General features: G+C 35.4%; 7 protein-coding genes across 17 annotated transcripts; 6 read left to right on the plus strand and 1 right to left on the minus strand.

Moving 5' to 3' along the window:
• The first annotated feature begins 4,725 nt into the window (after positions 1-4,725).
• Positions 4,726-8,004, plus strand: LOC110807894 (Major facilitator superfamily protein). Of its 2 annotated transcripts, XM_022033193.2 has the most exons (5): positions 4,726-4,916; positions 5,147-5,274; positions 6,253-6,876; positions 6,993-7,171; positions 7,281-8,004. In XM_022033193.2, the coding sequence occupies exons 2-5, from the start codon at positions 5,198-5,200 to the stop codon at positions 7,877-7,879; spliced, it is 1,479 nt and encodes a 492-aa protein (XP_021888885.1). In that variant the 5' UTR covers positions 4,726-4,916; positions 5,147-5,197; the 3' UTR covers positions 7,880-8,004. The 2 variants fall into 2 exon arrangements, with proteins under 2 accessions (XP_021888885.1, XP_088079337.1); XM_088223211.1 differs by having other exon boundaries at positions 4,726-5,274.
• Positions 8,005-9,392: 1,388 nt separating this feature from the next.
• Positions 9,393-12,310, minus strand: RCE1 (RUB1 conjugating enzyme 1). 2 transcript variants are annotated; one of them, XM_022033199.2, is made up of 6 exons: positions 12,103-12,310; positions 11,359-11,472; positions 10,422-10,530; positions 10,181-10,259; positions 9,962-10,078; positions 9,393-9,869 (listed from the first exon to the last, which is right to left on the minus strand). In XM_022033199.2, exons 2-6 carry the CDS (start codon positions 11,465-11,467, stop codon positions 9,732-9,734), a joined length of 552 nt encoding a protein of 183 aa, XP_021888891.2. In that variant the 5' UTR covers positions 11,468-11,472; positions 12,103-12,310; the 3' UTR covers positions 9,393-9,731. The 2 variants fall into 2 exon arrangements, with proteins under 2 accessions (XP_021888891.2, XP_021888892.2); XM_022033200.2 differs by lacking the exon at positions 12,103-12,310 and adding an exon at positions 11,976-12,072 and having other exon boundaries at positions 9,495-9,869.
• Positions 12,311-22,549: 10,239 nt separating this feature from the next.
• Positions 22,550-29,363, plus strand: LOC110807895 (dolichyl-diphosphooligosaccharide--protein glycosyltransferase 48 kDa subunit-like). Its single transcript, XM_022033194.2, has 13 exons — positions 22,550-22,986; positions 23,083-23,219; positions 23,307-23,432; positions 23,551-23,604; positions 23,825-23,938; positions 26,661-26,716; positions 26,809-26,850; positions 27,904-27,979; positions 28,147-28,218; positions 28,320-28,445; positions 28,536-28,640; positions 28,923-29,006; positions 29,112-29,363. Exons 1-13 carry the CDS (start codon positions 22,719-22,721, stop codon positions 29,157-29,159), a joined length of 1,308 nt encoding a protein of 435 aa, XP_021888886.2. The 5' UTR covers positions 22,550-22,718; the 3' UTR covers positions 29,160-29,363.
• A 2,036-nt stretch (positions 29,364-31,399) lies between these two features.
• On the plus strand, positions 31,400-32,926 carry GGPS1 (geranylgeranyl pyrophosphate synthase 1). The gene has a single exon (XM_022033190.2). It carries the CDS (start codon positions 31,551-31,553, stop codon positions 32,643-32,645), a length of 1,095 nt encoding a protein of 364 aa, XP_021888882.2. The 5' UTR covers positions 31,400-31,550; the 3' UTR covers positions 32,646-32,926.
• Positions 32,927-48,109: 15,183 nt separating this feature from the next.
• LOC148253305 (uncharacterized) lies at positions 48,110-51,177 on the plus strand. The gene is given in 3 exon segments (XM_088223321.1): positions 48,110-49,465; positions 49,613-49,655; positions 50,561-51,177. Coding segments are annotated over 3 exon segments (2,016 nt in total).
• Positions 51,178-57,387: 6,210 nt separating this feature from the next.
• On the plus strand, positions 57,388-59,531 carry LOC110807899 (UPF0496 protein At2g18630-like). Its single transcript, XM_088223221.1, has 2 exons — positions 57,388-57,402; positions 57,490-59,531. Exon 2 carries the CDS (start codon positions 58,210-58,212, stop codon positions 59,425-59,427), a length of 1,218 nt encoding a protein of 405 aa, XP_088079347.1. The 5' UTR covers positions 57,388-57,402; positions 57,490-58,209; the 3' UTR covers positions 59,428-59,531.
• A 1,195-nt stretch (positions 59,532-60,726) lies between these two features.
• On the plus strand, positions 60,727-67,871 carry EMB3111 (Tetratricopeptide repeat (TPR)-like superfamily protein). 9 transcript variants are annotated; one of them, XM_088222738.1, is made up of 6 exons: positions 60,727-60,862; positions 62,919-63,804; positions 64,242-65,350; positions 65,434-65,577; positions 66,088-66,138; positions 67,508-67,871. In XM_088222738.1, the coding sequence occupies exons 2-3, from the start codon at positions 63,030-63,032 to the stop codon at positions 65,240-65,242; spliced, it is 1,776 nt and encodes a 591-aa protein (XP_088078864.1). In that variant the 5' UTR covers positions 60,727-60,862; positions 62,919-63,029; the 3' UTR covers positions 65,243-65,350; positions 65,434-65,577; positions 66,088-66,138; positions 67,508-67,871. The 9 variants fall into 9 exon arrangements, with proteins under 9 accessions (XP_088078864.1, XP_088078861.1, XP_088078860.1 ...); XM_088222735.1 differs by having other exon boundaries at positions 65,434-65,522; XM_088222734.1 differs by having other exon boundaries at positions 65,434-66,138.
• Positions 67,872-71,459: the final 3,588 nt, after the last annotated feature.

The following is a 71,459-nucleotide window of genomic DNA, read 5'->3' on the forward strand; positions in this document are numbered from 1 at the left end:
TACATATTTACCGTTACGAGATTTTTAAAATCGACCTATAAAAATAATAACTCAAATAATATTATGATTCCTTATACAAGTGAGTAAGAACAAAAACTTTCATTTTTATCTGCTTACTAGTACCTCTAGGGTTCCATAGGGATGTCCCTCTACGCGTAAACCTAATATCTAAATTTATCAATTAACTAGCCATCTCCATACCTAGTTCGGTATGAGCGCCAAAAATGTCATCCCTCAATACCTCGTCTGGTATGAACGCCAAAAATTGCATCCATCGATATTTCATCCGGTATAAGGGTGAACTGGGCCGTCTCCATACCCTGTCCAGTATGAGCGCCAAAAATACCATCATTCGATATCCCGTCTAGTATGAGGTAACGTTTATGGTAGAGTTTCCTATGTACTCGATCTGTCCATCATCTCCCAGAATATCCAGTAAGACAACCATTTATTAATTCACATAATCAAATAATTTTTCATTTGTATATTAATTTTACATTTCACAAATCAACCGTAAATTACGCAAAACAAACAATATATACATCAATAAAATACAACTGAATCATTTAACTATTTTAATATATTATCATGTGTTTAAAGTTGTACAAGTAAATAATCAGTTAAACAGGACAAATAAATAATTAACCGATTCCGCATCTATTAGTGACTTGTAATTATTCCCAAAAATTTTTAAATTTCACAAAATATCATATTATTGATTATTAAGCTTTAATTTCATAACATGGAATAAGATAAGAGATTCTCACCCGAATCAGTGTCCGAAATACCGTACTTTATACCATGCCTCCTAACAGTCCCCATATTTTCTGAATTTTTTTGCGAGATTAAACACGCTTCACTTACCTTAAAAATACAAAAAAAAATTCAAAATCGGTGTTAAAAATCCTTTATGGCCAAATTTGGGATTCTGATATGGCGTCGCCACCGTGCTCCAGCGATAGTGGTTTGTCTCGGCTTGGTTGTTTTTAGCAAGTTTAGGCTGATTTCGGCCGACTTTACACGTATCCCTATGAAAAAAAAGTCAGGGAGTCTCGGTTGGTAAAACAAATAAGGAAGCTGAAACCTATCGGTGGTGGGTTTTCGGGTGTGGCAACTCCATCGATTTTCCTTCGTGGCTGGGATTCCTCATTCGGCTCAGAAAATAGAACGGTAAACACAACAGTAGAAAAATTGTAGGAAACGAGAATTGGAAAGGAGCTCATCAAAGGAGGTTGCAGGTTTTGAGTCATGGCGGCCCCGCTGGGCTTTGCCCCCAATTTTCGGCTCATCCCCCATTCATTTTGCTCTGATATGGCCATATGGGTGCTCAGAATCGAATTCCAAGCGGGTATGAGAATTTTTACATTTTTTGGCAGTCAGAGGTGGCGTCGGTGCGGTGGCAGTCGGTGGTCGGCTTCCTTCTCCGGCATCTGGTCCTTCTTTTTCGGAAGGGAAGGGGGGCTGGTAGCTAGGGTTCGGGTTCCGTGTGATGCACAATATTTATACCTATCCCGCGTTAATCTGGATCGTCCATTGCATTCGATCTCGTCCATCCGATCGCACTTAAAGAGAAAACGAATCTGAACCGTTCATTGCGTTTGATCTCGACCGTTCTATCGCACCTAAAGGAAAAACGAATCCGGACCGTTCACACGCGTGAGATCGATCATGGACCGTTCAATCGCGAGGCACGCGGATCGCTAGCGTGATCTTTTGTGTGGCATCGACGTCAGCGTGCCTTGCCACGCAGCGCACTCTGGTTCATCGAGGTTGCTGACTGTGCGGTTCTACGTGACTGAATTTTTTCTATCTACATTTTGACCCCTCTGTCTTCAATTTTTCTTTCAAAAACACTTTTATAACCCAATTTTTCATTTTTTTAAAAAAAATTATTTTCAGTATCGTTTCTAATTTATTTTTTTTCAAATATAACAAAAATTAAATTGAATTAATTTATAAAAAATATAATATTGTAATGGCTCTGGAAATATCTAAAAGGAAATAAATAATAACTTAAGTGCGGAAGCAAAATAAAAAGGTTAAGATTTACATTCCTTACATAATAAATTAAAAATACTAAACAGCATTATGGAATTCATTCTTTGAAAGAAACACAAAAAATAAGGAAACAAACAAAAAATAGAAAATATCTAGCATCTACTCGCAATCTTTTTGCGGATCGGGCTCTGGACCTGGTCCTCTTGATCTGAAATGGTTAAATAAAGGATGAGCTACACTAGCCCAGTAAGAATATTACACTATATCACCGACACAGAAGTAAACGTTGGTATAAAATCAAAAACCACTAATGGAATATTAAATTTAACAAATTTATTTATCAATCATAAAATTTATCGTTCACTTACCATACTGGAGTTTATGAAAATAACATGTAAGAACAATAATATCATACAGAATAATATTTCATGCATAATCAACCATCATGGTACATATTATAAATCTATATCTATTATCAATAAACCAAATAATAACTACCACTCTTTTCACCAACCTACTAGTATCTATGAGAGTTTATAGGGATGCCTCCGCTACTCGTGAACCCTATCATTTATTATTCTCAATTATGGGCCGTCCCTATACCCTGTTCGATATAAGGGTGAAGTGGGTCGTCCCTATACCCTGTTCGATATAAGAGTGAAACAGACCGTCTCCATACTCCGTTCGATATGAGCACTAAATTATCTAGTCCCCATACCCCATACAGTATGAGACAACGTTCATGGCAGGGTTCTCTATGTATCCAGTCCGTCCACCATCTCCGAAGATATCTAGTAAGACTGTCGTTTCATTTAATCATTTAATCACACAATTTCTTTACTGTTTAAACTTTATTTTTCCCGATTCAATAGTAAACATGTAAAATAAATCACACATGTGTTCAAAGCCATAAAATAAATAAATAAGATACCATCATGCAGGTAAAATATAAAAACAATCAACAACAACAATAGATAATTTCCAGTTCCTGCTCCATTAACAACCTGTAGTTATGCATGTTTACTTAAATCGCACAAAATATCATATTAGTATTTATTTAAACTTCAGTTCTATGATAGAGAATAGGGTGAGTGATCCTTACTCGATTTTGATACCCGAAAAACTAAGTTATTTACTGCGCATACGGAGGGTCCCTAGGTTCCTTGAATTTTTATCCAGGAATCGAAACGTGCTAATAGCACCTATACATATTCCAAATAAACCCAAAATCAGTCCCAGGGCCCACTCGACCAATTTCGAAATTTTGGCACGGCGGCGGTCCGCCTTGGGTCGACCGTTTTAGCCATTTTGGCTGAATTTGGGTGATTTTGCATCGATATCTGTGAGAAAACACGTTAAAGATCATTGGTTAGCCGAAAAAATACGAAAAATCGAAACTCACCAGGGGCAGGGCTCTCCAGTGCGGCAGCTCCTGCGGCTTACGTTGCGGTTGAGTGTTTTGCTTCAGTCAACCTATAGAGAAGAAAACAGTGATCACAACGGTGAAAAAATTATGCGAAACAGGAATCGAGAATGGCCTTATTGGAGGCGTTTTGTGAAATTCCTCGCGATGTCGGCGCCGGGCTTCGCCGGTGTTCTCTGGGCAATTGGCTGGTCTTTTTGCTTCGATTTGGCCATGAGTGAGCTTAAAATTAAATTTCGTGCAAAAGGAAAAGTTTTTATCTTTTTTGGCGGTCGGAAAGTATTCCGGTGTGGCGGCGAGTGGCGGCGGTCGGCTCCCTGGTAGTTGGGTCGTCTTCTCCGGCGAGGGGTTCTGGCAGCTAGGGTTAGGGTTTGGTGCGAATGAAAATTATTTATATATGTCCGTTTTTTATTTGGACCGTCCATTGCGTTTGATCTGTATTGTTCGATCACGATTAAATAGGGAGTGAATCTGGATCGTTCATCGCGATTCAATCTGGACCGTCTATCGCAATCTAATCTGCACCGTCCGATTGCATTTGAATCTGACCGTTTGATAGCATTTGGGATGGAGCGCATCCAGGCCATCTGTGCGGGTGGGAATGGACATCAGCCATTCGATCGTGGGTACGCGGATCACCCACATGGCCTCCTGTGTGGCCTCCCACGTCAGTGTGTCTGTCACTTGGCACGTCCTGGTTGGTCAGAGCTGCTGACCAGGCGTCTGACGTGGCGAAACTTCTCTAAATTGTATTTTGACCATCTGTTTTCTGATTTTTCTTTCAAAAATACCCTAATAACCCGAAATTTCACATATTTTCTCCAAAATTATTTTCAATTTAATTCTACATCAATTTTATTTTATTTTATATCCTAAATAAAATAAAACAAAATAATAAAAATTATATCTATTAATTATTTAATTAAAATAAAAAATTTTGTGGGTGTTATATATATTTTTATATACATTTTTAAATTGCTAAATTTTTTTCCGGATTTATTACATATATCATACATATCATATATTATATTAAAAAGTTAATCCAAGTTTTAATAAATTAATTTAATATTTATTATAAATATGTTAAAAACATTGTAAATAAATCTGTCTATTTTTCAACAAATCATAATATAAATTTTAAAGATCATAAACTCTACTAAAAAGGCCGGGGGATGGGATAATAATAATTTAAACTGCAATAATTTTTTATGATAATAATTTCCATAGAGATGATCGCACGTTTTTCCTCCTCCAAAATAATCTGACAGACCTGTGTCTGTCATCCCATCATCATGTTGACTTTTCTAACCTTAACAAGAAAATCGTGTCATGGCCTCATGGGTTCCTTAGTAGTCTAACAATACTACAGTATTAGATTTTGAAAGACCGAAAAATCCCAAACAAGACGACAGCCATTGAAGAGCAGAAGATCCATGGCGCACCCGTTCTGAAAGCGACGCGCTACGAATCCAGATAACCTGTGACTACCCTCCAGGTTTCACCTTCTTCTAAAATTTGATAGATTATTTTATATTTTTTTATGTGGGTACTTGGCAGTTGGCAGGCTTTTTGGCTTATCTAGACTTATTATATTGATTCGATTCAACTTATTTTTCTTTTTTCGAATTAAATAACTTCATTTGAATATTCTTTTCGTCAAATACCTGATGGGTCCTCGGTTGGTCATGGTTTTTTTGGTACCGCGGGGCGAGTTGGGTGTGCCAGATCCGCCATAGATGCAGGAGACACTTGCTCCTTTTTTGTAGCAGCTGATTGATGGCCATCAATCGTGTTCGTCATAGATTTGGTGCCGCTCGTCGATTCAGGCATCTGTCTCTCTCGCAAACTATGAAGTGAGTTTATTCGATTTTCTCCATTGTTCCTCCTTGGTAGTAGAAAATGTTGTGATTGTTTATGCTGGTGTCTTAACATGTTTATTTTGTCTTGGATCTTTATAACTGTTGTTACTGATTAATTGGGTTATTGAATACTTGGAGTGTAGTGTCTGTTTCTTATCGCCCAGCTTGTGGGTGATTAATTAGCTTGTTTAATGGCGTTACTAATGCTTTAGACTCTGATTTAATGGGAGTTATAAACCGAGGAATAATTAGTTCTGGATATGCCTAACTGGCTTTTTATGAGTTTTATCTCATTTTAAAGGGTGATATACATGTCTATAGACATACATGTCCGGATATAAATGTATAACTGAAGCAAGGTTTTTATGAAATTTTTTCCAAGGATTATATTTATAAGCACAAGCCAGTGAATTTACCATATGACTACTATCAGGCTATATGATTATTCTTGTAGTCATAGCTATAAGCAGGAGCTGGAAAACGGGTTAGTAAACGGGTCTGTATCTTTAAACTGGTCAATTTTGTTATTGTATCCATATGATTCTTCTTATAGTCATAGCTCTAAGCCGAAGTTGCAAATGGGTCAGTGGATGAGTTTGTATCAGTTGGATAATTTTCGTCAACGATTCTGTGCCCGAGTCAGATTTTGTTATCTTGTTGCCTTAAAATTTGCCTGCTTTAGCTGTGTAACCCTCTTTCCATTATCTTCAAAAATGTGAAGAACCCACATGATCAATTTTGTGCTTGGCTTGATTTTACCTTGACTTTAATGAGTATAAAATCCTAATTTTGCTCCTGGGGTAAGTTTCTTGAGCCTTCCGTATGGTATTTGAAGAGATTTTGAGGCGGATATTGGCTAATAAAAGATTATTTGTCTGCTCAATTTACCTGCATATGATGTTTCATTCCCCCACTGAGATGATCCCACATATTTTCTTCTCTATGTTGATTGATGCATTTCACTTTTAACAGAACAAAAAAGATTTTTGGGGTTTCTATTTCCCTCATTCTTATCAACTTGGCTGCTGTAATGGAACGTGCTGATGAAAATCTCCTCCCATCCGTTTACAAAGAAGTTAGCGAAGCTTTCAATGCCGGGCCATCTGATCTAGGGTATCTCACTTTCATTAGGAACTTTGTGCAGGGACTGGCATCGCCTTTGGCCGGTGTTTTAGTAATAAACTATGAAAGACCTACAGTTCTTGCAATAGGCACCTTGTGTTGGGCTTTATCAACAGCTGCAGTAGGAGCAAGCCAACAATTCTTGCAGGTTGCATTTTGGAGGGCTGTTAATGGCTTAGGACTGGCAATTGTCATACCTGCACTCCAGTCTTTTATTGCTGATAGCTATATGGATGGAGTAAGAGGGGCTGGATTTGGGCTACTAAATCTTGTTGGTTCTTTTGGCGGCATAGGAGGTGGTGTTCTGGCCACGATTATGGCTGGTCAGCAGTTCTGGGGAATGCCTGGATGGCGTTGTGCCTTCATAATGATGGCATCATTGAGTGCGCTTATCGGGCTCCTTGTCTTTGTTTTTGTTATTGACCCGAGGAAAACTGCTAATTTCACTGCTCATGATGGAGAGAATTTTAATAGGTGAAGAACTTTTGATTTTGCAATTCATGATCTTTGGGGAGTTAACAATCTCACATTAGATATAACTTTGTTTATTTCCTACTAATATTTGGCAACTCAGCTGCTTTTTGTTGTAGTGATGAGTTGCTGATAGAAAAGGGTAAGGCTAGTACATCATCCGTGTGGTTGGAGTCCTGGATGGCCATGAAAGCTGTCATGAAAGTACAGACATTTCAGATCATTGTCTTGCAGGGCCTTGTCGGGTCACTTCCATGGACTGCTATGGTATTTTTCACCATGTGGTTTGAGTTAATTGGTGAGCATACTACTAATTAGACTACAATCAAGTCGAGATAAATTCAAATTTCAATTCTATAAGAGCAGCCCTCTTATTTTATCTTAATGGTCTTATGATTCTCGTGCAGGTTTTAATCATAATAATACAGCAGCCCTCTTGAGTCTTTTTGCTATAGGATGTGCAGTGGGATCCTTCATTGGTGGAATAATAGCAGACCGGATATCACATATTTACCCTAATACTGGGCGTATTATGTGCGCCCAGTTCAGTGCTTTCATGGGCATCCCATTTTCGTGGTTTCTCCTTAAAGTGATCCCGCAGTCAGTTAACAGCTATTTTGCCTTTGCCATCACTCTCCCCCTGATGGGCCTAACCATCAGCTGGAACGGCAGTGCTGCAAATGCTCCTATGTTTGCTGAGGTTGTGCCTGCTAAACATCGAACCATGGTCTACGCGTTTGATCGTGCTTTCGAAGGATCATTCTCTTCTTTTGCAGCTCCCTTGGTTGGTATTCTTTCTGAGAAAATATTTGGTTATGACTCCAAGGCTGTTGATATCTTTAAAGGTTCTGCAAAGGAGGCTGCTGCACTGTCAAAGGGGCTTCTGTCAATGATGGCAGTTCCTTTTGGATTATGTTGCTTGTTTTACACACCATTGTACACTGTTTTTGGGCGAGACCGTGAATCTGTTAAAGCAGCAAATTCGAAAGAGGAAGAGATGATCTGAGAGAGACTATTCATCTTCCTAATTGATGGCGGTACCCTGTTATGTTTTTGAACTCACAGCTTTTGTACTTTAGAGAATTGGATTTTGCCTTTTCTAGTTGTCAAAAGAGGGCATATTGAAACTTATGGTCTAAGTCACAATGTAATGTGTTAAGGCAATTTCACCAAGAATAATTTTTTTTTAAAATTAATTTTAAAATTAATAAAAATTAGTTAGAAATTTAATCATCATAAAATATTTATTTTATTCAAAAATATAATGAATTCTAAAAATTTAATCCAACTTAATTAAACAATTTAATAACACATTAGTAAGTTTAGTTTTTAGTTTTAATGAATCAAATTAAATATTATCAACCAGTTATTATCAGTTCATAATATTTTATTAAGGAACGTTCTCAACATTTTCAATAAGATTTAAATTCGTAATTTTTAATTTTATTAATAAAATTTTAACTATTAAATTACTAAATTGTTAATAGAATGATTCTTTTGTTAAAACAAGATAAATAATATTTTTCATGATATAATTATAGCCATATTTTCTTTAATTGTATGATTGAAAATTACATTATTAAGCACTTTCATGAGAATCGTATTTGTGTTAAATTTTTTCTCTATTTTTTAGCTCTGTGTATGCATTACGAAGTTCTCCATTTTTCTCCATTTAACTATGAAGTTCGATAAAACTAAGTTAGCAGAAAAAATAATTATGGAGGTATTAAGAGAATTAATCTCAAGGAACATATTTATTTGTCCCATTAACGGTGATTTTTCCATTGTCATTTTTTTAGGGCTTTTATCTTGAAAGATTTAGAAAATTTTTCAATTTTGTCTATAGAAATTGTGCTTAATCAAATATTACTAAGAGTCTGTTTGGATGATAGTTCAATAATGATAGTATGATTTTTTCATAAATTTTTTTATTTGTTTGTTTTTCCAAATAAATAGTATAATTTTTCGCTGATTGAATCATAATTTTCAGAACCATGAATTTTTCCATTTTTTCAAACTAACAATTCAATAGTTTTATAATGATTTGATAATTTTTTTTTTATATCCTTAATTTTTTTTATTTACAAAATTATCCTTAATTTTAAATTATTCTATATGATATTTTTCACCCTTCTTCTTCTTCTTCTTCTTCTACTTGACACTAATTCAACAAAAGCGGTACACCTCATCTTATTTTATTGTGTGTGTATATATATATATACTTATATATCTTTATATTTAATACTATATATTTTTTTAATTTTTTCTCTTTTTATTTTTCATTTATTACTATATATAATAAAATAAAGGCAAAATAAACAATTTACTTAATATACAATCATACCATACTGTCAATTCAAACAAAAATAGCTGTTACTACCAGACATTAATAAATTATCATCTAAATATAGTTAAATTTAAACATTAATGAACTTTACACATCATATCATATCCAATATTAATGAACCATTATGCAAATCATCTAAACAACCTCTAAGCACCAAACTCGGCCAACTTAATTTCCACCAAATCTCCATTTAATTGCTCTTAGGCTATATGATATGCAGTTTAACATCTATTCACATGAATAGAAATGTTCATTCTAAACCTAATTACAGCAGTTGGAAATAACAATCATAATCCCTGAGACTTTGTTCAGAGAGAGACGAAGAATCTTCATCTACAAATGGGATTACACTTAGATTTGCATTTCAGTTGTCAAGGTCTTAGAAATTAATTCCCTCACGCTCTACCCACAGACTATCAGATAAGCTTGCAGAACATATCGTCAATAAATTATACAACCCTCATGTATTCAAGCACCAAGAGCATGCTACTTGATGTTACCTAAGCAAGAGCTAGATGCACCTTGTGAAAAAGGTTTGCCCCACATACCCACCAGCCATAGCTCTTCTCACATTAGATTCAAACATCTTAGGGTTATCTCTCAACACAGCAGCAGCATCATGATTCAGCGGATCCTCATAATTCGGTTCCTGCATATAAAAGATGTAAAAAATGTGCCACAAAAGTCACAGATCATAAGGCTGTGAAATCAAAGAAATCTACTAAAGACTGCGGATATTACAGTGAAAAGATGATATAATCCATATATGATGGTATTTATGTTGAGGACAGGTTTCCAATCTTCCCGCAAGATGTTAAGGCATACATTTCCTTCTAGATCAATATTTGGATGGTAGACCTGCAAATTGGCAAAAAAGTCCAAAAAGGTCAGGTTACAGGAGAAAAGAAAAGAAAAACAACAAAGAATAAAAAAAGAAGCATAGAGTATGTGATGGTCTACCTTGGTCTTGCATTTAACTTTTGGTGCTTCATGTGGATAGATAGAAGAAACATGGAAAGAGAACAAAAATGTACCACCTCTGCAATAATAATGTAGAGATGCAATTTAATAACATTTTAAAAACCACACTTCTGACACATTGCAAAAGTACATAATCAATTTCAGAGCCTGAGTGGCCAAAAGAAAAAGATGACACAGTGTTGTAGGACCTAGAGGTGCAGAAACAAGAAGGTTCTCTTACTGATAATATCCTTCGTCAGGTCGAATTGAAACCTCAAAATTCATAAGGTCATCCTTCCCATTGGGAAATGATATGCTACAAGATTTAGGTAGATTCAACTCAGAAATATCTGCGAGCAAAATAAGAAATTTGACAACTGAATTTACTTTATTCAGGAAGATGAAAAATTTACAAAATAATAAAAATAATAGAAAAAACAAACTGATTTATCTCATGAACCATCTTATGAACTCAAGAACCAACTAGATAGAAAGAAGATAACTAGATTCTCATTTGCAAACTGTATCCAAAGATAGCATGGATACAACAAGACCGGTGCACAATACTTCCAACAAAGAATGGCGGACTTTTTACCTCTTCTACTCACTAAGAATATGTCAGAAAACCTTTACATAGTACACCTGGTGTTGGATCAAAATAGACTAAGATGACCAATCCCACGAAAAAAGAACCTTTATAATGTCGGTTCGTAGATGCTTAAATTATCTTCGTAATTACTTCAAGATTACTTATAATAACAATTTGCTCTATTTGACACTTTAAACTATATTTATGCTGAGACTTTACAATTACTTATAACAATAATATGGGTTTTATATGATCCACTTCTAATTATGGTCATAATGACACCACAATTTTTATACGAAGCCTTGTGGTTGTGGCCCGTACCATTAATTTAATTTCTATCCCTAAACCAATTCAAAATGCTTTCAACCCAACCAGGATCAGTAAGAAACCTTAACCACAGAAGGCAAAGATATAACATCCATCTTCCCAACCATCTTCCTTTCCTTCGTGTAATAAAGTAACAGACTCCTTATACACAATCAACTAATGTTGCTTGGTAAAAATTTAAAAAGGTGCGACATGTTGTTGTCAAACTAAAATCAAAGAAATAGAAACTCTTCAACCAAAGAGCTGAGATAACTGGTAAAACCTTTATGAAGGCGCAATTCTCCTGCACTTTGTTTCCTGGTGGGTAACCCCTTACTGGCATTTTCAGCAAGTTCTTTCTGCTTCTCCTTTTCTCTAATTAGCCGAATCATTGCTCCTGAAATTGTTTAAGAAGAGGAGCTACGTAAAAGTAACATAAAACTAACCATGCACTAAGGATCCTCTATTCTCATAATCTAATTTGATATCTGCTCTAAAGTTCATCTTAAGAAAATCTGAATAAGACTTTAAGAAGATTCTCAATTCAATTCATTTTTTTTCAAAGAGATTTAATTCAAGGTTTGACTGCAGTTTTAACTTTGATGGAACACCGCAGCAACGCATCAATCATAATCAGTTAATCGCACAAACAGATCATGGCTCAAATAACCCATCAAAACAAAATAAGATTCTTGACAATTCATGCCACAGTAGTACATTTCTTAAGCGTTAAAACCCTATTAGATACTCTAAGAACACCACACAAGCTTTACAGATCGTTAATTCTAGCAACAAGAACAACAGCTTCAGCGACAGAAAACAACCAGAAACTTAAAACACGAAACCCTGTGAAACCGCATAAAGAACAAAGATAAAAATTTCGAAAAACCATCTGTATACCAGAAGAAAATCAGTGAATAGCATGAAATCGACAGAAATGATCATGAAACCAGTAATTTGATAAGAATCTAAAGGAGGAGAATCAAGCAATGAAAGAATGGTAAGGGTAGAAAAATAAGAAACCAACCTGTTTGCTGAAAAGCCGCAGAGAGAGGGATGAAGCTGGGTGAATCGGGTTGAGACACTGAAAGCAATGCGAAAAGAAGGCGAGAGAAAAGGCAGGGATTTTGGGTTATAAAGGACAAAGAGGAAAGGACCCACCTTTGTCCATTTGCAAAACCAGCGTCTGCGGTTCTGTGGCCTGCTATCAAATTTTGTTAGCTTTTTCTCTACGCTAATTTGGATGCTGTGCTTGGATAAAATAGGCAGCTTTCTTTTAGATTTTTTTTTTTTTTTCCTTTTCTATCTAATCTTTTATATGAAAAAATCCTTAGGCTTAGAAAAATTAGAATAAAAAATATACAATTTAACTAGAATGTTTATAGTTTTGGTAGAATTAAAAATTTAAATTAAACTGAATTAGAATAGACCAATTATAATTTATTTTATGATAAATATAATTAAAAAGATTGGTCTGTTTAGCATTATTTAAATTAAAAATTTTATTAGAATATAACAAAAAATAAGCACATAAACAAAAATTTGAACTCTGTTCACAATTTCATTAATTTTGCTGTTATATACGATGCATTGTGAATTACATTTTAACATAAACTGTATATTTATTGTTTTAAATATAATTTATACTCTCATAATTAGATTATATATGAATTATAAAATATTTTTTATAAATATATTAATTTATTCTAAATATAGTTTTTAGTAAATAAATTATGAATGCTTTAGTTAAAAAAAGATTATATGTTGTATTGATAATGCTTAGTCAATAATAAATATGTCCACATATATATATATATATATGCATTTTGAAGGTTTATCTGTCAAAATTAAAATTTAGAAAAAGGGTATTTAAAATATGGATGATGCTACCATAAAAAAAAAAAAAAATTATGTATATTTTTGTGAAGTTCACTCTCGTATTTGTTATCTAAAATCAAACGAACACAATTTATTAAAAAAAAATAAAAAAATATATGTGCATCTAATCATCTTCAAGAAACTTAAGAGATACATTTTTCTTATTGTCAATTCCCCTTAAGCCATTGCAAATGCACATATAATCTTCTCTCTCATACTCAGTTATTAGGTAAACACATGAAGATGGATGATCTTCTTTATTGTAGAGATCTGTATGATCCTATTAAATTAGGAATTGCCAAGCCAGTTGGAAAATCAGTTGATGATTGAGAGAAAATGCATAGGAAGACTGTTTGTACTATCCGAGAGTGGATGAATATCAGTATTCATCACTATATAAGTAAAGAAGTCACTACTTAGGAGTTGTGAAAGAAATTGGAGAATATGTATGAGAGGAAAAATGCTCAAAATAAAGTTTTTGTTTTAAAAAACTCAATGAATCAGAAACTACAAGATGGACAGTCAATAACAAAACATGAGGGAGTTCCAAGATTTGGTAAATTAATTGAATATTATGAAATTAACTCTAGATGATGATATGTAGACATTATTATTTTTGAGTTTGTTGCTAGATAGTTGGAAGATCTTAGTGGTGTCTCTTAGAAAACTATGCTCCAAACAGTGTTTTGTCTTCATCCATGGTAAATAATGGTCTCTATAATTAGGAGACCAGAAGGAAGGATATGGACATTAACAACTCACAAGCCCTTGTCACAGAGAGCACTAGTATAAGTAAAAGCAGAGATCTTAAAAGAAGTAATAAAGAAAAATTTAGTTGTTATCATTACGATAAGAAATGACATATGAAATAAACCTATAGAAATTTGGTAAAAGGAACAGAATAATAAAAAAAGGCAGATGATCAAAATACCACAGCAGCTGTAACTGATGATGAAGTACTAGTTATACTTTCGTTTATTGAGGATCATAATCATGTCACTAATCTTGATACTAAATGCGTTATTGATTCAACAACATCCTACCATGCTACACTCAAGAATGATGCCTTTACTGTACATAAAACATGAAACTTTGTAGAGTAAAAATGAGTAATAACAACTATGTAGATATTGTTAGTATTGGTGATATTTGTGTGCAAACAGATATTGGTTGCACGTTGACATTGAAAAATGTACGACATGTGCCCGATTTACGCCTAAATATGATTTTTACACATACAACAGAAGAAGATGTTTTGTCAGACTTGTGGCACAGGAGGTTGGTTCATATGGGTGAGAAAGAATTGCAGATTCTAGTAAAGAAATCTCTCATTTTTTTTGCTATAGGTATGAGTTTAAACTTTTGTAATGATTATTTATATGGAAAACAATACAAAATTTCTTTTAATAATTTTTCTGAAAGAAAAATGAACGTACTTGAGTTAGTCTATTCTGATGTATGTGGTCCTATTAATGTGGAATTATTAGGTGGTAGTACATACTTTGTTATATTTATTGATAATGATTCACGAAAAGTTTTAATGTTTATTTCGAAAAAAAAAATTAGGTTTTACAATGCTTCAAGCAGTTTCTTGTTGCGGTAGAAAAAAAAAAGAAACATTTTTAAAGTGCATTCGCAGTGACAATGGTGGCGAATACACTTCAAAAGAATTTGAGAGTTATTATTAATAGTATAAAATCAGACATAAAAAGATAGTTCTAGATATTTCTCAGCAAAATAGTGTTGTTGAAATAATAAATAGAACTATCTTAGAGAAGGTTAGATGCTTGCTAAAAATGATTAATATATCAAAGCCATTTTGGGGTGAAACACTTTACACCACTTGCTATATAATGAATCGCTTTCCATCAGGTGCTTTGGATTTTGATATTCCTGATAGAGTATGGTCTGAGAATGATGTTACATACTCTCACTTGAAGGTGTTCGGGTGGAAGACATTTTTGCACGTGTTTAAGGAGTAGAGACATAAACTAGATGCTAAGACTAGCCCATGTATTTTTCTGGGTTGTGAAGATGCAGAGTTCAGGTACAGGTTATGAGATCCAATAAAGAAGAAAGTCATCAAGTTTAGAGATATAATCTTTGACGAACACAAGACCTATTAGATTTTAAGATATTGGAGAAGACTTAAAAAGTGAAGAAATTCCTCTTCCTATACTAATTCATCCTTTAATCAGAAATGTCAATAATGAAGGAGATAAAAGTGATTATGTGTAAGCACCATTAGATGTAAATGATGATGTCGAGTAAAGGGAGCTGCCCCCTCCACCTCTAATTGTAGAAGAACCTCAAGTTAAAAGGTCAACTATAGCACATCATTCATCTACCAAATATTTTAGTTTTGAGTATATTATAGTTACCGAATAGGAAGAGGCAAAGAGCTTCCAAGAAGTGCAAAATTAGTGGATAAATACAACGAAGCAGAGGATGAGTTCTTTGAAGAAGATTCAGACTGATCTGGTTAGTATGGTGACCAAAGTGGTGACTCGTGACAAGTATAAATCCTACACCAAGACAATGGGATTGAATGGAAATTGAGTAATGGATGCGTGGATACCTTCCATAGGCTGGAGGGGGAGATTGTTAAGTCCATCACATTAAAAAGATAAATATGCAGAAATATACAAGAGATAAAATTTCATATTTCCAAAAGATTTTCAAACAAAGGGATGAAGATAAACCCACAGGATTTCAGTGAAAAGATTTGATAAAACCGCATGATTTTTAGATAATTTTATGATTAAGAAGTTATTTTAAACTACTACTCTCGCCTATAAAAGGAGAATAACAGAGCTAAAAAATAGATTAAGCAGAGGAGAAGAAAAATTAAAAAAAAAGGTTGTATGGAAAGAAAGAGAGAAAGAAGAAAGAGAAGAGAGAAAAGGAAGGGATATATATATATGTATAGGTTGAGTGGTGGCCAAGAGAAAAGAAGTGGTTGTAAGTCTCTCTCACTGATGACATCATTAGTGTTATCATTAATTTCGTCTTTTTATCAAGAAAGTAAAATCTAATTTTATTTTGATTATCTCTCTGCTTAAGTTCTGCTTAAGAAAAAGATTTTGTTTTTTTTCTTGTTCTAGATTTAATTCTCGGTGAATTATCTTGTACTTATTTCCATTGATTGTGGATTTGATTCAGAATTTGATCTGTAATTTTTTTCTTCTCATTGAAAGATTTTTCATGTAAAATTTTATATCTATTTTATTTTGTAATTATTATCTGCTTATTATTTTTGCTTAATAGTGCACTAGTTTGACCTGAAATTATTGTTATTAGTTCATACGAATTAATTTGGGATTACCTTAATTTACACAATTAATTATATCCTTATTTTATACCCAACAAATATCTCATCATCACCCATGGCAAATATTCATAATATGAAGCCCTTAGATACTTGTTTCTATTATACTTGAAAATTCTCGGATCTTAAATTTTTTGGGGGTATTTTCTCCTCAAATCCAACTTATTAAGGTTAAATCAACAATTCCTTTAACTTCTACTCATTAAAGGAGTCCATTTTTTTTTTAATCAAGATATGTCATTCGCTTTAAGATTTCTATTTTTTTTTATCTTGACTTTTAGTTCACTACTATCCTTGGAAATACTAATTACTACAAGGGTAGGATGTGACTGATGCTCATGTACAATCATAGTTGGTGATTGTGTTAGTTGTGATGTTACATTAATCTCTTCATTGACCATTGTTATTGAAGGTGTGGTTAGCTTGTTTAGGATCAATTGCAACACGTTTTTAATTGAATCGATCCACTGATTGGTTTTGCTCAGCCTTTGGTCGAATGAGCTCTCTTTTTTTCCATGTTTCTAACTTTTGAATAGGTTAGATATAAACTCTAGACAAACAAGATAACTTTTCTATGATAATTTATCTTTTCATTTAACTATAAATACATGTAAAATAGTAGTGTATTAATTATGTGGAGTATTATGGAAAGTATTAGATCATATATTGATTATATACGGACGTTAAAGAGAAATTAATTTTTATTAATAACATTTTCCTGTTCCAAATACAAGTATAAGAAAGGCAAGAAAAAAAAAAGAAAAAAAATACAATTGTTTCTCATTTCTTCTTCCTTGATCTTTTTACGGAATCTTTTTCCTCGAGCTTACGCTTTAATATGATCAACTTGTATTGTAGCTCATGACATTAAACGTTGTTTTTTCTCAATGGTTGTAAAAAGACAAACACTTCTTACACAGTAATTTCTTATTCTCCCTTACCTTTAATAGTCAAATGCCACATACTTTCCCTATTATTTTCTATCTCTCTCTTTTTCTATTGCTTACTAATACTTGTTGCATCTCTCATTCCTTGTATCATGAAAGACTCCAATCTTTCTCATAAACTCTTTACACGACAATTCATCATCACTCATGGCAAATATTCAGAATATGGAGCCCACAGGCAATTTGTTCTATTATATTTGAAAATTTTGGGCTCTTAAATTTTTTAGGGATATCCTCTCAATGAATCCAACTTGTTGAAATTAAATCAATTAATCCTCTAACTTCTGCTCATTGAATGAGTATGTTTTTTTTATCAAGATATGTCACTCGCTTTAAGATTTCTATTTTCCTTTATCTTGACCTTTAGTCTTTTTACTACCATCCTTGGGAATACTAATTACTACAGGGGTAGGAGGTGACTGATGCTCATGTATAATCATAGTTGGTGATTATGTTAGTTGCGATGTTACATTAATCTCTTCATTGACAATTGTTATTGAAGGTACATTTAGCTTATTTAGGATAAATTGCAACATGTTTTTAATTGAATTGATCCGTTGATTAGTTTTGCTCAACCTTTGGTCGAATGAGTTATCATTCTATCGACTGTTTTTAGTGTTTTATATGTTTCTAACTTTTGAATAGGTTAGATACGAGCTCTAGACAAGAGAAATTACTTTTATTTGGCAATGTATCTTTTCATTCAATTTAGAATGAGTACATATAAAATAATGGTGTATTAATTATGTGAAGTATTTTTTAAAGTATTAGATCATGTATCGATTACATATGGACCTTAAAGAGATTAATTTTTATTAATAACATTTCTTTGTTTCAAATACAAGTATAAGAAAGGCAAGAAAATAATGAAATCAAATTATTTTTCGTTTCTTTTTCCTTGATCTTTTAATGGAATCTTTTTCCTCGAACTTATGCTTTAACATGATCAACTTGAAATGTAGTTCCACATTCTTTTCATATCTTTTTGTTGCTTCCGCTTTAAGGTTGTGATTTCCAACCTTCAGTTATGTCATCTTCGTTTTTAAAACTATGACTTCATTTTTTTAAATAATTGACTCTAGCTTTTGACTTATTTAATTATATTTGAAGATAATGCATTCTATATTTAGTATTTAAAACTTCTAGTTTAGCTTCATTATTAGAATTTTTGGTATCCTACGCATGCTCATTGCATCCTTTATTTTGCTTCTTTAGCTCTTCGATTTATTTGTCCTTCGGTTCCATAAGAGAATAACACTTGATTGTCATCTCCTTCCCAAGTTCTTGTTTAGATTGATTATGATTTAAAATTGTTTTAAATTTATTTTTTCCACCAAAATATTGCACCCTAAAAAATAACTTTTCCTCCTAAATGTAATAGGGTAAAGTTGTTTTACAAAGACCAACTCATTTTTCTTTCTTATCTTCTACTGCATTTCTTAATTTACTCATTGTAGTTGCATTCTTACTTTAGTAAGCATAGTCGAACTCCCATAATCTATCTATCATGGGAATTCCTTGCTTTCCTAGAAATTTTCTAATGATTATAGTTAGGTAATAATTATCATTCCTTGGATTCCTAATAATGACACCCACAGATAAATATTGCACTTGAGTATAACTTTAAATGTACAAAATCATGGAGCTCACCACTACGCCATATATTCAGAAATATAATGCAACTCCTTTTGACGCTCTTTAGTTTCACTTTTCTCATTCAGTAGTTGGTCATATTCTTTAATCACACATCAACAGTCCTCAACCACATATTTTGTATTTTTTCAGAGATGAAAATATATCTAAGCGTCCATGCAACTACTTGCATAAAGTACGTAAATAACATTTTAGGTCACCTTTTCTCTTAGTTCTTATGGAGTTCAAACTTCGAATTATTTATGCCAAAACCATAAAAACTAAGTTAACTACATTTTCTGTCTATGATGCTAGCATCTTGATAGGCCATTTATCTATGAATTCTTTTCTCTTGAAAAGACAATCATATATAAAAAAAAAAACCTAATGTCATGATATTTCATCATTGAACTCGATTGAAGCAACCTCTATTGAAATTTTATAGTTGATTTTAGTGTATCATTTACACATTGTTCATTAGAACCAAAGGTAGGACTTCATCTATGGAAACCCCTAGGAATCTAGCTAGGGCTTTCTCAAGTTTCTCTTCGTACTTGAGAGTGTATATTTTACTTTTTAACATTTTAAGGGTAAAAATTTTTTTAAAAAAATTGAGACCTAAGCTTCGAATTTCAGTGAGTCGAACCTCTCTCTCTTAGTAATAAAGTACTGTCTCACAAAATCATTTCATAGGTTGTAATTCCTCTATACCTTTACTAGTTGCTCTTGTACTTGACCTTTTATAGGCAAAAAGGAATGGGACTTTTCACTTAAAATCCTCCTAAGATTACAAACTGTATAAAACTCCATGTCTTTTATGCCTTTTTGTTTTCTTCTTCAGCATGCACGCTCATGCTTTTGTTTCTTCCTTATCTTTTTCTTCATCCAGCCTCTTCCTTACCTTATTCTTCCTCTATAGATCTTCTATGGGTCTCTTACTCTTTTCTTCCTATTTGTCATCTATGCTTATATTCCTCTTATTATTATTATTATTTCAATATTTGAAATGACATTGTTCATGCGTTGTTTTATTTTTAAAGAGATTGGCATTAAAAGACATTATTTTGTGTGTTGGTCTGGGTTTAAATTTAAATTATATTTAAGTTTAATTGAAGTACTTTTGAAAATTCTTGAGTTAAATGTTTTAAAATATGAATATATTTTATATTTTAAATTTAAATAAATTATCTTTTGTTATTATATTAGATGTTATAAGATAATTAGTTTCATTTTTGAACAATATTCTAGTATTCACATTGATTGTGCTAGAAAAGTTAATGGAGTAGAGAATTGAATGTGCTACTTGGGAGTGTTTGTTATGAAAGCAAATCCAAATATATTGGGTTGTTCATGCTTTATTATCATTGAGCATAATTGTCACAAAGAATAAGACCTAAACAATCCTTCATTATGGACAAATTTAATCAATATTAATTTATTTTAAGAACAAATTTTTAAAGATTAAAAAATAATAATACTTTGGTCAAGTCTGCCCTCATGACTATCCCCGCTTATGCTATGCAGACCACGACCTTGCCTAAATCCCTATGTGATCAAATTAAAGCAGTGGTTAGGAAGTTTATCCGGGGTCAGGGGAGTGACAACCGGAAAACTAGTCTTATCAGTTGGACTGACATATGCATGCCTTATAATGTTAGGGGGAGTAGATTTCAGTCTGACCACAAGCAAAACCAAGTTTTCTTGATGAAATTGGATTTTTCTATGGTTGCAAAGCCTGATCTACTATGGGTCTAGGTCCTCATCCACAAGTACAGATGGCCTAGCTTATCGTAGAGTTACGAGCCGATAGGACTAATCTCCCAGCTTTGGCGCAACCTTAACCATCTTTGGACAGACCTTTATATAGGCATCAAATAGTCAATTAGATCAGGGAGAAATATTAGGTTTTGGAAAGACTAGTGGTTAGGGGACCTGAGGCCACTTAAGCTTTGGCTTTCGTACCTATTGCTGAGCACGATCTCTATAGATGTGTCAGGGATTATGTATTGTCGTCAGGCTAATTGAAACTGGGAGGCCCTGCATCGGGTGTTGCTGATAGACACGCTGCTCAGTTGGATGCGATACTGGCCTCTAAAGATGACATTATTCCAGACTCCTGCTTTTGGGATAGGATGAGCTTTGGGTGTTTCTCGGTTAGCTTAGCTTACGCCCTCTTGAAGAGTGATCATTGACACCTAGAGGATAAGAATTAGAGAGACATTTGGCATTGGCCAAGTGCTCAACGAGTGTGTATGTTCCTCTAGTTGGCTACTAAGTGGAAGATCTTGACGAATTGGGAGAGATACCGACGTCACTTGTCCTCTACTGTGGAGTGCAGTAGCTGTGGAGACCCTATTGAGAATGTGGATCATGTCCTCCATAATTACAACATGGCTAAATAGCTGTGGTTGAAGATCATACCTGCTAAAGCCCATTTAACTTAATTCTGTGGTACTATTGACGAGTGGTTCATGCTGAACCTCAAAAACAACTAGTCCTGGTGCAAGATAATTCAGGATCGGAGAGTGACCTTTAGCCTTACTTGCTGGAGCCTATGGAACCATAGGAATAAGTTTATTTTTCAATAGAGTGAGAGTAGTATCGATGAGTTTGCTAAGGATGTGTCCTTCATGACTGATTATACTTTTATGGGTAATAATATGAATCTTTACTTTTTTTTTCAGATATGACACACAGGTTAGAAGAATTTATAGCTTGGCAGAAACCTTCCAAAAGTTGGTGAAAAGTGAACATTGATGGTGCTTATCGTGTAGCTACCAACCTCGCCTACTGTGGCGGACTTGTTAGGGATGAGGATAGTGCCTGCCTGAGAAGCTTCAGCAGGAAGATTGACAAATGTTCTGTGCTTCAAGTCGAACTTTGGGGTACTCTCGATGACCTTCAACTCGCTTGGCATATTGGGTTCTATAGTATTATTTTAAAAATGGATAGTGCTTTGGCGGTACAATTATTTACTAAGGAGGATTACGGTACTAATGCGCATGTTACCATTATTTGTGAGATCAAGCACTTGCTATTGTAAGGTTGGTAGATCAGTATCCAATATGTTTATCGCGAAGAAAATAAATGCGTTGATTAGTTAACAAATGTCGGCTTCTCTTTATCGATGGGCCTTCATTCTTATGTTCGCCTGTCGAATGTTCTCCAACAGCTCATCACTGACGATATTATGGGTATCTTCTGACCTCAGATATGCATGACAATTTCTTAATTTTTTTTGAACTTTTGCATCTCTTTGTACAAAAAAAAAACATAATAATACTTATTAGTTTCCTAAAAGTACTCTTCAATAAATTTGTAAGCGACCCAATTAATTTCTTCATTAATTATTAAATATTTTTTTTAGTTTTTGAAATTTAAATTACTTTAAAGACTAATAAATTTTATTTATAAAAATAATTTTAAAATTTATAAAAAATTTAAATATGAAAGTATGAATTTTAAAAAAAATAAACTTAATGAAATACTTCAAATAATTAAAATTATCAATAGTGTTGGCTTCATCTATCATAATAACAAAGTATTTTTTTGGGTGTAAATCATTTCTAATGGTAATTGCTAAAAGAAACTACATTAAAAAAATTCTCCAAAAATATTTTTAAAAATATTACTAATATCCCGTATAGAAAATCCGGCCCAAACAGGCCCACTGATTCATTACGCGAAACGTTTCGGTTAGCTCTCGAGTCCCAAAGACGAAACGGTGAAGAAAAATCGTCGTGACTGACTCACTCGTCGGCTTCTCTTGAACGCCTCGCGGCTCTCGCTCCCGTGAAAAATACAGAAGCTCTCGTTTTCTCCCTCAGAAGTGAAGCTCTAGGGAGGTAGAGAGTGGAAATGGGAAAGTTAAATGTGTTCTTCGCGGCAATCTGTCTCCTCCCCGTTGTCTGCATCTCCTTTTCCCCAGAGAACCCCACAGATCGCCGGATCTTGGTTCTCCTGGACGATTTCTCTATCAAGTCGTCACACTCCATTTTCTTCAACTCCCTCAAATCTCGCGGGTTTGACCTTGACTTTATGCTCGCTGATGATTCCAAGCTCGCTCTCCAACGATACGGCCACTACCTCTACGATGGATTGATCCTCTTCTCTCCCTCCACAGAGCGTAAACTACATGAACCACAAAATCTTTCATTTGATTTTTTTAATTTTATAGTTTCGTAGAAATTAATTTGTGTTTACATGATTTATTTTCTTTTAGGATTTGGAGGATCATTGGATTTGGCAGCCGTTATTGACTTCGTTGACTCAGGTCGTGATTTGATTATAGCGGCTGATGCTTCTGCATCAGATTTGATTCGGAACATTGCTACGGAATGTGGAGTTGACTTCGACGAGGTTAGTGTAGAATCTGCTAACTATTTATTCATTTGCAGTTGCATTTAGTTTTGCTGAATAGTGTATGTAATTGTATTATTGGTATAGGATCCGTCGTCTATGGTTATTGATCATAGAAATTATGCAATTTCTGATGTCCAAGGAGATCATACTCTCATTGCTGCTGATGATTTTCTTCAATCTGATGTGATTTTGGGAAAAACTAAAATTGAGGTTAGAGTATGGTTTTTAGCTCAATTGATTTGTATGTGCTGTAATTTCACGCATTAAACTCTGTAGATACATTATCCTTATTTTCATCTGTATCTATGACAAATTAAGTATATTTCAGGCCCCTGTGCTTTTTAGAGGAATTGGACATTCGTTAAATGCTGCCAATACTTTGGTAAGGTCAAGCAAAATATGTTTATATTTCTGGACCATAGGTTGATGCCATGTTAGTTGTTTGTTAGTTGCTAATTATTTAAAAAAATGAAATGAAAAGAAGAGAAAAGAAAGCAGAAGACTGTATAGATCTATCTCTTGGTCAAAAATAATTTTTTGTATAATTATGTGGTAATGGCTTTTCTTTTTGGCATTTTTCGTTTATGCTATACAATTTTCAGGTTCTGAAAGTGCTTTCAGCCTCTCCTGCAGCATATTCTGCTAATCCAAGCTCTAAGTTGTCAAATCCTCCTCAGCTGACTGGAATTGCAATCTCTTTAGTTTCAGTCATACAGGTAAGTTCCTCTTGTAACGCCCGAAAATGAAAAGAAAATAAAGACATGAATTGAATACGGAAGCGAAACAATAAAGTTTAGGGTTTACATTTCTTACACAGTAATTTAGAATGCTTAATAGAGTTATGAGAATGTCCATTCTAAAAAAATAACCGAAAATTAAAGAAATAAACGAAAAATAAACAACTGAGTATCTTAAAACGACTTTCACTAGTTTTTGAAGGAGTTCGGGTGGTGAACTATTCACAACTCTTTTGTTGATCGGGATTTGGGTCTTAGTCATTTTGATATGAAATAGTTAATGAAAAGGCGAACTACACTAATCCAGTAAGAATATCACACTACTCACCGATATTGAAAATGAAGGTTGGTAAAAATCATAAAAACAACCAATAGATATCTTAATTTAAGTAAATTCATTTATCATAAATAAAACCATTTATTACATAATTACCGTTGCGAAATTTTCAAAATCGACCTAAAGAAACAATAACTCAACGACATCATAATCTCATATTCAAGTAAGTAACAATAATAATTTTTCATTTTTATTTGGTTACTGGTATCTGTGGGAATCCATAAGAATGTTCCATTAGACGTAAACCAACATCCAACCTTGTCAGCTAACCGGCCGTCCCCATATCCTGTCTGATATGAGCGCCAAAAATACCATCCCTCAATATCCCGTTCGATATGAGGGTGAAATGAGCCGTCCTCATATCCCGTCCGGTATGAGCGCCAGAAATACCAGTTCTCAATATCCTGTCCGGTATGAGGCGACGTTCACGATAGGATTCCCTATGTACCCGATCCGTCCACCATCTCCCAGGATATCCAGTAAAACTACCATTCATTCATTCATTAACTTAATCAATCAATTTTTTGTTTACATTTAATTTTCAAATTTACAATTTTTTCGTAAATCAACGCAAGACAAACAATACATGCATTAAGAAAATATAACTGAATCATTTTATCAATTCTACTATATTATCATGCATTTAAAGCTGTAAAATTAAACAATCGGTTAAACAGGACAACAATAATAAATAACCGGTTTTTCTTCTATTAGTAACCTATGATTAATTCTCAAAACTTTTTAAATTACGTAAAATACCATATTATTGATAATTAGACTTGAATTCCATAACAGAGAATAAGGTGAGGGATTCTTAACCGAATCGGTATTCAAAACACTGAATTTTTAGTTGCGCCTACTGGTGGTCCCTAAGTTTCTTGAATTTTCTTGCGGAGGTTAAAACACGCTTAACATACTTAAAAATAATCCAAAAAATTTAAAATCGGTGTTAAAAACATTTTTTCGCCCAATTTCAAAATTACAGCACAATGGTACAGCCGTGCTCCAGCGACAACACCGCCATCCGCGATGGTGGTTTGCTTCAGATTGGTCATTTTCGTTCGGTTTTATACCTATCCCTGCGAGAAAACACGTTAGGAGACTCGGTTTGCTGAAAAAAGTCGAAAAATAAAAATTTATCGGCGGTGGGATTTTCCGGTGTGGTGGCTTTTTCGGCTTACCTTTGCAGATGGATGTTTTTCTTCAGTCAACCTATAGAAAACAGAATGATGAACACAATGGTGGAAAAATCGCACGAAACGGGAATCAGGAAAGGGCTCATCGGAGGCAATTTTTAGTTTTGCCCGCGGCGATGCTGTCGGGTTTTATCTGCAGTTTCTGGCTCATTCACTGTCCTTTTTACTCCAATTTGGCCATGGGGGTGTTTGAAATCAAATTTCGAGCGGATAAGAGAATTTTTACATTTTTGGCGGTCGGAGGTGGCTTCAACACGGCAACGGGCGGTAGTCGGCTCCCTTCTCCGGCGGGGAGATGACAGCTAGGGTTTGAATTTGGTGTGATGTGAGTTATTTATATCCGTCTCCCTTAAATCTGGACCGTTCGATTGCGTTTAAAGAAGAAATAAATCTAAACCATTCATCGCGATTTGATGTCGACAATACGACCGCACTTAAAGAGAGAACGAATCTGGATCGTTCATCGCGTTTAATCCCGACTGTCCGATCGAGCCTAAAGAGGGAACAGATCCGGACTGTTTACACATGTGGGAACGCATCCGGGTCGTCCGATCGCGAACACACAGATTGTCAGCGTGGGCTCCCGTGTGGCACTGAGTTAGGGTGCCTTGCCACGTGGTGTGCTCCGGTTCGTCAGAACTGCTGACTGTACGGTCCTACATGGTGTATTTTTCTTTAATTGCGTTTTAACTCCTAGTTTTCGATTTTTCTTTCAAAAATACCTCCGAACCGAAATTTTCACTCATTTTTTCTAAAATTGTTTTCAATTTCACCATCCACTTATTTTTTTCCTAATTTTACATTAAATAAAACTTTATAAATTTAAAAATTATATTTTTATATATATATTTTTAATTTTAAAATTAATCCCGAACTAAATTTCGGAATTGAGTATTATACCTCTCTTGCAAACGCGAGTCTGGGTGCACATAAGTAAGCTGACACAAGTGGACTGTCATTTCCTGCATGTCTTGAGGTTTACTACTGTGTTTTTCTTTTACTTTTGAAACTAATATTTATTTCGTTGATAAATTTGTTTAGATTTTGAAAGCTCTGAATAAGTTCATTTTCCGGTTTATCATTTACCTAGAACTTTATATTTGTTTGGCCATGATCAACATCTTCAAATCCTATGAATCTTATGTGCAATAGCTATCATAAAATGCAGGCCAGAAACAATGCTCGGGTTATGATAACTGGCTCTTTAGATCTGTTCAGTAACAGGTTGGTGATTATTTGGTGTTTTTCTAGCTAGTGACTCTGCAATCTCAATAACATCTATTTATTTTCAATTTTTTTTGCTCTATGTAATGCAGATTGTTCAGATCTGATGTCCAGAAATCTGGAAGTCCAAAAAAGTAAGTGGAAATTCTTTTGCATCTTTTAAGATGTAATTCTTAGGCTTTTCATGTGTCTTCCATACATATGTATATCTATGTCCTTATTTATTCCAAAAACACAAAAATTAGAGGGTCATCGGATTTTTAAGTGTTTATAGGACTCATCTTTGGCATGTTATAGAGAATGAAGTTAGCTGCTTCCTTAGGTTGCTCACTAACTTAATTATGTTTTATCTAAAACTTAATTATGCTAATATGCAGGAAACATGAATCTGGGTTTTAAGTAGATATGATGACTTATATGTTGGATCAAATTTTGAGTTCGCAGTTCATTAAAAAGAATCTAACTTGTGGGAGGAGTAGATTAAGTTTTTTTGTGAGAGCAGATAGCGACACATGTTTGCAGCATTATCCAAATCTTGGCTATATCCTATCAAATAGGAATGTTCATTCTTATTTTAAAAAAAAGGAATGGTCATTCCTTCTCCAAGATGGGTGCCTATCTTCACAATAAAAAAATATGTTTCAGCGGAGAAGTCTAACCCTGTCTATTGGGTATAATTAGTCAATTCTAGACAAGAAAGACATCTGATAGGATTCATTGTAGTTAAAGAAGTTCCTACTGCAGCATATGCTGGCTGCATGTCTCTTTAGGTTATATATTTGGAAAATTGTGTATTAGCCTTTGGAGCTTGTGGCAAAACAAGCAATGGTAACTTCTTGGCCTGCTTTGATTGTTATTGATGTGATTGATTTGTTGGAATTTTCCACTACTGACATTTTGAAGAAAAATATGGTGAGTTTTGGAAATTTTCTGGGGCTTCTTATCTTAAGTCCTCCTTTATTTGATGGTAAATTACATATGAATGTTCTTCGATTTTTGTTGTGAAGCTTCTATTGATAGGTTTTGTAAATTTCTCTTCTATATTGATTTATTTTCCACTTATTCTTCTCCCTGGCCAGATTTTTGTGCCTGTGAATAATAGACCAGGAATCCTTATTTGGAAGTCCTGAACTATCTAAGCATATCTTGGAGACAAGAAATTTACCTATTTAAGTTTGTATTGGCAGATATGAGAAATCAGGTAACCAGCAGTTTGTAACTGAAGTTAGCAAATGGGTGTTTCATGAAAGAGGGCATCTAAAGGTGAGAAAATGGTTTTCCTCTTAAAATTTATGAACTCCATAAGGAGTAAAATTTTGAATTTAACCTTGGTGTCAGCAAGGAGGATATTTAGTTCTTACGGAGTTCTTTGTCTATTATTCTCAAGTTTGATTAATCTGTGTCTTCTGTTTCACCATGTTGATAATCAGGCTGTTAATCTTAGGCACAATAAAGTTGGAGAAACAGACGAGCCTGCAATTTACAGAATCAAAGATGACTTGGTAATGCCTCTTTTTTTTCTTCTATTGATTTGTGAATTTGCTTGAAAGTGATCTAGGCAGACAGGAAGTATTTTGCAAGTCACCAATTTACTTGTTGGCAGGAATTTGCTGTTGAGATCTATGAGTGGTCTGGGAAGAGTTGGGAACCGTATGTGGCTGATGATGTTCAGGTCCAGTTCTATATGATGAGTCCTTATGTTCTGAAGATGCTATCAACTGATCAGAAGGTACTCATAGATGGCAATGCGTGCATTTGGTTTGTCAACCTATTTATTGGTTTTAATAACCCTCTCCATATGTTTGCCTTTGTTCTGCAGGGTCTTTACTATACAACATTCAAGGTGCCTGATGTTTATGGCGTTTTCCAGTTTAAGGTTGAGTATGAAAAGCTTGGGTACACTACTTTATCTTTTTCAAAACAGGTAAGCTTTTCTGGCAAAAATGATCTCTTTTCTTCTTTGTTATCTTCAGTATATTTGATAAATATGGATTGACAGGTAGATCCTAGAAAAACTAATTGCTTTCTGTTTGTAATTAGTGGTGTCATGATACTGTTTTCCAATAATTAATTGGATTGCGCTGTTGAATGGGGAAAAATGTTATCACCTGAAGCACAAATGATTTTCCATTTTGTCTGTATGCTGCTGATAGAAAAAAAGAAGTCTCTTGTGGATTTGATCTGAAACACTTGAACTGATGTGCAGGCTCCAGTACGACCCTTCAAGCACAATGAATATGAGAGATTTATAACCACGGCTTTCCCTTATTATGGAGCTTCTTTTACCACAGTACTCTCTCTCTCTCTCTCTCTCAAGCCCATCCTATACCATTTTCCCATCTCTTCTTTGTCTTCATTAAACCTCGGGAGATTTGATAAATTTTGGTTATTGCAGATGGCCGGTTTCTTCATCTTCAGCATACTCTTCCTGTACAACAAGTAAAGCCAGTCAGGAGGTTTTCTGATTTGACATAGTTCAGGATATGTCTTTCTGGAGATTAGAGGGAATTTTTGGCATCTCTCCTCTGAAATACTTGAAATATATGGTAGGGCATAAACTAGTCTTCTAAGATACATTTATCATACTATATTTACTGTTCTCATTTAGTGGTATTTAGTGCATAACTGTCTTATTGATGCTAAGAAATCAAGTGTTGGAAAGAAATAGAATCGGCAATCTAGGTCTTGTTTAGTCTTAACAATGAGAAACGTAATGTTTCTGTTCTTTTGAGAACGAGACATAATGTTTATTTGATAAAACCACGGGCTTGCAGTTTCATTGGTCTTTATGACATGGTAAAAGGCTTCAAACACGTGACAAGCACAGCAGAGCTTGTAGGCCCTAAACTAAATGTGGACATTCTTTTGATTTTTAATATTTTCTGGTTGATTTTCCCTCTGAAGCATTCTGCACAGATAGTGGACCCATTATCTGTTTTCACTATTATAAAACCTATACTAGGGAAAATAAATGTATATGGACGAAGATTTAAGAGGCATAAGTCATGTCTTGTTTAATGTGAGAAGAAAATTTGACGTGGGCACTCCTTTGAATCCCCTGTTCAAACTGTTAGTTGACCCAGTTGTGGTTGTGTGCATCACGTGAAACATGCTTACCGGGAATTTAGTTTTTAACTATCTACTTCTCAAGTCCACTTCTGGTGGACTATCCGGGAGCAAAAGATGGTTTCACAAAGATGATTAATGATAATGGGTATTTTTGTATCTGCATCCTCAACAAGAGGTCTTGCAGGTTTTGCTAGTTAGGTTAAACAGAAATTGATTCTTTTTTTTTTTTTTTTTTTTTTTTTTTTAACCGGGGATAGGAAATTCTAATTTGTCAAATTAGTGAACCAAGAATCCGAACTGCAATTAGGACGGTTCCTTTGCTTGAGTTCTTGGACCTGGAAAACGCAGCTTATATGAGGATTTGTTTGTATGGAGTTCTACAACGTATTTGGGACATTGTGCTTTCAAAATTACAACATTGTTTGTGCGGGAGGAGGGAAAGGAAAGAAAATTATTACGTAAGGGTGCTAGGGTTAGGTGGTAATTTTTCAAAACATATTAGTTTGTGTTATAATGTATGGAATGGAAATAATTGTCTGAAAAATTAATAGATAACTTTGTTCTCTCAAAATTTAACAGAAATATTTTTAAATTAATTTTTGTGTATTTTTTGGTTTGAAGTAGTCTTTGCTACCTAGAAAATTTGAACTTGATATGCTTGCTATTCAGGAAGAAAGAAAATCTTTTTGCCAACAAATTGGAGTAAAGATATACACTCCATTTCGTTTCCTTTCTTTCCTCTCTTAAGAAGTGGACAAACTATCTTTTCCTAAAACAATAATTAAATAGCAAAGTAGGCAGAAAGCTGGTTGACTGGTTGCAAAGAGGAGAAAAAAGAACCAAATGTCCACAGGCCAGGATTGTTTTACATCCTCTACAATTAGCAGTTGATTAATTGCTGGAAAATCAAATATGCCAATAATTTATTAGATATACTCAAAGGTTTAAACTTGGCAATTATCTTAGATAGCACATGCGCATTACCTCCTCACCCAACTACAAACCTTAGCAGATAAGAAGTTGAAAAGAAATTTCTTTACAAAACTTGAATCCAATCAGCTGCTGACAACTATCATATTGTCAATAAATAATAACATGGTGCATGAATATAATGTTACCGATTTAGGCACCATTCATGAATTTCAAGGTTTGACTAATCATACTTTATTTAGCTTTTAAAAGATAATTATGTTTTAAATAGAGATTCTACTGTCAAAAATATTATGATGTTAATTTTCACGTGAAATTCTACCACAGTATTACTTGGCTTTCAATTTTATTCAGAAAAATTATCTGTACCCAAATTTAATATTGACAAAAATTTATATGGTAGGGATGTCAAGATACTCTTTGTCCACGAAGCACATCCAATCCAAAATCCTATCGTTGTCCTCTGGTGGTTGGTTTCAGATTACTAAAACCTCAATCTCCGTTTCTCTCTTACCTCTTTTACTCATCACTCCCTCATTCTCATACTCCCCGACTCCCATTCATACTAGTGCCTGATCGAAATCCAAGAAATGGAGTTGAGTCCGAATGCCACCCCCGTGACTCAATGTTGTTATTTAGGTAAGTCATCAATGGCGTTTTTTGGCTGTTTCCTGTAATATCTTTCTTTTCTTTTTTCTATTTAAGCACCAATATTGAAGATAAAACGTGGCCTGTCCCACTTTCCACTGCAATTCGGTGGGTCGAGCTTGAGCCAGCGATATCTGGTTTTCGAATCTTGAGAAGTCTTTTGATCTTCAAAAAGCAAAGGAGAAGGATGACTTCGATTAATCTGAGCTTGTGGGTTCAGAACCGTTCCATGTTTAGCCGAGGAGGTAGATCCAAAGCGATTCCCAGATCCCCATTTCTCAATCCTCTCAGAAACCTCCCCATCTCCGTCGTATCTCCGTACCCAAAACGCCGTTTCTCCGCCATCTCCTCAGTTCTTGCCAGAGAAGACACTCAGCAAGAAAATCGGAAGCCTGCTTTTGATTTCAAGTCCTATATGGTGCAGAAAGCCAACTCGGTGAACCAGGCCCTAGACGCCGCCGTTTCGCTCCGGGAACCGAAGAAGATCCACGAAGCTATGCGCTACTCCCTGCTCGCGGGTGGCAAGCGTGTGCGCCCAGCTCTCTGTATCGCCGCCTGCGAACTCGTGGGTGGCAACGAGTCGATAGCTATGCCCGCCGCTTGCGCTGTGGAGATGATCCACACCATGTCCCTCATCCACGACGATCTCCCTTGCATGGATAACGACGATCTCCGCCGTGGAAAACCCACCAACCACAAGGTCTTCGGCGAGGACGTCGCCGTTTTGGCCGGCGACGCACTCCTCTCCTTCTCCTTCGAGCACCTCGCCGTCGCCACCGTCGGTGTCGATCCTTCGAGAATCGTTCGCGCTATCAAGGAGTTAGCGAAATCAATTGGGACTGAAGGTTTAGTTGCCGGTCAAGTCGTCGATATATGCAGCGAAGGAATGACTGATGTGGGGTTGGAGCACCTCGAGTTCATTCACGTCCACAAAACCGCCGCTCTGCTCGAAGCCGCTGTGGTTCTCGGAGCGATTCTTGGCGGCGGGACCGACGAGGAAATTGAGAAGCTAAGGAAATTCGCCAGGTACATTGGATTATTGTTTCAGGTGGTGGACGACATCCTGGACGTGACGAAATCGTCGCAGGAACTGGGGAAAACGGCCGGGAAAGACTTGGTGGCGGAGAAGGTCACGTATCCTAAACTAATGGGTATTGAGAAATCAAGGGAATTGGCAGAGAAATTGAACAAGGATGCGCAGGAACAGCTTCGTGATTTTGATGAAGAGAAAGCTGCTCCTTTGATTGCTCTGGCGAATTACATTGCTTACAGGCAAAATTGAGGACTTAGTGTTAGAAAGGATAGATACTGTAAAAGTCTGAGATAGAGAAAGCAGGTGATGAGCTACTTTACATTCTTCAAAAGGGACGATCAAACACAGTTTTTATTTTGTCTTTGGTGTAATCGTATTTATGTAATCATGTAATTAGTTGTGGCAGTTGTTGACCATTTCAGTGGGGGGTCACTTCATTGTGAACAGAGTATTAGTACATGGATATTCTGTAACTTCATTTGGGAAATTGTATGGTGATGAAGATGAATAAATGTCCCTTTCCTTGTTCAGATGTTTAGTCCCACAATTTAGACTTATCTGGTTATTTTGATTGTTGGGTGTATTTTATGAGGTTGATTTGGTGTGAAAAAAGATGGAGAATTTTTTGAGTAGGATTATGTGGAGCTCTGCTAATCAGTCTTATGCCTCTGCTAGAGATTGTGAAGCTGCTCCATGGAGAAGGGTTTGAGTCATGTCATGAGCCTGATAAGTTCTTTTTCATGAGACTAACAAGTAGAAGAAAATGAAGGAATAAACTAACAATTTTTATTTGTCTTGAATAAAGATTAATTAATTATTAGTATCTATCAAGAAAATTGACGAATACAAAGCATTCTACTTTTCTCTTAAATATTTCTGTTTTTGATTTCTTTAAATTGGGGAAAAAAAGTAACAGTTAAAAATTTTGGGCTATGTTTGGAATGTAGTTTGTATAAGATTTATCTCTGAGATGGATGTTTTTTTTTTTTCTTTAAACAAGAAAATAATAAATATTTTTAAAATGATAGAAAATTACAAATATCATTATTCATCTATTAATTTGAAATGCTATTATATATATATATATATACATATATTTAAAATATTTCTATATAAGATAAAATTAAAAGAATTTTGACCAAAAATAAAAATATCTCTGGATTCCAATAGGAATTTAATGTATTTTTTTTCCCCTTTAATTTCTGCAAATTCATAGACTCAGAAAGAATGAGCAAAAAAAAGGTTTGGTAAGCCTATAAATATGAGTAAATAAGTTATGTTTATATTTCTTTGATAGGTTCATGGGTGCAAATTTGGTACATGTCTAATTTCTTTTTTCCACAAAACACCTCTAATAATTAGAGATTAAATTAGAAAATTTTTAAAAATACAAAAATTAAAATAACAAATATTATATATATTAATTTAAATATTTTAAAATAATATAACAACTAATATTTAGTGCTTTAAAATTTTCATAAATTCAGGTAACATGATAAAAATCAAATCTCCCATTATTATTTAATTTAAATAAATATATGTACATATATGAAAATAAAGCACGTGGGAGTGATATTATATCTTCATATATTTTTTGGTTAAACGTTAAAGCATCTTTTAGTTATTGTTTACATCAGAATGTTGTTCTTAAAATTTTATATATATTTGCACACAAAACGTGTATGATTGTTCAAGATAAAGGTACAGTATGAAAAATTAATTTAAAAATATAACAGGAATTTAAAAAGAGTAAAATAGTATTTTTAAATTTACTTTTACATTTTTCACTACAATTTTTAGATATTGTTTTAATTACTTATGATAGCCTTTCTTTTAATGAATGGTTATCATAGTATGTAATATGCTATATTATATTATTATATATTGTAATGCTCAAATTAATTTAATTGTAAATTAAATTAATTATAAATATAATTTTTTAATTTTAATTTAGTGTAAAAATGAAGGAAATGTGATGGAGGATAAAATTGAAAATAAATTTGGGAAAAAGATGTGAAAAATTTAGATTATGAGAGTACTTTTGAAAGAAAAATCGGAAACCGGTTTTCAAAATGTAATTTAGAAAAGTTTTGTCACGTAGGATGCCCGGTCAGCAACCTCAACGAACTAGGACATGCTGTGTGGCAACGGACGCTGACGCGGTGCCACGCGGGCGATTCGCGTGCCCGCGATCGAACGGCCCAGATCCGTTTTTCTGCGCACGGACGGCCTGAATGCGTTCCCTCTCCAAACGCGATCGGATGGCAAGATTTAAACGAGATCAGATGGTCCAGATTAGATTGCGTTCGTCACTCCTTATTTAATCGCGATCGGATGGTTCAAATCAAATGCGGTGGAGGACCCAGATTAAATGAGGACGGATATAAATAACTCCCTTCACACTAAACCCTAACCCTAGCCGCCAGCCACTATTGCCGGAGAAGAAGACCCAGCCGCCGGGAAGGAGAGCCGTTGACACCTGCCGCTGCACTGGAGCTACTTTCGACCGCCAAAAAAAGTAAAAATTTTTCAATTTGCTTGGAATTCAATTTTAAACACCCCATGGCCAAATCGGAGAAAAAGAATCAGTTGATTGGCCAGAAACCGCGGGCAATGCTTGGCGGTGCCGTCGCGAAAAATTTTACAAAACTTCTCTGATGAGGCCCTTCTCAATTCCTGTTCGGCGTAATTTTTCTATTATTTTGATCACCGTTTCATTCTCTACAGTTTGACCGAAGTAAAACACCCAACCGCAACATGAGCCACTGCACTGGAGAACCCTGTTGCCAATGAGTTTCAGTTTTTTTATATTTTTTCAGCCAACTGAGGCTCCTTAACTTGTTTTCTTGCGGGAATCGATGCAAAATCGGCTGAAAATGGTAAAAAACAACCGATCTGAGGCTGACCATCGTCACCCGTCGTTGGAACACAGTGGAGTCGCCATGCCGAAATATCAAAATTGGGTCCTGAGACTGATTTTGGATTTTTTGGGACATTTGTAGGTACTTATAGTGAGTTTTAATTTCCGAAGAAAAATTCAGGGAACCCGGGGACCGCGAGTAGGCGCAATCAATAGTTTAGCCTTTCGAGTATCAAATTGAGTAAAAATCTATCACTCTATCCTCTATTATGGAATTGAAGTTTAATTTTAAATAATATGATATTTAGTGAAATTTTAAAAATATCTATAATTAATTACGGGTTACTAATGGAGTCAGAACTAGAAACTATTTTTTGTTAATTTCTGTCGATTTATTTTACAGTTTGAATGCATAATAATATATGATTTATCGATTTTATGATTTGAATGCATATATTGCCGCCTTACGTGACTATTGTTAAATTGAGAAACTGAGATATGATTGTATTCCCTGATGCATGTTTGTTTGTTTATGTGATTATGGTTGAATTGAAAAATTGAGATTAAAGAAAAATAGAAAATTATGTGATTAAGTGAATGGATGAAACGACAGCCTTACTGGATATCTTGAGAGATTGTGGACGAACCGGGTACAATAAGGAACCCTACCGTGAACGTTGTCTCACACCGGACGGGGTATCGAGACTTGGTAATTTAGCACTCATACTGGATGGGGTATGGGGACAGTCCGTTTTACCCTCATATCGGACAGGGTATTGAGGTTTAATGGTTTGGCGCTCATACCGGACGAGGTATGGAGATTACCCTTTAATTTAGAATGTTGAAGGAAATGGTTCACGCATAGCGGAGACATCCATATGAACCCCCATGGATACTAGTAGGCCAATAAAAGAGAAGGTTATTGTTTGATTTATTGAATGTGGATTTATAATGTGTGCATGTTACCAATTGCATATGGAATCATGATAAGTGCTATGTTATTGTCTCTATAGGTTAATTTTATAAATCTCGTTGTGGTAAGTGGATTGTAAATAGTTTTATTATTAATAAATGTATTTATTTAATTAAATGCTTTATTAGTTGTTTTGATTTTCTACCAACCTTCATTTCTGTGTTGGTGAGTAGCGTGATATTCTTACTGGGTTAGTGTAGCTCATTCCTTATTTAACCATTTCAGATCAAGAGGACCAGGATCCAGAGCCCGATCCACAAAAGGATTGCGCATAGGATACCAGTTTTATTTATTTTCTATTTATTTCCTTATTTTTTTTTTGTATTTCCTTCAAAAGGTTAATTCTCATAGTACTATTTACGACTTTAAGTTTATGTGTAAGGAATATAAATATTAACTATTTATTTCACTTCCGTACTTAAGTTATAATTTATTTCTTTAAATATTCGGGGGTCGTTACAATTGGTATCAGAGCCGCGTTCCTCAGACCCATTCCTTATACAAAACCCTAAAGAAATACCAAAAACAATGAATTGTCACTCAACCATTCCTTGTGAAATGCAAGTATAGATAGATGAGGAGAGGAAGACCCCCACTAAATCGAGCAGCCCGGGAGGGTTCGCTTAGAGAAGATGTTGACCAGTTATGTGAGATAATAGAAAGACTCATTGCTGCCCAACAGACCCGAGAGGAAATGAGGGAGCTACCTGACCCTCCTCCGCTGCCACAGGTTGAGCCACCCCTGCAGCAGGAGGATCCTGATCCACCCAGATATGACCCTGCTCCTCCACAGTACCACCCGGCACCACCACAGTATGATCCGGTGCCCCAGCCACTGCATCACCCGAAATCACCATAGTACAATCTAGTGCCTTCACCGTATCATCAAGTACCACTGCAGGGCCATCTAGTCCATCCTCAACCCAGCCCAGTTCCTCATCCATGGGACCCAACTCCTCTCATGATGGACCCAGGCTACATAGAAAAGTATAAAAGATTAAATCATTTTACTTTTGCAGGGGGATCCTCATTTGAAGAGGCCAAGTTCTGGTTCTCTGAGACAGAGAAGGCCTTCAAGACCCTCGGGGTGATCCCCAAATAAAAGGTCATCCTTGCTACCTACATGTTAGTGGGAGAAGCAGACCATTGGTGGCAACTCAAGCAGGCCACCCTACCCTTTCCAGACACTTGGGAACAGTTCATGACGGCCTTTTATGCAGACTACCTCCTAGAGCATCTTCGACATCTGAAGGAGATGGAGTTTGCACACTTGGTCCGAGGGGACATGACTATATTAAAATATGCTCGCAAGTTCCTAGAGTTGGGTCGATATTCTCATGAGAGCATGATGGACGAAGGTAAGAAGGCTAGAAGTTTCGAGTGGGGTCTCTATCATGAGATCAGACAGCAGTTGTTTATGCTCGAGCTCAGTATTTATTCGGCTATTCTGGCCAAGGCACAGTTAATGGAGAGGAGCCTTCGCACATTCCCTCAAGCAGCAGGGAACTTCAGGTTCCAGCAGCAGGACGCGGCAAGATCTGTCAGTATTGTGGCAAAGATCATAGGGACCGACCCTACTATCACCTCAACAACACCTGCCGCATATGTGGTAGCGCCCAACATTATACAAGGGAGTGCCCGAGGAACCAAAACCAGGCTAGACCTCCTATCTAGGGTAAGAGTTATAATCTCACTCAACAGGATGTATAAGCCAACCTAGACGTGGTACATGGCAAACCCAAGAAAGAAATTTGTATTCAAGAGATTCTGGTAGTCTGAGACTTTCTAGATATGTTTTCGGATGAACTATTTGGACTGCTAGTGGACAGAGAAGTCGAATTCACCATAGACCTTCAGTCAGGCACCCAGCCTATTTTAGTTGCTCCTTACCGTATAAGCTGCGTTGAGATGGAGGAATTGAGGAAACAGATCATGGAATTGCAGGACAATGGATTCATCCGACATAGTGTGTCCCCTTGGGGTGCCGGAGTCACATTTGCAAGAAAGGGAGATGGGACGTTGAGGTTATGTGTTAATTACAGAGGTCTGAACAAGGTCACAATCAATAACAAATATCCCCTCCCCAGGATCGATAATCTCTTTGATCAGTTGTAGGATGCCCAGGTCTTCTCCAAGATAGACCTGCGTTCAGGTTACCACCAGGTAAAAATCAGGACAAAAGATATTCTCAAAACAGCTTTTTGAACCAGGTACAGACACTATGAGTTCTTGATCATGCCATTTGAACTAACCAACGCTCCAGCCATCTTCATGGACTTAATGAACGAAGTTTTCAGACAATTTCTAGATTAGTTTGTCATTGTGTTCATCGATGATATCTTGGTCTATTCAAAGAACAAAGAGGAACACGCTCACCATCTGACTCAGGTTTTGCAGGTTCTTAGGGAGAAGAAACTGTATGCAAAGTTAAGTAAGTGTGGGTTCTAGCTTGAGCAGACTACCTTCCTATGACACATCATATCAAAAGATAGAGTATCAATGAACTTCGAAAAAGTTAAAGTAGTGCTCAGATGAGAAAAATTGACATTGGTTAAGGAGATCCGTAACTTTTTGGGGATGACAGGGTATTACCGCAGGTTTATGGAAGAGTTTTATAGTCTAGTTGCTCCTCTGACTCGGTTCACAAAGAAGAATGTCAAGTTTGAGTGGAACGAGAACTGTGACAGAAGTTTTTCAAAACTAAAGAAACAGCTGACATATATTGGCTTTATTATTAATAAATGTATTTGTTTAATTAAGTACTCAATTAGTTATTTTGATTTTCTACTAACATTCATTTATGTGTCGGTGAGTAACGTGATATTTTTACTGGGCTAGTATAGCTCGTTCCTTATTTAACCATTTCAGATCAAGAGGAATAGGATCCAGAGCCCGATTCACAAGAAGACTGCTAGTAGGATACCAGTTTTATTTATTTTCTGTTTATTTCCTTATTTTTTTGTATTTCCTTCAAAATGTTAATTCCCGTAGCACTCTTTGAGACTTTAAGTTTATGTGTAAGGAATGTAAACTTTAACTATTTATTTCATTTTCGCACTTAAGTTATAATTTATTTCTTTGAACATTCTGGGGTCGTTACATATATATATATCATAAACGAATTACCTCAATTAATGTATTCTTAATTATAATAAAAGATTATATTTATTTATTTTTTGAATAAAAGCCAATAGCATTACTTAAAGCGGGAGAGATACTTGAGTGGACGAAAGCAAACTCTCTCGTGCATTTATCATAGAACAAGAACAAGTCTCTCTTGCAATTTATTAGGCCAAGCCATTACAAAGTCGATGGATCCAATTGATCAAAACATTTGATTGCATCGCTAATAAGTCTCGATAATCTTCAATAATGAAGGCAAATTTAGAATTATCAGCTGACCTACTTGTTAAGGCGTTCCTTATCGTTTGAGCATCCATTTTCAGTATACTCAGTCCCTGTACGTTGGCCACAATGTGTTGGAGTGCTAGTCTGTAACTTAATAACTCAACAAGGAAAAAATAGTGACATTCTGAGATGCTCTCTACCAGGATAACCATTATCTTTGCAAAGGAGTTCCTGAATACTGCCCCGATACCATAACCAACACCACAACGGGATAATGCTCCATCAATGTTGCACTTCCAGTAACCCAATTTTGGAGTATTCCATACCTGAATGTTCTCGGCCCTTTATTCAGGATAGAGGTGTTTTCTCTGTCAGATTTCCCTTACTTGTCTCCGTCCCCTTAGAAATTTCTTCATTAGAAAGATAAAAGTGTGATTTGTAAAGAGCTTGCTAGTTTAAATAAACTCATTCATTTCTAACAATAACCTCCACATGCAACACATGACTTCTACAAACTCTTTTTGAGAAATAATTCGGTAGGTTTGTTCTAACTACCCGACAAGGCTCTCTGACTGGTCAGGTGGGATCGAAAAACCAAAAAGGCCCCAACACTGTCTAGCTTTATGGTACAATGTGTGGTAGTTTCTTCCTCCCCACAACTTATACAGTTGGTGCTTCACACAATTGTCTTCTCACATAAGCGGGTCCGTGTTGGAAGTGTGTTATTAAAGAACCTCCATATAAGTTCTTAACTTTTGGCAAAGTTTCAGCTTTCCATATGAACTTCCAAAGGTTAAACAAATTCGGTCTCTGCATAGCATGGAACCCTCGCATGTGTTAGTATGCACCGTGTAATTGTCATCCCCAGAATAAGCCCAAATACATTTATCTTTCATACTCTACAGGCCAAGGGGAATACTTAACACAAGCTCTACTTCATCGTCTACCAACAGACCCTTCACCAAAGCAAGATCCCAGCCCTTCCCCCCCTATTCAATATATCCTCCATAATCATATCCTCAAGAACCTCAACACACTGGCTTCGAACATAAAAATGAGACTTTCTAATGAGCCATGGATCACGCTAGACTTTAACAGACTTGCCATTTCCAATGACCCAATGCAGCCCACTCCTCAATAAGTCCTTCCTCATAAACAAACTACGCCAGGTATAACTAGGATTTGCCCCCAGACTTGTTGTTAACAGATCCCTCGATGGGAATAACTTGGCTTTAAGGGTTTTAGTAATTAAGGAGTTTGGATTGGAAAATATCCTCTAACATTGTTTATCTAGCATGGTAAGATTAAATTCCTTAAGGTTGCAGAATCCCATTCCTCATTCCTTGCTTCTGTATAGAAGATCCCAAGATTGACAGTGAAGTGTTCTGTTCCCATCATTCTTCTTACCCCACCAAAAATTATTCATCATCCTTTGGAATTCATCACATAGGCTCACTGAGATAAAAAATATACTCATACAAAAGGTTGGAAGGGCTTGAGCTACTGATTTAATTAGGACCTCCTTACCTGCCTTAGATAGGAACTTATGATTCCAGGTCCTCAACCTCTTAGCTAACATGTCTTTCAGAAAAGCAAATATACGTATCTTGTTGTGGCCAACTAGTGATGGTAACCTAAGATAATAGCCATGGTCAATGCTATTGTCAATCCTTATAATATTGTTCAGAGCAGATGTCAAATCTATAGGAGAATAGCTACTAAAAAAAGTACCCGACTTCTAAAAGTTAGTAGCCTAACCCAAGGCAATCTCATATAGATGGAGGATATGTTTCACTTGATGGCATTTTCCTTCATTTGCTCTGAAAAAGAAAAAGAAGTCGTCAACGAACAGTAAATGTGAAATGCTAGGACCATGTGGTGAAACTCTAATCCCATGAATCAGACCATGTTCTTCAACTCGTCGAAATAGAGACGAAACATCCTCAGCACAAAGAATGAATAGATAAGTTGATAAGGGATCACCCTGTTGTAAACCTCTTTAGGGATGGATCGAGTCTAACTCCTGTCTATTGAATCTCATAAAATAATCCATCGTTGTCACATAATTCATTATCAAGGCCACCCGTTTATTGTCAAACCCGAACATATGCAGTATGCCCTCAAGGAACTCCCACCTAACCCGGTCGTAAGCCTTGTTTATATCAATCTTTAAGGCTATTTTCGACCTTCTCCTTCTCCCTGCGGTTTTCATATAATGAATGATTTCAAAAGTAAGTAAAACATTATCTGATATAAGCCTCATCGGAACAAAAATTGATTATGTTTTGACAATAAGGTTCAGAAGAATAGCCCGCAGTTGATTTTTCAAGACTTTCGCATATATCTCGTAAACCACATTACAGAATGAAATATGCCTCATATTTTTTACAGTCTTTGGGTTATCCTTCTTCAAAATAAGTATGATGGTCGTATCATTGATCTGGTCGACAATGACACTATGTTCGAACCATCTTTGATAGCTTTCAATTACTGTTGGGTCAACAATATGCCAAAATTTCTAATAAAAGTCGGGATTCATACTGTTTGGACCTAGAGATTTGTAAAGATGCATCTGGAATGTTGCACTTGAATCTCATCAGCACTCAAGGGACTTACTAGCAACTTGTTCATTTCATTGAATACTCTTTTTATGACACAACTCAAGATCTCTTGACATTCTCGATTCATGGAAGTAAACAAATCCCTAAAGTATTGTAAAATATGGTTATGAAGTACGCCCTCTTCCCAACTCCAGTCCCCATCCGAATCCCGCAAGGCTGATATGTGATTACGTCATTTACAGAGGGAGGCTTATATGTGGAAATACCGAGAGTTACGATTCTCGTGCTTCAACCAAAATTTCTTCACCCTCTATCGCTAAAAAACATCTTCGTGCTTGAGTAACAGGATGAAATCCTGGTTTACCTTTGCCAACTCTGGAGACTCAGCCCACCTGCCTTTATGGCATTTGCTGATAATCTGGTTATAAAATAGCCTCTTTCATTCTTTAAAGTCACTCATCAAAGAACGCCTCCATCCATCAAGTGCCTTCCCACACTCAACAATACGCATATTGATATCACCAGACCTGCTCACACCCAACTATTTTAAACCACCTCCTCAACATCCGGATTCAACAACCAGGCATTTTTAAACCAAAAGTGTTTATTTTTGTGGGTACTTGTTAAAATAAGGCATGATCTGGGTATGGTCTAATATCGGGGCATAAAGGTTCTCCAACCACGTATGCGGATATTGGGAAGTCCATTCCTTATTTATAACATAGCGGTCGAGCCTTTCACGAATGCAATTTTTCGCCAGCCCCCTAGACCATATAAAGCCATATCCGATAAGTGGGAAATCAAATAGACCAGTCACCTCAAGCAATTCCTTGAAATGCTTCATCACTGTGTTCAACGAGATCGTACCCCTTTCCTTGTCTGAAGGTTATCGTATGTCATTAAAATCACCAATCACAACCCACAGAGCTTGTCTGTGTCTTAATAAATTCCTTAGAATTTGTCTTGTTCCGCTCCTCCTATTCCGAATAGGATTTCCATAGTACCCAGTGAAGAACTACCCACCATCTATAACCCTTCCACTTTCATGTCCACGTGGTGCCCTAAATAGGATAATATAGAGATATTTCATGTTGAAGCCCAAAACACAGCTAATCCACTCCCTCTACTAGATCTTTCCACTCCAAATACATTATTATACTTAATCTTATGACTAATCTTGTGCAGTTTGAATTTATCTATAAGTGTTTCAATAAGAAAGATGATGTCCGACTTATATTCTCTAGCGAGCTCGAGCTAACACTACTCGGAGGTTGCCAAGCCCCCAACAATTCCAACTGATGGTTTTCATGGCTTTCGGAGAGCCTACAAAGTAAGCCTCGTCGATCTCTCAGACAATTACCGATATTAGGGGAGTTCTACTTCATCTCGCACTCCGAGGGTCCCTGCTTTATCAACATGAGATGCCAAGTGCCTTTGTTGTTTGTTCCCTTCATCATGGGACATACACTCCTCTTCAAAGAGAGAAACTTGATTTTTGTCCTCATGAAGGCCTAATGCCTCATTACTAATCCGACCTATCTCAGTGTCCTGGTCCATGACATCAGTTCCTGCCTTTGTCAATGTTTGACTTTGGTGCAAACATGATTCTATGAAGATTGTTACATTAAGTGCATGCTTAAAAGCTTTATCAGTTTCCGTAATTGCATCCAAGCTTGAGATTTTTGGCACCAAACTTATGATTATAGTCTCCTTCTTATCCCTCAACCATCTGCTTGCCGCTAGTTGATTCTGGCAGGGATTAGCCCTAAGAGCTTTATCCCACCCGAGCTTGATCTCCTCTTTGCCAAGATGGATTAACAATTTGCAGAAATGCTCTGTGTGCACCAAACTGCCACATAAGTAGCAGAAGATCGGGAATCGTTTATACCTGAACGTGGCATATGTGACCTCTCTATTCCTTAGGTTTAACCTTTTATGTTTGAATAAAGTTTTGTGGACATCCACATCCACCCTTATACGTATAACTCATGTATAGTTTGAGCATGTTTGTTTCGTATCATAATCCAAGAATCTCCCAAAAAAATCATCGAACTATTTTGTCGTTGTCACCGATATGCACCTAGTGGGTAATGAGTGGATTTACACCCAAAATTAGCAGGTGTCCAGGGGCACCACTATGGAATTCTCGTTCTCATATAATCTGTGGACAATGAGCAGGTGATTATTAAAGATCCAAGGCCCTCTGTTTATGACCGTTTGTAAATGCACATCGTAGAAATAGAACAAGCAGCGACCGGACCCCAGATATGTTATGCTTACACCCCCAATCAGCCACCAAATATCGGCCAACATATTTTTCATGTGGTCAAATTTCACGATTGCTTCTGTTAAAAAACGACCCACTAGACATATCAAATGATTCTTGGTTTTCTTGGACTACTTATGAGATATTCCAACCTCCCTCTTCCACATCCGTGATGGAGAACGCAACAAATTGTGACTCAGTTTCCGTGGTGGTTCCTATGATGGTTTAATGCTTAAGTGACAAAAGAATATATTTATTAACTTTACAATTTGTACGTATTATATTGATTAAATATGGCACGTTTTTTATTGTATCATTTATATATATGCATATGGACATATATATATATGTAAAGATAGCAAAACAAAAAGAATAAAATATCTAAATTTTTATCTAAATAAACATACATAGATCTTTTAACTTATATATAATTTTGAGTAGATACTACTATTACATAGAATTTAAGTTAAAAAATAATAACAAATTTTTTTATTTATCTTTTAAGTGATTATAACCTTCAATATTAGCTTGTAAGATAAATTAAAGAAAAAAAAACCAAATCAAATAGTTCTAAATTATGTAAATCATGGTCTACAACATCTTTTCGCATCAATTTTCAATATGTTCAATGATAGGAAATTAATATGTTTGAATGCAATCCAATAAATGCAATATGCTTAATAATTCAATATCCAACAACTTATTCTCAAGGATTACTAACTTAAGACAACTCATATATACATACAATATTAGGACATAATTTGGGATGATTATATAAGAATATTATGGATAACTTTAAATGATATTCTTTTTGGATTAAAAAAAAAACGAAAAGAGCAAGTGAGCTCCTTAGGCAGGACCAATCTCCGTGAGGAACGAGTTAGTAGAAAAACACCCAAAATAGTTTCATGGGCGCCATAAGCCATAGTGTCAGTGTCGAAGTTTTCCTCTTTGCGGAAATAAGAAATCTAGATTTCCTAATTGAGATGGAGTAGTTGCTGGATCTCCCTCTCAACAAAATTACTCGACTAGGAACCCATGGTAAGGTATAAAAGATGTGGCAAAGGTGCAATGAGTCAATTTTGATTATTAATCTTGTAAAATTATTAATAATAGCCAACTAGAGGTCCTTTGAGGGCATTAAAGGTTTCATTGGTGTTCAATCTATTGTCTCCAAAGTTGGTTGTAAAACTTAAATCCAATTGTCATAATGGCCATCAATCAAACTACTCCTAGTAGCTCTAGTGGAGAGTTATTTCTTATACCCATCCATATTATATTTGACCCATCCTTCCAAAAAGGCTTTCCAACCAACATAGGGGTATCTATTCATATCCTTAGGGTGAAAGAAAAGGTTTAGTTGAGTATGGGTGTCTAGGAACTCCATGCAACACGAATGATATCATCAGTGCTTAGTGGGGTATCGCCTCCAACATTAGTATGAACGAAATTGTTCCTCATTTTCTAGATAAGTCAAGGTGTTGTGGGAAAAATGATCTTCCAACTAGCAACGCCACAGATATTGACATTGATGCTTAGATTTTAGTTGATCAACTTGTCAAAATGAAAAGATAACAATTTACCAATAAATTTATCATCAATCAAGGAAGAATACACCTCTTTTTCAAAGTGAATCCTTGAGTATGTGCGCAGTGGTCGTATCATTCTCCTCAAAACAAGCACATTAGGCCTTCATAGCGATGTGGTATCTATAGTATTCCACATTAATCAAGAGCATTTTAAGAGGTCACAAGCCACATAAAGTTTTGTACTCGGTCGAGCACTAGGAGTTTCCATATGCTCTTCCAAGTTTGATCGAACTTGTTTTTACTACCTGCTGAGAGTAAATCACAGGTCAATTTAATGGAAAACTGCTTGTCAGATGAGTAAGTTCAAATACGAGTATCAATGGTCATGTCAATATCATTAATAGTGATATGAGAGATTTAGAGACATAAAATACATCGAGATGAGATCCTAGAATTTGTTCTAACACCATTATCCATATGAAGAAATATGTAATGCAACAGTACAAGTAGAGTGCTCAGAGGAGCGATGACAATTAAGTACCCATTTGGCAAGATATAAGAGAAACATGTAGCAAAAGAAAATTTAATAACTAATATTTACAAACCAGAATGTGAGAAATGGGATTTCAAATATAGCAAAAAAAAAGTGAATCTAAAGAGAAATCAAAATTTGGATAAATCCATGGTTTGCTTCACAACTGTTTCCACTGGGGCAGAATAAAACCAAATAAGAAATGTCCCTCACTGTAAAAACCACAATTAACCGTTCATCATAAAAGGCATATGATAATAAAATCATCTTTGAACTTGTCAATCAAGTAATTATAGACCATTTTCAAGATCATTATTCCAATTCACGACTTAAATTCATTTGATTATAAGATTTTTCTGAGTCTTTGTTCAACTGACCATGACTTGATATTACTGAAAACAAAATTAAATTCTTAATAAAATTAATGTACACATATATAAATCAATTAATTTATTTAAATTCGATCAAGATATAAATTTGATATTTCAATTATAGTCCATATCAAATATCATTTTAGGAAAATTTTCAATCAACAAGTTTTCTATAAAAAAAATTCAAAAATTCAAATTTTGTTTCATAAGTAAGGAGAATTTTAATTACCAAATTTCTCTTCAAATTCCTCAACTCCTTTTATGTTCTTCATTATGGTATATATCAGAAAGGGATAATTGGAGATTGATTAATAGAATTAAAACAAAATCCCATTTGGATTATTCATCCATATTCAAACATATTCATACCTCTCAAAAATATCACAAAGTCATCAATCCCAATCTGAAAGGAAAATAAGATATTCAGAGGAACTACAAATGAGGAGGTTTACCCACTGGAATTATTGGATTTCACCCAACAAGGTTCCTTTTTTCTACTCAACTCTTCTCCTTGTCAATTTCACTAGTACTCTCTTCCCCCTCTTTTCTCCTCTTTGGCTCTTTCTGCTCTTTCTAAAAACCCCTCTCTTCTGCTCAAAAATCCATTCTCTCTCTGCTAAAATCTGTTGTTGATTAGCCTCACGCTTCCTCCTTTTTATAGCCGAGGTTCTCAGCTTCATCACCATTCTTCATCTTTGATCCATAGTCCACCTTTCTTTGTATTGCTCCTCATCTTGTCGCGCAGTCATCAGCGTTTCTTCTTCGAGTCTCCAATGCCGCACCTCTCGATCTGCTACCCTGTTTCTTTATCTGCCAAGCCTAGATCTGCGCGCCATGCTTCCCATTCATCATCATCCAATAGTTCACACCTCACCTGTCCTCTGCAAAGAGACGGTAAAAAAACGTTACAAGATTAATTTAAATTTTAAACAAAACCAAAACATGGACTTATAGAAGATTAAAATATTTATCATCATTTTGGATACATCTGATTATATATTATTGTTGTATATATGTACCAATATTAAGTTAGTTATCTTGATTAACTAATTTGTTAGATCGTTAGTCTTGTTATTACTTTGTTATTTCTGTTAATTTGTTGTTTAAGCATTTTACTATTCTAGCCCTCTGCTTCCATTATAAAAGGAGCAGTAGCTGTAAACAAAATATAATAAGAAATATAAAATTCTTTTCACAATCTATCTTTAGTTTTGTAATATGGTATAGAGCGATACCTTTCCACTGCCTTCATCAACAGTAATAATTGCTGAAAATGGCTCGTGGTTCAGGCCAAAATAACACAAATCAATTCCAGCCGCTTGCCTCCTCCTCTGCTCAGGCATCGTCTAACACAGCGGCTGTGACAAACGATGCTCATAGCCCATATTTTCTCCACAATAGAGACCATCCGGGGCTCATCCTTGTTTCCCACATTCTCACAGGCCTAAACTATAATACCTGGAGTCGAGCAATGACTATGGCTCTTAATGCAAAGAACAAGCTTGGTTTTGTTGACGGCACAATACTCCAGCCGAATGCATCTAACATGTTGGCTGGTATATGGTCTCGTTGCAATAGTATGGTAGCTTCGTGGATCCTAAACACTATCTCAAAGGACATTGCATATAGTCTTCTTTATCTGGATACTGCGTAAGTGACCTAGTCTGATTTGCGAGAGCGATTTCAACAGAGCAATGAACCTCACATTTTTCAAATCAAACAACAGTTGCAAAATCTTGTACAAGGGTCTCTCAACATCAATAATTATTACACGAAGGTGAAGATCCTCTGGGATGAACTAAAAAATTATCAACCAATTCCAGTATGTAATTATGGTGGCATGAAGACATGGATAGAATATCAACAGCAAGAGCAGATTATGCAGTTTCTTATGGTGTTGAATGAATCCTTCACAGGCGTAAGGGGACAGATCTTAATGTTAGACCCCCTTCCCTCCATCTCAAAAGTATACAATCTTGTTGCTCAAGAGGAACGACAACGCACCATCAGCAGTGAAGACCAAACAAAGCCAATGACGTTTGCAACTGCTCTTGCCTCTATAGTCGCGGTCGCCCAAAGAAGATCTAGAAGCAGACCTGTTTGCTCCCACTGTAGGTTGACTGGTCATGTAGTGGACCGATGCTACAAATTACACGGGTTTCCCCCAGGCCTTAAGCCCAAGTCCAAAGCCCAGTCTGGACCACAGCAGAATGACGCACGACCTAAGCCCACTTATGACTCTCAGCCTTCTTCACGAAGGGTAGGGCACATTGCAACTTCTGCCTCCCCTTCGACAGCTTCAGCTGCAACTTCTTCCAATTCCCTCAATGCCGACCAAATCCAAGAATTGATCGCTCATCTTAGTGCCCAGCTTCGTCCGTCCATTGCTGACTCGCCAACAGCCGAATCTGTCTCCCTTGACGAGCCATATATCTCCCATGTTGCTGGTAAGTTACCTTTACCAACCTTCATTTCCTTCTCGGATAAATCACCTTCGCTGAGTACATGGATAATAGACACTGGTGCTACGCATCACACCTGTTGTAATTTCTCTTTTTTAACAGAGCTTAAACATATTAATCCTATTGAAATTACCCTACATAACGGAAACATTGTGATAGTCAACCAAGTAGGCACTGTTGTGCTTACCGAACTACTCACTCTACATCATGTCTTATTCGTTCTTGCCTTCAAATTTAATCTCCTGAGAGTTAGCATGATCACTTCGAGTCATCACTGTTCTATTAATTAATTATCTAATTCATGTGTTATTCAGGACCTTACACAGGACTTGATGATTGGGAAGGGTAGAAGACAAGGTAATCTCTATTTTCTGGACTTCGGTACTTCTTGTAATTAATCTTTTATTTCCAGCAGTATAATATCTAGATAGAACTTTTGGCATGCTAGACTAGGTCATCCATCTAATATAAAAATACAGTTTCTCAATAAAGAACCTCATGTTATTTTGGATTCTAATTTGCAATCACATTGTAAAGTATGTCATTTGGCCAAACAGAAAAGATTACCATTTATTTCACAAAATAATATGTCCAAACATCCTTTTGATTTAATACACACAGACATATGGGGAGCCTTCTCTATTGCAACTCCCGAAGGACACAAATATTTCCTTACCATTGTTGATGATTATTCAAGAGCCACTTGGGTATATTTGCTTCATACTAAATCTGAAGTCCTTTCCATTTCCCCTAAATTTTATGTTTTTATATCAACCCAATACAAGGTCCTAATTAAGTCCGTAAGATCTGATAACGCACATGAATTAGATTTTAGAAATTTCTTTCAATCTAAAGGGATCATGTCTTTTCATTCTTGCATTGAAACTCCACAACAAAATTCTATTGTGGAGCGGAAACACCAACATATATTGAATGTAGCTCGAGCATTACTTTTTCAATCTCATGTCTCTATTACATATTGGGGAGACTGCGTGTTAACTGCAGTCTACCTCATTAATAGAACTCATTCTGCCTTGTTGTCAAACCATCCTATAGTCATCTTCGGGTTTTTGGTTGCCTATGTTATAGCTCCACACTTGTTGCTCATCGAAATAAATTCTCCCCTCGTGCTCGAGCCTGCGTTTTTCTTGGCTATCCTTTTGTATACAAAGGATACAAATTGTTGGATTTAGAAACAAACAAAATTCACATTTCTAGGAATGTCATTTTCTATGAGTCCATCTTTCCTTTCTTTACTAAAGTAAACAACACACATCATCTTCCTCATATCTTTGATGATCGTGTTCTTCCTATTTTCCTCTCATCCCCTGATTCCACCCCACTTACTTCCAACACACGGAAACAGTCCAACAACCTATCTAACTCTAGACCTTCTTGGACCAAGAAAACTCCACCCTTCTTGGCTGACTATCACTGTTATTCTGCATGTACCACTAGCACCTCACATCCCATATCTTCCCACCTTCAATACAACAAACTACAGCCCCATTACCAAAACTATGTTTCTACCATTTCTTCCCAACAAGAACCAACCACTCTTTCTAAAGCACTTGCCTCTTCGGTTTGGCGGCAAGTAATGCAGACAGAACTGGACGCTTTGAAAAGCAACAAGACTTGGACCATTGTTTCTCTTCCAGAAGGAAAAAGACCTGTTGATTGTAAATGGGTTTTCAAGATCACATATAAAGCTGATGGCACCCTAGAGCGACACAAAGCTCGACTTGTTGCTAAGGGATTCACGCAACAACATGGAATTGATTTTATAGACACTTTTTCCCTAGTTGCCAAGCTGGTCACTGTAAAAATCTTACTCTCTCTTGCTGCTATTTTTGGGTGGAATCTGATTCAGTTAATGTAGCACCCGGAAAGGAGCAAAAAAAAAAAAAAAAAAAAGGGGGGGGGGGGGGGGCCACGTCAGCAGTCCCGGCCAACCGGGGCCTGCCACGTGGCAAGACCACGTCACTCCGAAAGGAGCCACGTTGGCGATCCGCGTGGGTGCGATCCGACGGCCCAGATCAATCGCGCGATCGGACGGCCCAGATTCAATCGCACGGACGGCCCAGATTCAATCAAAAACGAACGGCCCAGATTAAAACGAAATGAACGGCTGTGATCAAAAGGCAAGGGGTTATAAATAGAACCCCCACACCAGACCACAAACCCTAGCCGCCCGCCGCTCTCCGGAGAAGACGAACCAGAGGCCGACCGCCGCCGCACCGGGGAAATTTCCGACCGCCGATCGAGGTAAATTTCATACCCCCGACTCGTTTTTCTCCGCTGATTCCTCCTATGGCCAAATTGAGGCCGAAATCCCGGCCAAATGGCTGGAATACGCGGCCGAAACCCAGCGGCGCCGCCGCGCCCCTCTCAGTTTTTTGCCTCCGACGAGGTCCTTCCCGGCCTCCGTTCGATGCAATTTTTATATCACCGTGATCACCATTCTTTTCTCTACAGGTTGACCGAAGCCGAATCACCAAAACACGAACCTCGCCGGAGAGCCGCCGTACCCGAGAGCGCCGCCGCCGGTAAGCTCCGCTTTTCCGTGATTTTTGGCCCCCCGAGGGCCCTAGGGTTGTTTTCTAACAAGGACCAATGCGAGTGTGGCCGAATTCGGCCGAAAACGGCCAAAAACAGCCAACCCGAGGCGACTCGCCGCCGCCAGCGGCGGCGCCGTCGCCGGAGCACGACGGAGCCGCCGTGCCGGAGTTGCGATTTGGTCCGAAAGGGGCCCTGGGCCTAATTTGGATTTTTTTGGAACACGTGCAGGTACTGTTAGTGTGTTTCAGTTCCCCGGGAAAAATTCAGGGAAAATTAGGGACGGCCTGCAGGCGCACTGTGAATCGTATTCGGATCCCGAAAATAAGTAAGGACCCCTCACCCTATTTCCTATCACGGTATTAAAGTTCAAAATGATAAAACGGTATTTCTTGAATTAACGCATGTGTGAAATTGCTTAAGGTTGCTAATGGAGCCCGAGTCTAGTGTGATTGATGATTTACTGTTATTTGGCCTGTTTTACAGCTTTAAATGCATTATGGGGTTTGATGTGTTCATTTTATAGTTTCGAATGCATATATTACTGTTTTATTAATTATGGGTTGAATGACTGAAGAACTGATACTGTATGTTGTCTGTTCGGCATGAATTACGATTTGCTTGTTTAAATGTGAATTGATGATGCTTATTGAGGAAAAGGGAAATGAAACATTGTGTAGACTGATAATTGTATGATGGGGTCAGCCTGACTAGATATCTTGGGAGATGGTGGACGGACCGGGTCCGTAGGGAACCCTACCGGGATTGTGGTATCACATGCCGGACGGGGTATGGAGATCTTATGGTTTTGGCGCCCATACCGGACGGGGTATGGGGACGGTCCGTTTCACCCTCATACCGGACGGGGTATTGAGGTTTATGGTTTTGGCGCCCATACCGGACGGGGTATGGGGACGGCCTTGGAAACTGATTATGAATGTTAAAGGTTAACGGGTAGCGGGACCCCTAGGGACCCCCATGGATACTAGTAGGCTGGTAAATGAGAAAATGATATGTTGTATAATGATTGAATTACAAAAAGGCGTGATAAGTGCTATGTTTTACAGCTTATATTATTCCATGATTGTGATAATGTTATTATTTTTCTTATATTGTTTTCATAAATTCCACCGAGGTAAGTGGATGGTAAAGGTTTTCATGTTAATAAACGAGTTTATTGTAAATTATGCTCCATTGGCCTTTTTGTGTTTTTCTACCTACCTTTACTTCCGTGACGGTGAGATATCGTGATGTTCTTACTGGGCTAGTGTAGCTCACTCCTTATTTAACCATTTCAGATCAGGAAGACATGGTTCCCGAGCCCGTTCCGCAGGAGGACGACGAAGGGGATGCCTAGAGACTCTGTAGTCATACTCATAGTTTTATTTTCGAGTTTCTCTCTTAGTTAGTTCAATCTTTTATATTTTAAGTACGTTTTTGGTTTTTCGTGTAAGGGATGTTAACTGAAATTTTGATCTCGCTTCCGCATTTGATATATTTAAATACTCATTTCATTTTAATATTTCCGGGGACCTTACAGTTAAATATGACCAATGCCTTTTTACACAGAGATCTCAAAGAGGAAGTTTACATGTCAATGCCTCCTGGGTACTTCCCTGGAGAGGGGGAGAGTCTACCACCTAATGTCGTATGTTGGTTACATAAATCAATTTATGGTTTAAGGCAAGCCTTGAGATAATGGTTCCACAAGTTCTCTACTGTACTACTCCAAGAAGGTTTTCAGCAGTCTGAATGTTATCATTCACTATTCATCAAAGTAAACAATGATCTTTTTCTTGCTCTTCTCGTCTATGTTGATGATATAATTATCGCAAGCAATAATGATGAAGCAGTCAAAGATTTAAAACGTGCCCTAAGCACCAAGTTCAAAATGAAAGATTTAGGGCCACTCAAATACTTCCTTGGTTTAGAAGTAACAAGAAATTCAGCTGGGATCTCCTTATGTCAAAGAAAATATGTCCTTGATCTTCTAGCTGAAACTGGATATACAGGATGCAAACCATCTTCCATTTCCATGGAACCAAAGTTGAAGATATCAAAGGATGATAGAGATCTCCTTGATGACCCCACAAGTTATCGAAGATTAGTTGGCAGATTACTATACCTAACGATGACATGACCGGATCTGTGTTACTCTGTTAACAGACTAAGCCAATTCATGGTAGCACCACGAACAAGACATCTTCAAGCTGTATTACGAATCTTGCAGTATATCAAAAGAACCGTCGGGCAAGGACTTCATTTCCATTCATCATCCTCTGTGTAAATCAAAGGCTTCTCTGATGCAGATTGGGGAACTTGTCCCGATACTAGACGGTCATTAACAGGATTTTGCATTTTCTTGGGTTCTTCTCTTGTATCCTGGAAGTCTAAAAAGCAACAGGTAGTGTCTAGATCCTCTGCAGAAGCAAAATGCAAATCCATGGCTAACACTGCTTGTGAAATTGTATGGATAATGAGCTTGTTACAGGAACTAAAACAAAAAATCAAAGACCAGCACTACTATATTGTGACAACCAAGCTGCACTACATATTGCGTCAAATCCGGTCTACCATGAACGAACCAAACATATAGAACTGGATTGTCACTTTGTTAGAGAGAAAATACAATCTGAAATATTGAAGACCATGCATGTATCATCTCATAATCAACTTGCAGACATGATGACCAAAGCACTCTCGCCGAATCAATTTTTCTTTCTTCTAAGCAATATGGGTACTATTAATCTATACTCTCCATCTTGAGGGGGAGTATTAAGTTAGTTATCTTGATTGACTAATTTGTTAGATCGTTAGTCTTGTTATTACTTTGTTATTTATGTTAATTTATTGTTTAAGCATTTTACTATTCTAGCCCTCTGCTTCCATTATAAAAGGAGCAGTAGCTGTAAACAAAATATAATAAGAAATATAGAATTTCTTTTCACAATCTATCTTTAGTTTTGTAATAATAAACTTCCTCGAAAAGTCAAGCGAACTTTCTATTGAAGCTTTTAGATATATTATATATATTTATATTTTATTTGTTATTTTATTTTATTATATTTTTCATTTCATTTCCTCACCATTTTTTGTTTAAAAAAAAAATTTGTTTTTATTTTATGCATATTTTTAATTAATAGTAAACAATTACATTAAGAAATTAAGCATTTTTTTAAATTTTAATTAATCAAACATCTAACAAAATTAAGGTATGACAATATACTTACGTTTAGGGATTTATTTAAATTTCAAGATAAACCCTAATGATAACACTTACAAAGATAACACCATTTATGTATCTTCCAAAGGTAGTAATTGGTATTATAGTAATGCAATTATTCATTAAGCTTAATTCACATTGTGAAAGAAGTACAACAAAACTCTTATCATAGTTCAAATCAATAATGTCACTTCATATTTTCTTTTGCATGTGGACACTTTGAAAGAGTGTGAATGATATTTTTACTTTTGAGCATATAAAAGAAAAATTTTCGTTGCTCTTGTGTCTTTGCTTTCTAATAATGTTACAACTTGATTTTGAGTAACATGATTTATATTAATATGGAGCTTAATCCATTTTTAGAAATAGAAAAAAATTTATTATCATAGTTGGAATCAATAAGATCTATTTATATTTATTCTTTATACAAGTTATTTTAAATAATATAAATGGTGTTTGTCACTTGTTTGAAAATATGTGAAACATAAATTTTTATTAATAATTATCTTTGATTTCTTTCAGTGTTGTAGTAACTGATTAAAAACTTATAATCATGCATAATATCAAATTTTTTGAGAAATAAAAAAATTTTCAAAAATTTTCTTCGTTTACGTTTTCTTCGTTATGCTAAACTACTAATAAAATAAATGGAGTGAACCATAAGCCATCTTAATAGACGAATTGTCAACCAATGGATGCTAACCTAATTAGTATTTATGATTTTACCTATATAAAGAGTTTGGACTTGAGACTTCACAATATTGTTATCTTTACATTTGCATTAAGAAAAAGGTAAATTACATTGATTTCAATTTTGAAAAACATGCATTGAGCTTGTTCTCAATATACATCTACAACAAAATTTTGGTAGCTACATATTTTCAAAAATGTATATGAAAATAACTTTAACCATGTGAGACTAAATTGTTTTGATTAATGAAAGTGCAAAGTATTTTATCAACATAAGATATTAAAATAATACCAATAACTTGAGGAACAATACCAAAGGCAAAACATCTTGCGAATTTTAATGTTCATATTGTTAGAAGTTTAATAAGAAGAATTTATATTATATATAGTGATAAATATTTAAGTGTTAGGTTGATTATATCTAAGTAATTGCTGATCGGTGATTACAATATTTAATTCATATAAGATGATTTTATAATTTTTTCGAATCTTCTAGTATTATTGTGAGTAGTTTATTTTTATCGAATCCTATATATAAAGGTTGATCAATAATATATTGACTTTTAGATTAAAAAAAATACATTTAATTTTTTTTTTTTGAGAGCTTTGTTTGCTATTAGAGAAGTTGTACTCTAAGATATATATATATATATATATATATATTTTTTTTTAAGAGTATGCAAGTTATTATAATACTTAACCGATCTCAAATATAATTTATAAATCAAGTATAAATTATATTTTAAATATAACGCCTAAATTTTTTCAAAAACCCTCTATGATTAAAAATTAATAAACTATATAACACTACAACTAAATTTATTAATATATGACAAATTAATACGGTACATGAATAAGTATATAAATTAATATTATACAAATATTAATTAACCAATCACATAACTACAAAATTAAAAAGAAAATTTACTTGAGAAATATTTTTTTTGGAGAATAACAGTTTTAATTTATATAGTAAAAGAATATGGAAATATTAGGAATACTAAAAAAATATGCATAAAAATAATAGGTATAAAAACAATTTCTAGAAATAATAAAGTCAGCTTCAATTACTCCGATTAAGTTATGTGGAAAAAAAGGTTGTTTGGACACGGGATTAGGAGGATTTGAATGTTGAAATCATGTCAATATGATTCTTTGACCGGCGGCTGTCATTAAACGCGACAAAAACATATTTAAACGACAAGCTTTTTCTTCCCCTCTTTCCTTGTATAGTATTATTTTCTCATTAAACATTCACATTTAACAGATATAATTTCCAACTGTTCCTGATTTTTTAATATATCGACATTTTAAAAATAAATATAATAAGATATTAAAGAAAATATTATTCTAACTAAAAGATAGTTTTATGTCTTGTAATTTTTTTTATTGAAATTTTAAATAATAAATTATTATCTTAAAATTGAGTAAATATTAAACTTATAATTTTATAGATTTAATAATTAAAAATAAAAAATTCAGTATTAATCTTCAGTATTATTAACCTTTCAACTTTGTTAAAAATCCGTCAGCCGCAGGGGCAAATTTGTCAGTTAGGAAGCTTCTTTGGTGTTTCCGCCTTATCTGTCCGAGTCTCTTCACTTCGAGTCCTCGTCGTCGCCATTTTCATTTGCGGTTTGGTTTCTTCCAGTCACCTGTTTTCTTTTCTTTTTTCATTTTTTTCCTTCTGAATCTTTTTGTTTTGTTGTGTCTTTTAATCAGACCATTGAGAGAAATACCGCACCGCCAAAGCTGAAATTCCAGAGTATCCATAAACCAAACACTCTTACTGTTCCCAACACTTGTGCTCTCTTACCTTTCCTTTTTCTCACACTTCCCTCCACTTTCCGGTTCGTTCTAATACGCGTACAAGTTGTGTTTGCTTCCGATTATACCCTCCACTGACTTTTCCAATATTAAACTTTCTGTCACTTTCTCATCAATCCTTGTCGGGTTTCAAGTAATTGCCGCATTTTGAGAGAGGGTTGAAATGGATCTACGATTACCACATGATTGTCTCAGCTTGCTTCTATTCTGCGGAGGATTCACGTGAGAGAAAAATCACCTTTACCTTCGCCGTTTCAGCTCAAATTCAGGTACTCTTTTAGGGTTTCCTTGGGTATTTGTTTTCTCAGATTTATTCGCCGTGAATTCTCTGTTTGAACCAGAATTTGAAAGATTGCTTCTGGGTGTTTAAGATTTAGATCTTATTAGTGATAAAATGGCGATGAGACCCGGTTTTGATTCGAGTGCCTAAATATTGAAAGCCCATTTTTACTCCAAAGCTGCTCTGTTCAATCCTGTTGGAAACTCAGTTGGAATTCACTTGAGCTAAAGCTCAAAGTTTGTCCTTTTTTGTTCTTCGTTATAAACCCTTGACTTTATAGTTTTTTATTCTGGTTCCTGCGTTTCCTTTGTTGAGAATCTTGATAATCGTAACAAATGATGGGAGGACAATCTAGCAAAAAGAAAGGCGATGATACGCCACCAACTCGACAATCTAGCGAAAAGAAAGGCGATAATACGCCGCCAATTCAGCTAAAAGTCAACGCAGGTTATCGATATGCAGCTGATCTGAGCTCATACGAGGAAGCCTGTATCATCGACCCGGAGTTACAATCCATTGATGCCAGCATTCATGGCCGCACAAGCCGAGTCATCAACTCGCTTGTTACGGGTGCTGAGGTTCAAGCTTTGTCTTTTGACTCACTCAGAGAAGTTACTGAATGCCTACTTGACATGAATCAAGATATAGTCAAAGTCATTTTAGAATGCAAGAAAGATATTTGGAAAAATGATGAACTGTTCTCCTTAGTGGAGGATTATTTTGAGAGCAGTATCCAGACATTGGACTTCTGTACTGCCCTAGGGAATTGCCTTAAGCGAGCTCGAAACAGCCAGGTAATCATTCAGCTTGCAGTTAAGCAGTTTGAAGAAGAGGTGGGATTGCAAGATGGGGTTCTGGAGACGAGGTTCACGAAAACTTTGGAAGACCTAAACAAATTTAAGGAGGCTGGTAACCCATTTACTGACGAGTTTTTTAAATTGTTTCAGTCAGTATATGTGCAGCAGGTAAAGATGCTGGGAAAATTGCAAGCTCAGAAAAGAAAGCTTGATAAGAAATTAAAGTCTTTAGGGACATGGAGGAAGGTGACGAATGTCTTGTTCGTCGCAGCTTTTGTTTCGGTATTGATTTTCTCAGTGGTGGCAGCTGCTGTTGCTGCACCTCCTGTGGTGACTGCGTTAGCTGGAGCCTTGACAGTTCCAATTGGCACTATGGGGAAATGGTGCAACTATCTTTGGAGACGATATGAGAAAGAGGTTCAGAGGCAGAAGGAGCTGTTAAACTCATTGTACCTTGGCACTTACATCACAGTCAAGGATATGGATAATATTCGGTTGCTTGTCAACAAGTTGGAAATTGAGATTGAGTCCATGTTGCAAAAGGCCGAGTTTGCAAATAGAGAAGACGCAGTGAGGCTTGCAATAGACGAGATCAAGAAGAAGTTGGACGTCTTTATGGAAACCATTGAAGACTTAGGTAGACATGCTGATAAATGCAGCCGTGGTATAAGGAGGGCGAGGACAGTGATTTTGCAGAGAATAATCAGGCATCCTACCCAGTCGACGGCCGATGAAGATTCTGTGGTAATGCTATAGCTGAGATTTACATAAGCTACTACTGATTGTGCATTGAATTAAGGAAATACTCATTGTACTACGTTTATTTGACCAATTATAGAGAAAACTTGTATTATTGATCACCTTTACTCCCTACTTTTTTTTAAAAATGACACCTTTATCATATTTTAAAAATCAATAGTCTGCATCTATCTTGTGTCTCTGATTGTTGCTAAATTTGCTTATGTTGCATTAGATTCTTCTTTTGTTGAAGTAGTGTAAGCTATGGAAATTATGATGAACAATTATTTATTATATGATCATCACTTTAGAATAAAATTATGAATATAACCCAGGAAAAAAAAATAGAAAGTTGAAGGAAAATAATGTAAGTTGGGTATTTTGTGGATTATCTCATTGGTTGGCAGAAATAAAAATTCATCATTGTGTAATTTGAGACATGAGAAGGAGTTGATTCAACTATATCGAAATCATAATTCATATTATACATCAAATAATTAAGGTTAAAAAATTAGATGAAAATATAATAAGCTTAAAAGGAAATGTAATGTAATAGTAATCAAATGCTTATATTGTATGATTCTATTGTGTTTTTAGCACTTTTACAATCTCAACTTTGATATAAAAATTAAATAATATAAATAAAATTAAAATGAGACATTTTATTATAAGACGAAGAGAAAAATATTTACTAAGTTTGTTTTTTTTTTTTAATACACATAATTGCAAAAATTTATACTCGACTTACTTTTAGTAACAAAGAAAATAACCATTAAGGCACTAAAGAAACATCTTTCTACTCAGACCGCCACTAACTGCACTCATTTATTTGCTCAATTGGTTTGAGAAATTTAAATATAAATAAAATTTACTCTTATTAGAGATTAAAATCATCACTCACTATGGGAAATATAATTAACTAAGTAATTTATTTATTATTATTATTATTATTATAATTATAATTAACGGTAAAAAAATCCATCAGAATACTTTTCCCTTTTTTTTTTTTTAATTAAAAATTAATTTTAGTATAATTTAGAATATATTATTCTAATTTCATTCCAAATTATATACAATTTTTTAATTAAATATAAATTTCAAATAAATTACACAAATTTATGAATTTGTTATAGTATTTTATAATATATTATTATAATTTCACATGAAATTGTATCTTAATACAACATGTACCTTCTTTTAATTAAATACAAATTATATAAATTTATGAATTTCTTCTAAAGATAACTTATTCAAAAATTATTATATTATAAAGCATCAAGTTTACAAATTTTTAAGTAAAAACTTTATTAATAAAATTCTTCCAATTTCTCTTTGTGAAATAAAAACAACATTCCCCAACTCAGACTGCTCTCACTCTCTTTCCACGCCGAAACCCGCCATATGCCGCTCTCTCGCTCGTCGTCTGTTTCTCCAATCGAAAATCCATCGAAAGGTCCACTCTCACTCCATATTTTCCCTGTTTTGACTCCAAGCGACCTCTACTATGGTGTATTTTTTGTTCTCTTAGCTGGATATATGACATATGTGGACTATTTATTTAACCTTGAATCTGAGTACTGGTTCAGTGTTGAGATGCATTTGGCTTATGATAGGTTTAACAAAATGTTGATGGTTATGTTAATTTGATTAGTCCTTTACATTGACTTGTCACGCTTTAGTTGATTTTGTCTGTAAAAGTTTACTTGAATCTGTGTTCATCGTGAGATATTAATCTCTGTTTTTGGTTAATTTCCTTTTATGTGTTACTTCACGAACTTCAAACACTAGGGTTTTAACCCCCTAAGGTGCTGATAACAGATTCCTTACCCATCCTTCTTGTGCTTCATAGAGGCTTCTATTCAATTATTTATATTTTGAAATGTTCCTTTTTACACCCTGGCTTTCATTTCTTTTGCTGGAAATTGTTTAACCGGACAGTTTGTCGTTAGGGACAGAGAAGGGATCCTAAAATCAGCACATCAATTCGAGGTTCTAGCCATTGTGGCTGCTCTCACGGTCCTTTTTTTCTTTCCAGTTGTCTTCTGGTCTTTTTTTTCTTCTTATTCTTTTTAAAAGTTGAATCAGTGTTTACTGATGTCCTGGTTTCTGAGGGCAAAATTGATAAATAGTTGAAAACCTATCCAGATTGTTTTCTGTTTTTATTATTCTTCTCGTGGTTTAGTTTTCTTCTTAGGGCCAAGAATCTGTCTGTATTTGAAATAGTTTTTCCTTCATTTAACTCTATTCTGCTGTTGCTTTTGCGTCTACTTTAATAAATCCCCCTCCCTTTCTCGGTTTAATTTGTTTTTACTGTTTCTATGGAAGCCTGGCCTTTTTGTGTTTCCAGTTATCTTTTTGCTTCACAGTTTGGTATTCCATTTATTTTTATGTCTTTAATCAATTATTTTCTTTTGTTATTCTACTCTGCATTTCAAGGTTTTCACATTTTCTTTTCCTGATAACATCTTAAGAATGTCATTTCATCATATTAGCTCAGTTTTCTTTTCATTTCCTCATGTTCTTTGAGAGAAAGTTAGTTTTATGGAACCTTTTTTGTCTTATCATTCCTCTCTTATTTGGGAAGAAAATAATCACATAAAAAAAGAATAAAAGGTTTGGCACATAAGTAAAAATGTTACTTATAATTAGATAGCTGTAAGGAAGCCTTTTAAAGTGTATTGTAGAAAAAGGGGTAAAGTGGGAAGGAAAAGGCTAGAAGTGTCATTTAATCAAATTCCAAGTTGATCACTTGCCACTTGATTGGGGAAGTCTGCTGTTGTAACCACATCCACTTGGTCGGGGATGTTTGACTGTTGTAATTAAACCCACTTGCACCAGGAGGAGGCTCGGGCTGTTGTAACCAACAGGTTCGCCTAACAGACAGGCGCACCTTTCCCAGACCTGGCTTATAAATATTGCCTTTTGTTTGGAAATGTCATTCAGAAAATACTGAAGTTCAAGCAATTGAAATTCTCTCTCTCTCTCTCTCTCTCTCTCTTGACTATCTCTCTTCTTTTTTTTCTTTCTTCGAATCAACTCAAAATCAGAACCATGAGCAAGGTTCCTGACAATAGCCTATACTACAAGATTTGTGCTTCATGCATCCAACCTTATACTATTTTTTCAAATTCAGTTTCTTTTAAATCAGTGCATATTTAGTCGTTATTTCTTCCTTAAAAGATTAGTGGTGATTGAGCCACAATGTCATAGTTGTGAGAGCTCTCCTGCTTGGTAACTCCACTGTGGTCAAACCCAGAATATTTAACATTGTAAAAGGATATGTTTAGAGTTTAATTCTGTATAAGTATTTTCTGTTTACGTTCAAAGTTTTAATCTCTGATTTTATTTAATACGTTCCCTCTTAATTGTCCATTATTTCCACTTGCAGTCTTTGCTTATCTTGTTTTACTAGATGGTCATTGAAACACTTAGATGTATACATTTCCTGATAATTATTTTCTTTTATGATATATTATGTTACCTAGAATAACAAAATTTGATTTTTCTAGGTCTCTTTCTCTCATCAATCCTTGTAAGTCTACCTAGCACCCAGCCTGTGGGCCACGATAACCAAACAGTGTTTTTGTAAATGAATAATCTGTCCTTTTTCACTTACATAAATGCCAAGTTCTCATCGCTTCCATGCAATTCTCGAAAAGTTCATACAAACCTTTACCATATACACACACAATAACCACTCATTTTGCTATTGCAAACATTTCATTAGATCTACACACTCCTGCCAGTACAAGCCCAAAGGACCTGTCAAGCGATTCAGCCAAACTCGAAGAAAACCATCAAACAGAATCCAAGACCAACCTTTGGAACCCAAACAACATTACATGAGAGACACCCTATCAAAAATACACAAAATCCTCAAGTTTAACACTTGGGACTCTGCTCAAGACCAGCTTGAGAAGCTTCCCATAAAATGGGACTCTTATACTGTTAATCAGGTTCTCAAGTCCCACCCTCCAATGCAGAAAGCATGGCTCTTTTTCAACTGGGCCTCACAGCTGAAGGGGTTCAAGCATGACCAGTTCACTTACACGACAATGCTCGATATTTTTGGTGAAGCTGGGAGGATTTCGTCCATGCACTTTGTTTTCGAGAAAATGCAAGAAAAGGGTATAAAAATTGATGCAGTCACCTACACTTCGCTTATGCACTGGGTTTCGAGTTCAGGGGATGTTGATGGAGCGGTGGGATTGTGGAAGGAAATGAAAGCAAATGGGTGCTATCCTACTGTTGTCTCTTACACTGCTTACATAAAGGTTCTGTTCAACCATGGCAGAGTGAAGGAGGCCACAGATGCCTATAAGGAGATGCTTCAATCTGGGATCTCACCTAATTGCCACACCTATACAGTGCTAATGGATTATCTTATTGGCGCTGGTTAGTGTGAGTCTTCCTTGTTCATATATTGTACTTATTTCGTTTGTTGAATTGTCTAAAGTGGAATTTCTAGTTTCAGGTAGTAATAATATCAACTTGGCGAGGTTGAACGATGTTGGTAGTTTTAGCCGTTATTAGTTCGAAAACCCTTTGGTAGATAATATTTTTCCTATCCTGTCCTTGGTTTTTCATCCACAGCCAGATTAGTTGTAGTATTAGTCCGACTGCTGCAGATGCGTTGTTCACTTCTTGAAATAATGTCCAGGCAATCTTGGTCTATTTGGCTTAAATGGCGTTAAAGACAAAGACTGGGCTAAAAAAATGTGTTACATGTCATGAATCTTGACCTCTTGATCTTCCTGTATTTTGTAATCTGTTTCTTCGTTCCACTTTCTTGTATTGGCTGTCTTTGTTAAATATTTCATGATTGGTTACAGGCAAGTGTCAAGAAGCTGTTAAGATTTTCTTCGAAATGCAAAAAGCTGGGGTAAAACCAGATAAAGCTGCCTGCAATATTTTGGTCGAAAAATGCTGTGAAGCAGGGGACAGAAGGACAATGGCCCAAATACTTCAGTATATGAAAGAATGTGGTGTTGCGCTTCGCTACCCTGTATTTATAGAAGCTCTTGAAACTCTAACAGTTTCCGGTGAAAGTGATGATCTAGTCAGAGAAGTCAGTCCTCATATTTTTGTTTATTGTGTCAGTGATGAGGAGGCACTCGAATGTAATAGTGCATGTGATGTTACTTTGGACACGGGGCTTCTGTTGATTCTCTTGAAGAAACAAAATCTGATTGCAGTTGACAATTTACTTGCTGGAATAGTAGATAGGAACATAAAATTGGATTCCCATATTATTTCAACCATCATCGAGGTGAACTGTGATCATTGCAGACCTGTGGGTGCTTTATTGGCATTTGAGTACAGTGTAAAGATGGGCTTAAACCTTGAAAGAAATGCATATCTTGCATTAGTAGGCATTTTGATAAGGTCCAATATGATTTCAAAGGTGGTTGAGATTGTTGAAAAAATGATGAAGGCTGGACACTCTCTGGGGGTGTATCTTGTGGCGCTCCTAATTTATAGATTTGGATGTGCTAGAAAACCTGTTTATGCTGCAAAGATGTTTGATTTATTGTCAGATGATCGGAAAGGCACTGCTGGTTACACTGCTCTAATTGGTGTTTACTTCTCTGCTGGCAATGCTGATAAAGCTCTTAAAATCTACAACAACATGAGAGAGAAAGGGATTCGTCCTTCATTAGGCACATACGATGTTCTAATAGCTGGTCTTCAAAAAAGTGGCAAAGTCCATGAAATAGAATCCTTTCAGAAAGAGAAGAAAAGCCTGCTGGTGGATGCTGATCATTCACAGGATCATGCCTGCGTGGAGGAAAAGATATGTAACCTTTTATTTTCTATCAATATGGCCATATGAGTCAATGTCAGATCATACCTATTTCAGTTTCGATGGGATTCTATTTATGAGATGACTACAAGAAAGTTCGAGTGCTGAGCCTTCGATTCTCCAACTCTTGCTTATCAGGTGAAGAATCTTCTTAAAGTATTATATTTTGAATTATTTTTGAAATAATTTAATATATTCTGAAATCTTAATCTGTTTGGTAGCCATCGGAGTTTTTTTGGCCAAACTTTTCATGGTACTAAAGTGTCAGTATGAGAAAAGCAGTGAGAAGAAACTTTCTACTCTTGTGGAGGTAAATTGATCTCTGGAGATAAAATCTTCTATTATCAACTGGAACTGATTGAAAGGTTCACTTCCTTTTTATGCTTTATGTTGAGGTTATCTTGCAGAATTTGCATTGTACTTCCGTTCTGGTTGGTTAAGATTTGGATGACTATTTTGCACGTGAAGATTTAGACTGTCATTCACTTTTTTTTATATATTAAAGAAAAGATAGTATATTGATCCATGAAGCTGCTTTCTATATAGTCCCTTGTTAGGGAAAAAAACTAGTATCCACATGTAAGTGATTAGTTGTTAAACCTGGCGTTGGTTCTGGCTCGATACTGTTGTTTTAATGTTATGAGAAATTAACCTTGCAATGTGAATTTCAGGATTCTGTCTTATAATGACATTGATGTATGAATATTTGCTAATATTTTGTGATAATCCATTATTTTTTGATAATCCATTAAGAGGAATTTGAATATTTATGAACACATCTTTAATTTTAGTTTCATATCATCATCATCATCACTTTTCATTGATGTAAAGATACAACTGGAGCAGTAACTAATTGATAGTATTTTGTAAACCAGAAATATGCAGGTACAGTCTCAGGGGATTCTAGTGGGAAGAAAAGGAAAGGAGTATGTGGAATTTTAAATTTAAATTTAGAAGAATTTACATCAATACAACTTTCGTACTTTTATCTCAAAAAAATAAATAAATTTAGAGGAACAGGAAGGAAATTTAGATACAAAATTTATTTAGGAAGGAAAGGGTTTCACTTTGAGGAATTGCTGATCTTGTATATTTTGTGATCATGTTCGTTGTGGTGGTAGGAGTTATTATGGTGGCGACTGTTCTCTCCTGCACCCAAAACAAAATAGACCATAAAGCATAACCTCGTGACTACAATGGAGTTTGTAACATTGTTCAGAAAGATTCCAACATGCTCTGGAGCATCAAGCGGGGGTGCACATGAAATAACGTCTCAAGCTAATCTAAGAATTAAACAAACTTAGGAAACTGCATCCGATAAATGGTTCAATTTGGTTTGGTTTCTAACAATTGCAGAAGCTAAATCTCTTTGCCCTCACATAACAAAAATCAGGATAACTCTTCTCTAATCCTGTTTCATTGCCATCTATGAACTACATTATCATTTTTTAGGCTCTAAAGAGTGTTTAGAACATTTAGTCCATAACTTAAGAATAAAAAATGACTTCAACTTATAAGCTAAAACATTAAGTCATAAATATTGATGAATTGAAGGTGATGGGCGATGTGATTAGGCATAGGCCTACAACAAAAAGGAAGAGGTCGGCCAATGTGAGCTGGGGTTGAAAGATGAGACGAGTGAGGAGGGTCGACAAATAAGAGCAGAAGTGGTTGAAATAGTTGAAGAAAATGTTTATAGGCTGGAGAATCTCTGGGGTTATATCTTGTGGTGTCATTCTTAATTTATAGGCTTGGATGTGCTAGTATACCTCTTTGTGCTGCAAAGATTTTTCATTTATTGCTCGATGATCAGGAAACCATTGCTGCCTACATTTCTTTGATCGTGTCTACTTGTCTCTGGGAGATAAAATTTACAAAAACGTGAGAGAGAAAGGGATTCGTCCTTCATTAGGCACAGAAAAATAGTTGGTTTCAAACATAAGTGGTAATGTTCATGAAATATAATTCTTTGAGGAGAAGAAGGGCCTGCAGGCGTTCACAGGATAATGCCTTTATGGAGGAAAAGATATACCACCTTTTATTTTCTAAAGATTCTGGTTATATGACTCGAGTTCAGATTATACTATTCTCATTTCAAATGAGAGTATATAATGCTAAGATACTTTTTAGATTGAAAGCACTTATATGCAACGAGTGCAAGAAACTTGGAGCTGTGACATGATGGATTGGTCTTGTCGGTGATTCTTTTATTTAGTTTTCTTTCACTTATATTGTCTCACTTTAATTTTGTGTTTGAAATGGTTGATTTAATAGGTTTTCTTTGAATGTACACAGATAGGAAGGGTGAAGAATTGCCATGACAATAACATATTATGGGGCATCAAGTCCAGACTTGCAAAGATTGTGGCAGCAATGCTTGCAAGGTATGTGTTTCTGTATTTTAGAAATAAAACTTAATTAGACATGCACAGAAGGACAACCATTGATTTGTTGATGGTGGATGGTTATATATAATATACTAGAGGAATAAGTTGATGGTTTTATACCGAAAGGTAGTGATACAATTGTAATGGTAGGATAGTAGGATTTAATATTTCATGAGAATGTGTTAGACTTTTGGATAGACATATTATATTGTATGTTAAGGTAATATTATATTTTTATTAATAATTTGATAAAAAATTAAGGTTATATTAAACTTTGTAAATTTAGTATTTTATGATGTCTTCCCTTGACTTCTACAGGTTGTAATGTTCACTGAATTGAATTATAAATGTTTTAAGGACATGGATTAAAAAATATCATAAAATGATTAACTTTATATTTGTCATAAAATATGTAACTATAAGATATTCCAATTAATCAGTGCTCTTGATTACCTAATTTTCAATTTTTACTTTTTGGGGGTGCTTTTTTAAAGAATCAATCAACAGTTTTTTTGGCTTATTGGGAAGATTTATTGATCCTTCGAAGTATGAATATAACTTTATAAGGCACTTATTATTTATTTCAAACTTTTAAGTTAAATAAAAAATATACTATACGTTGCTTAACAGCTGTTTAATTAAAAAGCTTTTCGAAAGTATATTAAGAAATAGAAACAGATAAATACTGTATTCTTTTGTAATTGTTAAAAACTAAACATATTTTTTGTGATTTTTTTAAAGTTTAATAAATAAATTTTTTTAAGCACAATAGTTACATGCTATACGAATATGTGAATGCACAAGAAGTTAAGCATACCATGGTTAATAATAAATAAATAAATAAATAAAAAGGCAGCGCATTTGGAATTTTGAATCAAAATTTTAGCAGGGTGTCGCCTCTTTTTAGTGTTAGAAAGTTATTGGACTAAAAATTGTTCCAGTCGGGGCTCTTCAACTCGTGCTATGATATGTCTTACCGTTCAAGTGATACCACGCCATTAGTATCTTGCTTTAAGTGGGTAAAAAAACTATGACTCCAATTGAAAAGAAAAAGAAAATCTAGTTGGGTCACCTTTTAGTAGTGTTTAAATCAAATTTGAATTTATTCCAAAATCAATGAGTATTTCTACATGGGTTTTTGAGGAATTTGATTATGAATAAGACAAGTTTGATCTCCCTGTTGCAATTGATGTTGCATGCTATATTTGATTTTTTATTCTTTTCTTTCGTTATTATAACATCCGAATCCAAAAATTAGTCCGGGATAATATTTACTGATTATGAATATATATATATAATAATTAAAAAAATTTATTTTATTTTAATTTGATTGAATTTATGAAAAAAAATAAATTATGGACGAAATTGAATATAATTTTGGAAAGAATAGATGAAAATTTGAGTTCGTATGGAGTTTTTGAAAGAAAAATTAAAAACAGGAGGGTCAAAGTGCAATTAGAGAAAAGTTAGCCATGTAGGACTACATAGTCAACAGTCTTGATGAACTGGAGCGCGCCGCGTGATCAAGCACGCTGGTGATCCGCGTGCCCCGCGATCAAACGACTCAAGATCGATCTTGCACGTGGACGGTCCGGATCTGCTTTCCCTTTAGGCGCGATCGAACGATCGAGATTAAACATGATGAACGATTCTGATTTATTTTTCTTTAGGTCGATCGAACGGTCGAAATCAAACGCGATGAACGGTTCAGATTCGTTTTCTTTTTAGGCGCGATCAGATGAACGTGATCGATCGCGATGGACGACCCAGATTAACGCGGAATTGGTATAAATATTTCACATCACACAAAATCCGAACCCTAACCGCCAGCCTCCACCCGTCAGAAAAGAAGAATTAGATGCCAGAGAAGGAGCTGACCGCCGACCATCGCCGTACCGGAGCCACCTTCGACCGCCAAAAAAAGTAAAAATTCTCTTACTTATTCGGAAATTGATTATGAGCACCCCTGTGGCCATATCGGAGCAAAACGAATGCCAAGTGAGCTGGAAAGGCGCGCTGCGACCCAAAACCCACAACCCTCTCTGATGAGCCCCTTCCCGATTTTCGTTTCTTGCAATTTTTCTACCGTTGTGTTCACCATTCTGTTTTCTGCAGGTTGACCGAAGGAGGAATCCCAGCCGCGAAGGAGAGCTGGCAGAGCCACCGCACTGGAAACTCCACCACCAGTAGGTTTCAGTTTCTTTATTTTTTTTAGGCCAACCGAGACTCCACAATGTATTTTTTCGCAGGGATATATAAAATCGACCGAAATCGGCCTAAATCAGTCGAAAACGGCCAGACCGAGGCAAAACACCACCGTGCCAGAATTTCGAAATAGGCCAGAAAAGATTTTTAATACCGATTTTGAGTTTTTAGGGTATTTTTTTTAGGTATGTGGAGTGTGTTTAATCTCCACAGGAAAATTCAGGCAATCAAAGGACCGTCAAGAAGTGCAGTAGAAAATACGATGTTTCATACATCAATTCGGGTAAGAATCCCTCATCTTATTCCCTGTTATGAAATTAAAATTTAAAAATTAATAATATGGTATTCTGTGAAATTTAAAAAATTTTGAAAATAATTATAGGTTATTAATAGAACTAGAACCGGTTACTTATTTATTTGTCTTATTTAACTGATTATTTGCTTGTACAACTTTAAATACATGATAATATATTGAAATAGTTAAATAATTCAATTATGTTTTTTTAATACATATATCGCTTGTTTTGCGTGATTTACAATTGATTGTGAAACATAAAATTTATATACAAATGAAAAATTGCTTGATGATGTGAATTAACAAATTGTTGTTTTACTGGATATCTTGGGAGATGGTGGACGGACCGGGTACATAGGGAACCATATTGTGAACGTCATCTCATACAGGACGGAGTATCGAGGGATGGTATTTTTGACGCACATAGCGGACAGGATTTGAGAATTGCTCGATTCACCCTCATACCAGATGGGGTATCGAGAGATGATATTTTTGGCGCTCATATCGAACGGGATATGGAGACGACCAAATAATTGACAAGTTTAGATATTGAATTCACACATAGGAGGATATCTCTATAAACCCCCAGAGGTACCAGTAAACACATAAAAATAGAAAAAGTTGTTGTTCTTACTCACTCGTATAAGAAATCATAATGTTTTTTGAGTTATTGTCTCTATAGGTTGATTTTAGAAATTTTATAACGGTAAGTATGTAATAAATAATTTTCCTTGGAATAAATGAACTTACTTAAATTAAGAGTTCTATTAGTCGTTTTATATATTTTTTACCAACATTCAGTTTCCGTATCGGTGAGTAGTGTGATATTCTTATTGGGTTAATATAACTCAACCCTATTAACTATTTCAGATCAAGAAGACCAAGACCCAGATCCTAATCAGTAGGAAAGCTGTGAGTAGGTGTCCCCCAGATCACGTCAAGAGATAGTAGAGGTTAACATCCCTACAATATTTATTTACTATTTTCATATGTTTATTTCGTTTTTTTTTATAAATCGCTATGAAAGCGACATTTTCATAACCATATTGAGCATTCAAATTATGTATAAGGAATGTAAAACTTAACGTTATTATACGCTTCCGCATTAAATTAATAAATTTATTTCTCTTCTAGTTTCGGGCTATTACAGTTTCACTATTTTGAGATTTTTGGAAATTTGTGAGAGAAACTTATTAAAAATTTTAAGATTCAAAAATAATTTTGTCAATTCTCTTAAGTTTATATTTTCGGGTTTTTAAGTTATACATTGAAAAAAAAAAAAGAAAAAAAGAGTTGGGATTCAAGTGAAAATCATTCTATTTCGTATATTTTAAAAAAATATTTTGGTGATTATATGTAA

The sequence above is a fragment of the Carica papaya genome, chromosome 6, assembly GCF_054855325.1.
Source record: "Carica papaya isolate Zhongbai chromosome 6, ASM5485532v1, whole genome shotgun sequence".
In the NCBI taxonomy this organism is placed as follows: Eukaryota; Viridiplantae; Streptophyta; class Magnoliopsida; order Brassicales; family Caricaceae; genus Carica; species Carica papaya.

Bases quoted from the DNA above. Each gene is read 5' to 3' on its own strand.
- LOC110807894 (XM_088223211.1), top strand. From the start codon at position 5,198: ATGGCCATCAATCGTGTTCGTCATAGATTTGGTGCCGCTCGTCGATTC. The intron at 5,275-6,252 runs GTGAGTTTATTC...CACTTTTAACAG, and splicing joins TCTCTCTCGCAAACTATGAA to AACAAAAAAGATTTTTGGGG. The intron at 6,877-6,992 runs GTGAAGAACTTT...TTTTTGTTGTAG, and splicing joins GATGGAGAGAATTTTAATAG to TGATGAGTTGCTGATAGAAA.
- RCE1 (XM_022033199.2), bottom strand. From the start codon at position 11,467: ATGATTCGGCTAATTAGAGAAAAGGAGAAGCAGAAAGAACTTGCTGAA. The intron at 10,260-10,421 runs GTAAGAGAACCT...TTATTATTGCAG, and splicing joins CCTGACGAAGGATATTATCA to AGGTGGTACATTTTTGTTCT. The intron at 10,079-10,180 runs GTAGACCATCAC...GCCAATTTGCAG, and splicing joins AAGTTAAATGCAAGACCAAG to GTCTACCATCCAAATATTGA.
- LOC110807895 (XM_022033194.2), top strand. From the start codon at position 22,719: ATGGGAAAGTTAAATGTGTTCTTCGCGGCAATCTGTCTCCTCCCCGTT. The intron at 26,717-26,808 runs GTTGGTGATTAT...TATGTAATGCAG, and splicing joins TTAGATCTGTTCAGTAACAG to ATTGTTCAGATCTGATGTCC. The intron at 29,007-29,111 runs GTACTCTCTCTC...TGGTTATTGCAG, and splicing joins ATGGAGCTTCTTTTACCACA to ATGGCCGGTTTCTTCATCTT.
- GGPS1 (XM_022033190.2), top strand. From the start codon at position 31,551: ATGACTTCGATTAATCTGAGCTTGTGGGTTCAGAACCGTTCCATGTTT.
- LOC110807899 (XM_088223221.1), top strand. From the start codon at position 58,210: ATGATGGGAGGACAATCTAGCAAAAAGAAAGGCGATGATACGCCACCA.
- EMB3111 (XM_088222732.1), top strand. From the start codon at position 63,030: ATGCCAAGTTCTCATCGCTTCCATGCAATTCTCGAAAAGTTCATACAA. The intron at 63,805-64,241 runs GTTAGTGTGAGT...GATTGGTTACAG, and splicing joins GGATTATCTTATTGGCGCTG to GCAAGTGTCAAGAAGCTGTT.